This window comes from Liolophura sinensis, chromosome 1 (genome assembly GCF_032854445.1).
Source record: "Liolophura sinensis isolate JHLJ2023 chromosome 1, CUHK_Ljap_v2, whole genome shotgun sequence".
NCBI classification, from domain to species: domain Eukaryota; kingdom Metazoa; phylum Mollusca; class Polyplacophora; order Chitonida; family Chitonidae; genus Liolophura; species Liolophura sinensis.
In genome coordinates this window covers 82143516-82215604 of record NC_088295.1, presented here as the reverse complement: position 1 = coordinate 82215604, position 72089 = coordinate 82143516, and the positions used below count along the sequence as shown (strand labels likewise).

At 40.7% G+C, this 72089-nt stretch overlaps 3 protein-coding genes and 1 long non-coding RNA gene across 4 annotated transcripts; all 4 read left to right on the top strand.

Annotated features, from left to right (window-relative positions):
* The first annotated feature begins 16232 nt into the window (after positions 1-16232).
* On the top strand, positions 16233-25375 carry LOC135464658 (uncharacterized). The gene is made up of 9 exons (XM_064742147.1): positions 16233-16280; positions 16474-16532; positions 17002-17198; positions 19091-19199; positions 19634-19695; positions 19894-19985; positions 20244-20302; positions 23876-24075; positions 25368-25375. The coding sequence occupies exons 1-9, from the start codon at positions 16233-16235 to the stop codon at positions 25373-25375; spliced, it is 834 nt and encodes a 277-aa protein (XP_064598217.1).
* Positions 25376-25739: 364 nt separating this feature from the next.
* On the top strand, positions 25740-26768 carry LOC135461801 (uncharacterized). The gene is made up of 3 exons (XR_010443398.1): positions 25740-25781; positions 26421-26482; positions 26677-26768. It is a non-coding gene; the product is annotated as an uncharacterized LOC135461801 (long non-coding RNA).
* A 635-nt stretch (positions 26769-27403) lies between these two features.
* LOC135476421 (uncharacterized) lies at positions 27404-30833 on the top strand. Its single transcript, XM_064756448.1, has 6 exons — positions 27404-27581; positions 28057-28165; positions 28422-28607; positions 29053-29285; positions 30161-30225; positions 30656-30833. The coding sequence occupies exons 1-6, from the start codon at positions 27422-27424 to the stop codon at positions 30674-30676; spliced, it is 774 nt and encodes a 257-aa protein (XP_064612518.1). The 5' UTR covers positions 27404-27421; the 3' UTR covers positions 30677-30833.
* A 35924-nt stretch (positions 30834-66757) lies between these two features.
* LOC135464650 (uncharacterized) lies at positions 66758-68347 on the top strand (the record flags this gene model as incomplete). The annotated part of the gene is made up of 4 exons (XM_064742134.1): positions 66758-67048; positions 67160-67228; positions 67865-67912; positions 68195-68347. Coding segments are annotated over 4 exons (561 nt in total), but the record flags the coding sequence as incomplete, so codon positions are not given.
* Between the last annotated feature and the right edge of the window lie 3742 nt (positions 68348-72089).

The window sequence follows — 72089 nt, the reverse complement described above, 5'->3', positions numbered from 1 at the left end:
CAAAAATGAAAACTGGGCAATGGGACCAGGTTTGGTTATCCGGGTTTATGAAGGCATTCAATAAAATAAAGACTAGAGCATTTCGAGTAACCGACCAGCGAAGGCAAATGATCCCGTGCATTCCGTTAAATCCAGCCTCTTGTCAGTTTACATATATTTGGGCTTTATTTTTACTCTCACAAACTATAATTCGCACAATAGATATTTTTACTCTGAGACCTGATATTAAACCGAATACCGTGAAGCCCTGAGCCTCGTTGAAATAGAAGCTTGAGACAGAGTAGTTGTGCAGCAATCAATCATGAAAAACTAATTGGTTTTAAATAGATCGACAGCAGAAGCAAGACACCAACTTCATGATAAACATCCTCAGCTGTAACGAGCTATCTTGGTACCACGGAAACATCATCGATTACGAAACTCCCCCATCCCATGCACCCATGGCACATATCACAAAGAAGGCGACTTAATCAGCTAACTTTTCTTTCCAAAATGCAATCGTCAAGTTACAATTTCTTTCATAGTACTTTTGCCATTGTCGTGTGGGGAAACGTTTCATATTGATATGTTACCTGCTTGTCCTATTTCTATATTTAATTTGATATATACGTTTACATATTTATTGATTTGCAGGAGGTCTTGTTGACTTTGGAGTGAATGCAGGAGATACACAAATAACAATAACAGGCGATGAGGCCTTCCCATCGAATTCATTGAACCCTGAAATGACAGTCTATGAGGAGGACTACGACTATGCTGAGGTGAGTCGATACACGGGTACAATGTGTCCTGTCCTCTTGTACAGATATGTACAGCTTAATAATTGTTGTCGTCCGGATTTGTTTCATAGTCATGACAATTAAAAAAGGGCGTATTCGGTTTTAAGGTGTTTTTTTTTCTGTTTGGTTTTTGCATTAGATACATTACAAAGGTTTTTTTCGGCATATGATAATATGGCGTCAATGTGTGCTGAAAATGGAACTAAATCATAGTGGAAAAACAATGGGAAGAGTTTCGACAATATTTTTGCATCGTTAAGCATGTATCACACCGCTGCTGTGGCGAAGTATAACATGAAGATAGGATCAGTATTAAACGCCTTTATCAATTACGTAATGAATGTTTTATGTTTTACAGATAAGTCCGAATGGAATTATATCTTTAGGTAATGAGACCTTGGGCTACTTTCCCGATCCATTCCCGACCACTGGGCTACAACAGCACAATCATTGCACCATTTTGGACTAACATCGACACCAGTTCTACAACGTCTAGGATTTACTACACCAATACAGTACACTGGCTCCCAACAACACGGACAGTGATTATTTGACTGGGTTATCCGAAATAGTTCGGTTGAATGACGCATTTATGACTGGAAGTGGTTCAAATGCAACAAGTAATTTTAGTGCTATATGGGGTCTAGTTGTTACCTGGGATTCCGTTCAAACCGTTGATGCCCCAAGAAATTGACACAAATGAAGTAAGTATTTAACCAATTTTTTCTTCATCCTCGAGATATGTATCTGTTTGTGTAAAACCCACGAAGTGGCTATAAAACGTTCAACATTCATCTTTTTTCTTGTAGACAATGACATTTCAAGCTGTGTTGGTCAGTGATGGACAGAGAACCGTTGTTATCTTCAATTACAACAGCAATTACTCCAGTTGGGACAGATATGACGAGAGCAGGAAAGCCATCATTGGGTATGACGCAAATGATGGTGTTACACAGTGAAACACTGTATGTTTCGGGCACCCCAGATGCCTTTGGAATTGGGTCTTTCATCGAAATACAGGTATGTGCAATGTAGTAGTCAGTATGTTTTAGATTATACCTTATCAGTATGGTCATAGATCTGAGTGTTTTTGTTTGTTTTTTTTTCAGTTATGGTTTTATGCGGTTTACTAAAACCTATGACCTACTGCATTTGTGTGCGATTGAAATTGACAGAATTTGGCCTCTAGAAACACAAAAGTTGTGACATGTAGGCGTATTACCAGTATGTAATGTACATCTTTCTGTTTGCATATAGGGAAATAAAAAAAGATCGGTTATTTGATGTTTTTTGTCGTTGCGTTGTTTTAGGTCAAGTCGGTTCTTGGATGTTTGAACTGACAACTGGCGGTACCATTGGTCCCAACTACAAAAAAAATCTGTGCAGACTGGTTTTTAATGGAACAAACTAGTGAACTATCGGCTATACCTTTGCTGAGTTGCCCTTGTAACCACAAACAGGCATTGTTAGACCCATGGTTCAGCTGGAATGAGACCGACTTCTGTGCAACATCACTGTCGCTATCCTCTTCTGGCTTTCAACAGGTTGGTTCCTTTTGTTCACTCCATTTACACCTCACTATTTGCACTTTAGGCAATTAAACGATGAGAAAATTCTATCTTGGCTGAGCGATATTTGACAGAAAAGATAGAAACTAGTACCTGTGAATATCTAGTAACTAATTTCAGTCATAACTAACAGTCTCGCCCGTTTCATCTTCCTTGGGGTATTGATACACAGTGTTCTACGATGTCTAAGTGGTTGAACTGGAGACAAGTGATAGGTAATACCAAAGAATTTAAAAAGGAAAAATGTTCAGCATTTTTGTATCTAAAAATGTATGTATCTATTGAACAGTTCTGCTGCTATGAAAGTCGCCTGGATAGTGTTTCGTACGGCAGTCTCTTGGGCGTGATATGGATAGAACAAGTCTCATCAGAACAGACCCATCTGGGCAGGCCTCTCTTCTGACTATAATGCCTATCAAAGCTGTTGTATATTTGAAGATTTGTGCCACGTATTCAGACAATACCGCCCTACTGTCCGCTGTGAGGGTTATATACCACCATCAAATAGGTAAGAAGATAACCAATTGGTTAATCATTTATACATATTTATGATGTGTGTGTAATTTTAACTCAATACTCCACTCACAAAATTAACGTGGTTCTAAATTTTTCTGTTCCAGCATTTACGGACGGTACTCACTACCAACATTTGACGGTTTGAACTACACATTTGCCGGTCAAGGGGGAGTCACTCTAGTCAATTCACGGATGGGCGTTCATTTTGCAGGGCGGAATGGAGACGATCGAGCTAATGAATAACGCCAGCAGTTCAAGGTTCACTGCATTTGCATGTGGCGGGTGGAAACACTACATTGCAAGTTACACTGATCAAAACAACACAGGTACATGTAGAGTTATCGTTCTTCTCTCCTCAACCGATCGGCTTTAGTCCCATACCCCGTTCTGTCAAAGAATACAGGATAGAACAAAGCGCTAATGACATACAACATTCTTTCATGTACATGTTCTGAAAAGCAAAACTGCACACCGCACTTCCTACTTATTGATAAAAAATACATGCTGGCCTGTGATACGTTATGGCCGGATGTACGAATGTACGTGTAAACCAAAAATGGCTTCCGATCTGAGAGATCCCATGAGATTTTAGTCGATTGTATATGGTGTGTAAAAATTCAGTACCATCGACAAATGGCTGCACATGAATGCTGGGTTGATTGTTTCATACTATCGACCAGTGGCTGCACATGAACGCTGGATTGACAATCCAAAACATAGAGAAACAAAATGTAAAACAGTTGTTACTTACCTCATAGGTATCGGCTGCCATCAGAAAATTTTCGGCTACAGAATTCGGTAGTATCACATGTGCTAACACAGGTTACTCGACGATGCTCTACACTACAGTTTTGCTACCGTATCATGTTGAATCTGCAAACAAATGCATGTAAAACAATATGAGTAGGAAATAGTTATTTGTTTCTTGCATCCAATTCACAAATTACTCCTTGCGTTTCATTATAAAATTGGTTTCTGAAGAACTGGACAAACATGCAGTACGGTACCTGAACAAGTCTAAACTCAGACACAACTGCTTCACCTGTCCAACACGGACTAAGAAAGAGTGACCAAACTGCAGGGTCAAAGCATGAAGAACTCACGATGGTTTAGTCCTTATAGCCCCCAAAATAAATAAACACAACCCTCTAACCCTGTAGTAGCCTATTCCACCGGATCACAATGACGCGCCCTTCTGTTGGAAAAATGTCAAACCCTTCTTATCAACGTGAATTTTCTTTAAAATGATAAGTCTGACACGTGAACGCATGTAAGTCTTACCCTAAATTATGATTTCCCGTTACGTGAATTCCACACCATTCAACAACTCGGTGGACTATAGTCTATGACAAATGCTCATCATTGCTATCAGGACTACATCTAGCTACTGAGTTTACAATGTGGGACCTACGTATGTTTGTGTATTTATCAAGTACTAAAGTAGTCACAGTGGTTTACAGAGAACGTATGGCGCGGAGTACAATCTTATTGTAATATTTTGAGAATTAATGGCAATGCTTTTTGTTATCTCGATTTTCCAACACTAGGATTCGTAATACTTGTAAATGGACAGAATACCACCCTGCAGTTCAGCACAGTTTCCACGCTACAGACAGAAGACGCTATCATCTTCACAGACAACAACAGTATAATAGCCCTGTTCGAGTCAGGTGAGAACACATCCTAATTTATTTATTTATTTGATTGGTCTTTTACGCCGTACTCAAGAATATTTCACTTATATGACGGCAGCCAGCATTATGGTGGGAGGAAACCGGGCAAAGCCCGGGACAAACCCACGACCATCCGCAGGTTACTGTAGAACCTGCCCATGTATGGCTGGAGAGGAAAACAGCATGAGCTGGACTTCAACTCTCATCGACCGCATTCGTGAGAGGCTGAGAACGCATATTTAGAATTATCCAGTGTTGTCAGACTGTGGTGAAAGAGAACGATGGTAGATTTATATAAATAACAGTAAAACAGTCGCAACCGAATCAGGCACTTTGGTAACTTTTCTGTTGCCTGATACATATGACAGATTACTGGTTGATATAATGCCAAGATATACATTTACCTTATGCAGATATACTGTATGCAAATTATTCCAGATTTCGCCGTGAACTTCACTTTGGTGAATGGAGACCTTCAAGGTATGGTCATAGGGCCGCGATCAGGAATCAACAACACAGAAGGTCTTTTTGGTAACAACAACGGACTTCCACTGGATGATGTGTCTACCCCATCAGAGATTGTACTGTTAGATGGACAACCAGAAAGTCAACTTTACCACCTTCTTAAAGAGTGTAAGTGTTCCATGTAGTATATTTCATTGAGCGTTCAGTAGAATTTGCTGTATTAGCACAACTTAAAATTTGTTTGCTTCCTAACGCTTAGTATTTATCTGGGGTAGGTTTCATGAAGCGTACTTAGTGTTAAGTTGCATATATATATATATATATATATATATATATATATACTGTTTCATCATTTTTAACCAAAATAACAAAATTAGTATATAAACATATAGTTAAAAATCTGTGTTTCATCGTGTTCAAGCAAGGTCCCAAAATTAATTTATAAATAAAATTTGCTGTTTTATCGTGTTTAAAAAAGGTTCCAGAATTATTTTATAAATAAATAAGAACATATACTGTGCTTGTGGATTTCAGGGCAAGTGAACGAGCTAGACTATAGCTCCCTGTGGTACCAGCCATTGAATCACTCAGGCTATCTGAACTTTACCCCGACCTTCCTGACTGACCTTGAAAGCGGTATATCTCCGGATGTGCTCGCAGCTGTTGATGAACTATGTGGGAACAACACCCTATGTAGATACGACTACCTTCGTGAAGGAAGAGATGCAGCTATCAAGAGCCTGGAGTTCTTTAATGGATTGACTATTATACGAACAACCCTAGGTAAGTACTAATTGCATACTTCCCATCTCCATCTGGTGCGACCCGTTTGAAGGAAGCCGGATTTCAGTATATGGCTGTGCTAAAGCATAAGCGTTTACAATTTTTATTCGCCCTCGCCATTCGGCGGAGCGTATTATGTTATAGCGACTGTCCATCTTTCCGTCCGTATTCGTGTTCGGGCTATAACTCCAACAGTTTTCCACATAGAGTTTCAGTTTTGGTGGATGCATAGATACACAGATGATGATGTGTCGCGACTTACAATTGCCCATTATCGTGATTGTCATAATAACGGGATAGCCCTTATCCATGCTACAGCTCCAAGTGTTTTCCCGCATAAAGTTTTCATTTGTCCACTTCACGGTTGTCATGGTAACCACACACCTATCATCAACACCCATGAAGATTCCCCTCAAGGGTTATTCTCAATACAATGCTGCTGGTATTTTTAATACATTTCAAGTAAACGCATTTGTTGTGTTCACCCGAATTCTTGTCTGTCTCCGTATTACCTGGCCAAAGACTGATTGGCCCGGTGTTAGGGTGCGGTGGACTTCGGACATGGGCACTTTTCCCTCCTAAAGTAACTCAGGTCAAAGCTGTGTAGTTCGTTGTTAATTTTATACCCTCAACCATTTTCATATTACATATTAAGAAGGCGATAAAAAGACTGTAAAGCTCATGTTTTACTCCCTGATGCGCGTGCAAAACGCTTACCTAGGACGTAAATAGAACAGGCGAGTCATTATTTAAACGGGATGTTTTTTTGTTGACAAAAATGAATGGATAGATGTATTACGCGAGGTTTAAACAATAAAACTTTTCATAACATTGTTAATTTCATTTGGTGATAGCTATTGTCACGTCATGGCGTCACTGACAGGTTATAAATATGTAGTGAAATATTATGTAATATGTAGCAGTGTACGATGAACGATTTTTAACTTTGTATTACATTCCCGGTGAAGGCAGTGACGTCACAGCCATATGGAATGTATATGTATTAAATGGTGTGTTGCAGACGATATGTCAACAACATCTGTCTCCATGACAAATGTGCCATTGTCAAAGACTGCGAGCAGATCGGAAACTACGAATGTTTCACTGTTCAAAACAATTCACAGACTATTTCAAACAGCCGCATTTGGGATCAGTTTGATACTGGTTCGAACTGAAATCAGTGACCATATAGGCTGTTGCCCCGATTGTTAGAAGCAATGATTTCGCCTGGTGTGTATGACGTTGCCAGCCGCGCATTATTTAGAGTAACAATGTTCAAATCTTCCTACTTTGCATGGGTGCAAAAGTGTTGTTTTTTTTATTTGTCTGATTACTTATGATCGGCATTAAAAGCTTTGGAGAGAGTTATAGAGGAGAAATAATGTTCCAGCTATGGATATCAGGTGGTAATTTTACACTTAGTAGGACGAGATTATTATATAAGATCGAAGGCGCAGCAGGAACACGAGATACGTTCAGTTAGAAGCTACAAGTAACTTGTGACTTGTAACTTCATACTAATGTTAATTTACGTATTCTAGTTTGAAGTTATAAGTTTCAAGTTGAACTTGTAACTTCTAACTTAAGGTTTCTATTATTTCATAATTGCTACCTCGTGATCACGTTTTTTGGACAAACTAGTAAGGCATTATACCAGGTGACCATTTATTTCCATAGAATAATGGTCAAGTCAGCTTAGTCCAAGTCGCACACGAATAGTTACCCTACTTAAGCGGGGTTAAAGGAGATATTGTCGTGATATGAACGAAATACAGGGCGTGTCCTTGGGCCAGAGCTTAAACACCGTACAGCTGCCAAGCCAACTTTGTGACTTCGTTTGTTCAAATAATGTGGGCTAGGTTCCATGTTGCATTGTATGTCCTCCAGTTGAAAGTGTAAGAATATGGCATTTATCCGGTGGCGATTTAACTATTTGAAAAATGTTATATCCTTGAATTACCACAGAAAACCAAGCTCCCGTTATAACTGGGCCAGTCAAGATCTTTGCAAGTGTGAATGAGCCGGTAGTGTTCCGACTGGCCTTAGACGACCCAGATGGAAATAACGCTGACATAGTGATTCAAGAGGAGATGCCAGTCAATGCCACCTACAGCAGGATATCCGACGACACTATTGAAGTCCAGTGGACACCAACCAGTCTACAGCGCGAAACCTTTCGGTACATCTGTCTTGTTGGAGTTAACATATAATAATGAGTGTCCATATCAAGGAATAATCGAATATTGTTGTTGGCTGGGCATATATGCACGACCACATGCATGGCCAAAGCTCTTGGACATTGCGACGGCTAAATAGTGGAAACTAGGCTTTCACTTATATGTACCTCACATTGAAACGGTTAAGGCAGAAGACATATTGAAACAACCATTTTGAATTGTCGATGTAATCCAACAAAACTTACATTACTAATCATGAACACTCTGGTCTCAGCTACATATATCTGACATTGAGACGGTCAAGTTGCAAAACATGTATAAACAACCATTCTGAATTGTCGATATAATTTAACTGAAGAGTTCCTGCTAATTATGGAAGGTGTCGTCTCATCTACCTGACATTCCGACGGTACAGTCGAAAAACATTTTTATAAAACTGTATAATCTAATTGAAGGTTTCTGGCGATTGATGGAAACTACGGCCGATCAGCCATACATGACGTGATGATTAACCTGTGTGGATGTTCTGGTCATGGCCGTTGTGACCTGGACATATCTCTGGAGGACGATTTCATCTCCTTCGGGTTTGACCTTGTGGGATGTTACTGTGATAGAGGATGGACAGGTAAGACCGGTGGACAACCCCTAAGTTGGCTACTGTTGTAGATCATGATGTTTCACACTTGTATTTGGTTACATATGTATACTATTTAACTAGGTAAAAGATAAAAGCCTTTCTATTTAGCTTTGGAAGGCAAAAGTTGTGAGTTACTGCGTAACTGATTTAAACAATGAAAAATTATTTGTGGTGGAATGGCCACTGTCAGCACCACTTGTCTGGCGGTTATGTTCATCTCGGATGAGGACTTCATTTTATTCCTACAACTTAAGCCAAATTCAGCTATTACTGGTTAGATAAGCTCAAATATGAGAGTAGCAGTTTGTCCACACATTTAACTTACCAGTTGGGAACTTGACTTAGAGTTAAATCGACTATTAAACATAAAGGCATTCTCTTCAAGGACCCCATTGTGATGTGAATTATGATGGCTGTTACGGTGCGCCGTGCAGCAGGTGGAACGCCAGCTGTATTGACCTTGCCCCTCATGTACACAGACAGTCCGTGTGGCCGTACATCTGCAGCGACTGTCCAACGGGATACACATCTGGAGGATCTGGCTGTGTCGGTAAGTACCACATATAATATATATAACTCACAGACAAATTGTTAAAAGTGCTAGACGTGCCGGCAACAGTGCTTCTTTATGTTTGAGAAGATTGCAATTCAACATTTGCAGATTTTAAATGTTTGAGTTAATAATAATTGTTTGTCCAGAGAAAAACGTCTAATTTTTACTGTAAAGCATAAGTTAGCGTAGAGAATGAGTATATAGGTTGTGATACAAAACATTAATTTTTGAAATACTCTTCTTATAGATGTGAACGAATGTCTTATTGATAAGTCATTATGCGGGGTTCACACGTGTATCAACACGGCGGGAGATTATATGTGCCAGTGTAATCAAGGTTACAGGCTGACCAATGGAGGGAAAAGCTGTCAGAGTAAATATCGAACCTTCCTTATAGTTATATATACTGACTCAGTATTTGCTTCTTCGCGGTGATCCATGAGTGGTAAATATAACCTTGAAAACGGTTGGAATCGTAAATGCTCATTTAGTATATTAAAGTTTACCGATCACATGGAACGCATTCTCTTGTTGTACCGTCAACGAATTTACTACTGTCAGCTATTAAAGCAGTTTTCAGCATAAAATTGAAATTGTTATTGTTACAACAAAACTCTTAAAAGCATGGTAAACGTTGGGTTGATGACCTTGACTTTCAAAAGTACTATCATGGGTAACAAGTCTGTTAGAATTTGAAAGTAATTATGTGTATATTGGAACATGTTTCTTGAGTTAGCTGTTTAGATTTAAAGCGCTGCACTTAACTCGTTCATAGTCTATCCCTACATTGTTTCCTTTTCTATTGTACTAGATATCAACGAGTGTGACGATAGCATAAGTGGGTGTAAACATTTATGTTTTGACACGCCTGGATCCTACAATTGTGGGTGTTATGATGGTTACGGGCTCAGTGCCGATGGGTACACATGTAATCTGGTTGGTAAGTGAAGGAATGTATTAGTGGCGTGGTAATATACACATACGCGACAGGTTAAACTATGTATGACGTGAAAAGTAAGATCGCTCTGTAGCTGTCTCTGTCCGTTAAAATTATTTCTGCGTAAAATTGTTGAAAAAATCAAATCTAATCTCATGAAGATTTAAGAATGCTGTATGTAACTACCAAGAGTAAACTTTTACAGGAAATTTTAATATGATGTGCATTTTTTTTTACATTGTTTTAATCCTTTGGTAGCTGTGATACCAGGATGTGATAGCTTGTCATGTGAACACGGCTGTCGACTGGTCAACGGAAATCCCGCGTGTTTCTGTCAATTAGGCTGGTCTCTGGCTGTGGATGGATTGACCTGTTTGGGTGAGTTTACTGAATTTTTCGATTCCTAGTGATAAAAGAAAGATATCTGGAGGTAACTTGATTTGGATCGAGATTCATCATAACTGAGCCATGACAATCGTTTGTAAAAATGTGGTTTTCTAGATAGAGATCGGAGAGAAGGACAGTTTCTCCATCACTTAGTATAGCGTCTTCTGTTGTACATATCTCCCGGGGTCATGTTTTTGTTTAAGCTTTAATAGTGTGTGTGTGTGTGTGTGTGAGAGAGATGAAAAGAATTATACCTAGTTTAACAAAAACTTTCTCCACACTTATGTTTCAGATATAAATGAATGTAACAATACCAACTTCCCTCGCTGTGGACCCACTGGAGTTTGTATCAACACCATGGGAGGGTATTTTTGCCAGTGTCCAGTGGGCAAAACAATTTACGGTGACCCATTGAATTGCTACGGTTAGTTTTCCAGTAAAATTAAATTTACTTGTAATCATTTGAAATTAGCGGTGGTTCCAGATTTATTTCCAGATTCCATGATATTTCCGCCCGGAAAAACATCCCAGAAATTACATATAAACTTAATTAATGAAAGCCTGTCAATATTTGAAATTTTTCTTACTCTGAAGATGTTTAGCTTACAACAGCTATATGAGCACATCATCCTGATCCTGTATTATTCATGACCACAGGCTGTCGTGGAAATTCATGGGGAGAGAACTGTTCTCAGCCATGCGACTGTGGACAAGGAGCGCGGATATGTGATAAGGCAAAAGGTTGCCTATGTATGTCAGGGTGGTCAGGCAGTCGCTGTGATGTTGACGTGGATGAGTGTACAGAAGGCCTCGACGATTGCACGGCAGATGAAACATGCATGAACTATCAGGGTAGCTACAGGTGTCGCTGTAACTTTGGATATTATCCATCAGCTCGATGCCCAGGTAAAGTATCGGAATAAATTCAACAAAATAACATTTTATATCATACTCAAAGTTGCCGTTTTTCTCACAGATGAAAAGATACAAAAAACTAAATTTGTTTCCAGTCGTGCATGTTTCTTGTTTGCAAGTTTAATTTTTTTCTTTCAATCTTTCATTTCAGCGATTCAGAAGCAACCAACAGGTGAGAAGAACTGCTTTGTTACCTAAATAAGATGCATTTGCCAAATATCAGGTTGTCGTCCTTGATCCGGTTTTACTCTACGCGCTGTAGTTTTTTACATTTACCACAGTGGTTGTTTCAGATATACGACCGAGAGTTAGAAGTCGTTATAAATGGTAATGGTATGTAAATAGAAGTTTACAGTCAATGATGACACCTACACTCGACACGTTAACAGAAGAGGAGCCTATGGGAATGGGGTGTGGCTTGGTGAATAAGGTGCACGACTCTTTTCCAGGAGGTGGGGTTTAATGTACTTGGGGAATTGGTGATAGTAAGTGGTCAACGGCGGTTGTAAGGACCTTTTCACAGTCGTTTGTTGAAGACTGCTTGTCTCCCGCCAATGAACCAGTATTTCTGAAAATCTCACGTGGTATAGTTAGTTTTATCAAAGACACTCCAGTTTCTTCCACCCATAAAACGTATTAGTAAAAAAATTGTCAGTGAGCCCTTAAGCAACACCCACTCAGTCAAATAAATAATGTTTGCGTTGTGTTGCAGGCATTATGAATTCCACCTTTACCTTAACCCTGGAGGGAAACCTCTCAACGGATCCCCTATCCAGTGATTACCAGGACCTTCTGCTCTTTGTAAGTATACTTATGTCTACATGTTCATAATTTGTTTATACTTCCAGAACGCTTTGTTTAAGGCAAAACGTACACTGTTTTTATATGATCGCATGCTGTCTCTTTTACAGTTGCAAAACCTATACGGAAACAGCACGAATTACAACTACACCACTATACAAGACATTCGGTGAGTTTTGGCTAAGAATCAATGTATGTTATTCTTTCGACTGATAATGATAAGTTTTCAATTCAAAAAGCTAACAGTGCCCTTTATCTGAACGTGAATTAGCATTCATTGGCTATACACTGTAACAAGTATGTCACAGCAAGCAGGAGTGGTGAATGGTTGAATGGGTATATGTTTATTCAGTTTGCAAGTTGAAGTTTTAACTAGATTTCGTCAAAATACTTTAATCCGTTTGCAGCGTTGAGAGCGGTGAAACCGTCATCACTTACAATGTGAACTACAACCAGCCTTTGACTCCCGTAGAGGAATGGGAAGTTGTCAGTGTGCTCAAGAATTACCTGGAATTAAATACCATCTTGCAATGGGACTCACTTAAAACAACTCTTATTAATGGCACCTACTTGGTTCTCAACAACGGGGAATTGGTAGACGTCGGTAAGTTTTCTCGTATTTATGCTTTCAGAGTACGCTTTGCTGATGTGTTTTTTGACGTTGGAACAGGCATTGTTCATTTGTTGGTCGTTAAAAAAGTGTGTCCAGCCACTGACTGAGATGGCAAAACAAGGAAAGAAACAAACATTATGGGGATCACTCCAAAGCTACACTTTATAGGCCCGGAATTATACAACGAGCAAAAGCGCCTAACGCCAGTTTGAGAGGCTCAAAAAAATTTGTTGACAAAATAAAAGTTACCAGATTTACATTAGACTATTACATTTACTCATGGTGTTTCCTTCATGTGCGTTGTTGCAGTGCCATTGTTGATAGACCAGTGGACGGTATGTGGATTGTATGATGCCAGCGGCGTATGCGGGGCGGAAGGACAGTGCTATGCTCTCGCCACTGGTTATCCAGGATGCAGGTATGAGCGCATGTGAAAGTTGATTTTAAACTAGTTATTTCTTGCTTACTTTACATCCTTCCTTCTGATAAACTGGAAACTTTGATGTTTCTTTGACACGCTCTGTGTAAATTGCTCAATAGTTTTAAAAGGTACACTTCTTACCTTAGTTGATTGTTGTACTTACATTTGCAGGTGCTTCAGTAACCACTTCGGTGACTATTGTCAGTACATTGGCTACTCAGGTGAGATGGTCCTTTTCAGACATTAATATTTATCATCGATTTTCTATCAGTTTCTGTCCATAAAGAGAGTTATATAGATATATGTGAACTGTGGCATCAACCGCGTACGGTACAAGTATGTATGTACCCACATTTTCAAGCATGCATTATTTAAAGAGGAAAAGTGTGTCGGAAAGAGGGATATATTAGACATCTTTGATGAAGACTATTATAGACAAGTTATATGACGCTGTGACGTTTGATAATGAATCTTTCTTAAAACTGAACAAGCCTATCACTTGGTCACCATAAACTAATCAGTGTATCTTTTACTCCAGTTCTAGGGTCCTTTCTGACGCTCACGCTTGGAGATGTCGTGTCGTCTAATAGTTCGTCACCGGATAACCAAGCAATCCTGTCCTTCGTAAGTCAAGCTCCCCTATAATCACAGATTTCTCATAATGATTACATGAACTGCATGTATTATAATTGGTATTTTGCAAATCGAAGACCGGTCATTAATGAGATCTACGAAATTTATCGATAAAGAAGGCCAGACACAGCCCATGTTGATAAATTATTTGACCTAGTTTGACAAACATGCACCTGGCCTATGTCCACAAACAGTTTGACCTGGGTTAACAAACCAGCTGGCCCACATTAACAAACCAACTGACTGAGGTCAACAAACCGTTTGACCTATGTAAAAAGCCATTGGCACCTATTGAACTATATTGACAGTCCGCTGAATGATCGGACGTAAGATCATAAATGCAATATAGAGAGCTGCTTTCAAAACTCGGGTGTTACTGGTTAACGACCTTGGACACAATGGTCAGCAGCAGTCGCCCTACAAAGGAATTAGTTCGCATATAAAACCAGCGAGTTTATCTGACGTTTTAGATCCTGTCCATATTGACTACAAATGTTACTGGACTCCAATGTAATAAGCATCTACTGTCCAAAGATTATATATCTGGCCTATGCCGTATGTTTTAGCTGGACACTCTCTACAAGGACTTGCCGTACTACAGAAGCGTGGAGTTCATAGACATCAAGTAGGTAGCTGTTTAAATGCGAAATACTTCGCTGTTGCCATGTTTTCTTGCTGTCATTATATTCGGTAAATTGTTTTGTTTAAATCTGATGATAAAGATCTCTGGAAAATAAAACCTCTGCTTTTGTTTCTTTGAAAATTTCACCCATTTATCATATTGACACTTAAGAAACATTTCATCTGTTTGTTTGTCTTCATTCAGGCCGGAGGGTAACGGCTCCACTCTGTCCCACCTAGTTAACTATGATAGACCTGTGAACCCTCTTGAGGCTTGGCTGACAGCATTACAACTGAAAGATTTCGTGAATTCTCATCTTCGTTTAGAGCTGGACTCAGCAGTAAACAGCTCCATTGACAACGCTACTTACCTCATCAAGAGCGGAAATGACATCATTGACATCAGTAAGTTTTAAGTGTAACTTTAGGAAATTGTTGTTAGGCGTATTTTGTCTCGATCTCTACACATCAGTTGTTGTTAGATATGCAAACCCTAACACAAAAGCATCGACAGTTCTGTAGATATAAAAGAACCTAGTTAACACTTACATAAAGACCACAACCAAAATCAGCTGTATGGCAGTGTCTATAATAAAGATGTGGTCTGCCAGCCTGGAAAGTATATAATGCATCTAGGTATATACAAATCTCGTCTGATGTATCAATCGTGTATAACATTTTTGTCTTCCGTTTAGTTCCCTTGCTGGACAGAAACATCAGTGCATGTTTGCTGTTTGACTTTACCTATGCCTGTCAGCACGCGGGAAGTTGCTATGTCAACGAATTCGGGTATCCCGCATGCAGGTTAGACAATAAAGGTGTTTCTTTTGTACAAATTTGAAACTGCAATTGCTATAAAGACTTTAGAACCATATGCACCATTGTTAAAACGGCTGTAAACTTTTATTACCAATCCATAATTGTTACCAAATCCATAATTATTACAAAATCCATAATTGTTCCGCTGACTTTAGAACCATATACACCATTACTAAACCGGGTGTTAACTCTTGTGAAAAAAAATGCATCATTGATACAATTGCTGTATGCTTTTTGTTTCAAATGTATCATTGTTACAGTGGCTTTTCAGCACTTTGAATCAAATCCCACAGGCTCTTTGATGCAATAAGTAAATGGCAAGGCTTACATCTATCATAATAGTTAAAGCCTTTTCTCATGTATATGGAAAATACTACTTCGTCTACAGAAGCAGGCATCAGTTTTCATTGATATATCTAAAAATTGACCTTTCAAGCTAAATATTGTTTTTTTTTAAGGTATTTAGTTCTCTCACGACACTGCAGTATTTGAAAATTCCTCCCTCCTTCCACATATACCTGTCATCAAAACCGTTGTATTTTCAGATGTGCAGCAGGATTTTGGGGAGACTATTGTCAATGGAATTTGCCAAACACTGGATACAACAGTAAGTTTTCTGGGATGTTTTAGTTTTGTAATCTGTACTTATTTATCGGTATTTGGAGTTTACCAATATGAGTCACTGAATTACTGAATATAGTTTATTTATTTTCGACATGTGTAAAGGCACGTTAATGACATTCAAATGTCCCTTCTCTAAATTCAAATTACAATGTTTATGTCCAGTAGCCCTCCTGGAAAGGCTGATAACTAAAATATGCCCTGCTACATTTAGGGTTGTTATGGCGCTTTGATTTATGTCCCAGTATTAAGTTTGCGAATGTTGCGATTTACAGCGACTGAGTCATGGCTGACTCTCAGTCTTGGTGGTAATATGGATACATTCCCAGACTCCACGGATTATCAGCAAATGGAACAGTTCGTGAGTACTCAATTATTATCTCTAAAAGCGCTTGTATCACAACCGATAGAATATGTGTGTGTATATATATATATATATATATATATATATATATATATATATATATATATATATATATATATATATATCGCTACACAAAGTACATTGGGACTATATCCATGTGTTTTCATGTACTTTCCATCTTTATTTGCAGTTGGAGAACCTGTATGGTGGGCTTCCATATTACCGAGGCGTGGAGATCGCGAACATTACGTAAGAATTTCCTCCGTTTCATGAAAGTTTTCTGTATTTCGATTTTTAACTTTCCAAACCACACTAAACCTCTTGCCAAGTGAGCTTCATAAAAGTTTACCGAGATCAAAGGCACAATAAACTCTACAATTTATCTTTGTTGCCATGTGAATTTCTGTAAGTATTTTTAGAAGCCTAAGTGCACTTGTTCTAAGTAAACTGTCATGAAGCCAGACCCACTGTATACTTATTGTCTGTGTAACATAGCCCGGTTTTCTCCCACCATAATGCTGGAGGCCGTCATATCCGTCATATGAGTGAAATGTTCTTGAGTAGGCGTAAAACACCAAATATAAAATATAAAATAATAAATAAATAAATAAATAACTGTTTCATTCTTTTTAACACGAGAATGTATGCTAGTGAAGTTTATATAATTGTGTCACTATCGTTCACATAACTTCACTTCTGTAATTTTATAAAACGATAGGACAACTGATGGTGAAACAGTGACCACGCACCGTGTCCTGTACAATCGTCCGGTGACACCACGTGAGGAATGGAACACCGCTATACTCCTGAAGGACTATGTGAATGAAAACTTATATTACGAATACGGCACGATGAACAGACCAATAGAGAACGCCACATACCTTGTCCGTGAGAACGGCGAAATAGTGGATGTTGGTAAGTCGTTATTTCTCTACATGTATTTAGTGGAAGAAACCTTACGTTCATTTTATTAGGGGTTCGTGCCATTCAGACTTGAATCCCTATTGTTTTCGCTAGGATTATTATTATTATTCTCCACAAATTTGTGCCACGTTTTTAGCAAAAAACGGCAAGTCGCACAGTAATGAATTTTCAGTATGTTTTAGCTACAGACCAGAAGGTTTGCACCTAAGCTTTTGGAAACTGTTGATCACGCGACTTGGCGTCCGTATTGGATTTTGATCAAAACCTTTAAACATCTCCTTCTCCAAAATGGCTGACGCGATTCAGCTGAACTTCAAACTGCAATTGCACAAGGCCTAGGTACATTTAGGGTGGAAATGGAAACTTTCTGCGTTGAAACTTGCACGAGCTCGATATTGGGTGAAATTATCATGTGACGAAAAAACTGCTTTTTTTCAAAATATTGTCTAAACTGTTAAGAATTTTACCGGATCGGAAATCGGATGTGAGTTCATCAAAACTAGAAGTAGGTATATTTCCTTAACCAATGAAGCTAGAGATGCAATCTTAAGGCCTAACATCATCCCGAGACAAACAGACAACTTATACATAACCGGAAGTGACGTCAGCAAATCGGAAGTAGTACATGCCAAAAAAAATCGCCATTTTTTATTTTTCAAAATTGAAAAACGTATACAGCTTAAACGTCTCAACAGAAATGCGTGAAACTTAGGTACGTGATAGATCCGGAGTTGTGCTCTTACGAGTAGAAGTTGGGCGATCTGAATCACGTGATCAGGTGGCCATTTTTGGTTGATGTGAAAACATTTGACAGCTATGTTTTTCCAAAACGCAATGTCCGATTGGCTTAAAATTTAGCATACATAACAAACGTTCCATGGACGCTATTTGGACAGAAAAGGGATGCAATATGTTGTCAAATTAGGCTTTGACGGATACATATGATGTGACGGAAAATTTGAATTTGATGATTCTTTACATGTTACCTGATCACGAGTCCGGTGCTATTTTTGTTCTGTGGTGTATATTTTTTGTCGCGAATTGGGATCAAAAGGCGAAAAAGCGCAATTTCCACCATTTTTGGCAGGTCACGTGACAGAAAACTTACAGCTGTAAAGCTGAAAATCGCTTTGTGTACAGGACTATACATGTACTGTATGTATTGTGAAACTCGCTGACCTGTGTCAAAAAAAAACTGGACAATAATAATGTCCAAAGGCAGATTTACCACTTTTGGCACATTCACATACACATGCCAAGTAGTGTAATACAGTGTTTGGATGACTGCTAAGAATATGTATCATGTATCATGTATATGTTTTCTTAATTATTTGGGTTACACTGCAGTTGTGATTGGCTCACCCTGTGCCATTGCTCCCCGCCCCCGGTACATGTTCACCTAAACTTTGTGCATGGCCAGTCAGTGTATGTTGTGCATGTATATCTGAAAGTTAGCCTTGTTTTGAGCAAACCTTGTCCTCTTTATTGTACGATAACCAGGCTTTGGTAATTGAAGGATGCCTACATATGCCCTGGTCCAGGCAGATCGCGCCGGGCTTGTATCGCGAATTTGTCACGTGATTAAAATTTTCTGAATTTAAACATTTTAAGTACCCTGATTGGAGTAGTTTCATGTTCTGGTCACGAATCTGGTCTTCATTGGTTTCTCTGATGCACAGTTTTGTTGCGAATTGTCATTAAAGCCCGACAAAGTGCAGTTTTCCCCCATATTTGGAGGTCCAGTGGGCACAGGCTGTTGCGTTAAAACTACTCGAAGGATTCACAGTAAAACACGTCCATAAACCTAAATAAAATCAGTTTCTGTGAACTTTCTCTTTCCGTTTCGCTCAATATGATGTGAAATATTTTGTGTGTTGTGACAGTGTCTCTTCTTGAACGGGAGTGGCGCACGTGTTACCTGTACCAGGTGTTAGCGGCGTGTGAGAATGGCGCCTACTGCTACGCAGACCAATACAACCGGCCATCATGCAGGTACCATCAGCATCACTACACACAGATTTACGTGCAGCTGTAGTACACACTGATTTACGTTACAATGTAATACACTCTGGTTTACGCTCAGTTGTAGTAGGCCTACACACTGATTTATGTTCAACTGTAGCACACACTGATTTACGTTCCGCTGCAGAACACAATGACGTTAAGCATGACTACACGCTAATTTACGCTCAGCGTCATTACAAACACAGATGTACGATCGCACAGAAGCACGTCCAGCACCAGTGCGAAGGTTTAGCAGGAGTACACATAGATGCACGATCGGCGGTAGTACCCACAGATGGTTCATCAGCGTAAATGCACACACACACATACACAGCAGCAGTGTATGCTGAGCATCTGTACATAGAACAAATCATAATTGATTGTTTTTTCTATCATCTCGTTTACTGTTTTTCTATTTCTAGATGTCCTGCCAATTACTGGGGAGAATATTGTCGGTATTATACACCAAACATCGTATACGCTGGTAAGTTAATCTTTTCTGTCATTATGTAACCATTATAAGACACGACTCCTTCATGATTTGTTAAAAATGTGATCTTTTTAACCCGCTAACAATACTTGATACTTACTTTAAACAAAAGCAAATCACATGTGCCCTGGTAAACATTGCCGTTTGTACTTACCTTTCAAGTACTGTTTTTGTGTTTCTCTTCTGTAATAGATTATGTGGATAAATCACTTCTGACATTAACACTGGCGGGAAATGTATCAAGCGATCCATCCTCACCCGAATATCAATCTATTTTGGAATTCGTAAGTATCATTATTTCCTTAATAAATGCGTAAATGGCATTATTATGTTCGTTAACGGCGTATCCAACAGATCTATACTGTTGGATACGACGTATGGAGACGTATGGAGACACTAATGGAGACTCTGGTAAAAGTAATAACTCGTGCTTAAAACAAGAAATATTTCACATATGTCTTAAAAATTTGCTAATTAACAGGGTGATTAATGATTTCTTTATTTTCATCTGGTTATTCACCTGTCTTCATGGTTGTTTGCAGTTCCGCCAGCAGTATGGAGGACTAAGCTACTACCGGGATGTGGAGATCTTGGATATGGTGTAAGTAAACTCTTAGAGATCTTTAACGCTCAAAAATATAAATTATGTAACTTGACGGTTGCCGGATTGCACGGGGCAAGCAGAAAATGTGTTGGGCAGCCAACCTTTCCAAATTGCCTGCCCGGCCGGGCAAGTCGGCAATAAGCAGTGTATCCATCATTCTATTTACTGAAACAATGCTTCTTGGATGTGGCCTTAAGCATCGATGCTATCAAATAAATAAATAAATAAATTCATTGAAGCAAATCGTCCGCTGAGACATAGTCAAGACAAACCTTTCAGAATAACCAGAAAGAGGCTTCATTGTTTGTTGTTGTAATCTCCACGCTCTAGTAGGTGTCGGCGCGCACACTTGCGATAACATACCGCAGCGGAATTTTACGATTCTCGGAAAATATATTTCCGTTTTGCCTTTGATTATGACGCCTTCATGATTGTTAAGTGACGATGGAACGCTTTTTGACGAATAAAAGGCCCACCTACAAAGGCTAACGGAAACCCGCAGGCTTCGATGTCTAAATTGCCTTCTGCAAATGAGGAATATGACAACTACAAGCGACAAAGGAGTCTTGGATAATTACGTTCCCGAGGGCGACTGAAGTGGAATGCGGGCGTGAACCAGACACACGTAAATACATTGTGTGCTCCATTTGCCATGAATTTACGGACGTCAAACTTTCTCCGGACACTTGTGGACAGGGCTTCAAAAACTATCCCTTCATTCATGGTTATAGCTCATACAGAAAACCATCACTTGAGGCATATAAAAAGTGTGCTGCATGTTCAGTATGTCACCAAAAAAACAGAATGCAGTTTCTGGTGAACGAAGTGAGATTTTGAAAGCAGACCAGCTGACTTTATTCAAAAATGCACATGCAGTCATGAAGAAGGGCAAACCTAGGTTAGACTACGAATTTTTATTGGATGTTGTAAAAGGGCTAGACATAGGAAAAACTTACTTGAACCGAACAAGTAACCAGTAATTTGGAAAACATATGTTCACACCATGTTAAACAACTCGTAAAGGAGTTCACGGAGGCTAAGTTCTTTGTCATAATTCCCCACGAGGCCACAGATGTGAGCCATCTGGAACAGGTAATCCTTTATATCCGATACGCCAAACAAGCTGTTATTCACACAAAGTTTTTTGTTACCGGACAGGATAGCATAGTTGGTAGAGCGCCCGTTTCAGGAGCGGTAGATCCAGGATCAATCCTGGGCCGAGTCACACCTAAGACTTTAAAAGAGGAAGTTGTAACTTCCTCGCTTGGCGTTCAATATGAAGGGGATAATGCACGACTGGTTGACCCGTATCAGTATAATGGTTCGGGCGGGGCGGCTTACTTGCATTCGGTAAGTCGTATCAGTGAAGCAGCACTAAAATAAGAGCGAAGGAAATCCGTCCTGCGACAAGGAGGCACATTATATACACCCTACGGATTCCTTCGTCGTGATATGACTGAAAAATTGTTGAGTACGACGTTAAACCCCAAGCACTGCTGTGCTTACAGCAGTTACAAATGCAGCTGATGTTAAGAAACGATCAGGAAATGCGCTCACAAATGTGCTAAATGCCATTGACTGTCACCATTATTGCCTGACACATTACACAATACTGACAGATTCAGTGCCGCACAGGGGTCTAAGTGTAGGTACTTTTAAAAAAAAAATGAGGAGACCTAATTTGTAGCGTTTATGGTTTTTCTCTCTTTGTGTGTTGAAAGCTTTGTCTCGTTTCTTCCTCTTCACCCAGACAAGAAACATCAGCTTTCCAATAATCCAGTCATCACCAGAGAGTTGTATTGACCGCCTAGAGCTTTTGAGAAAAGATCCATTATATGGCATAGAGCGGAAAAATTGCTACAGAGGTGACTACGCAGATCACCTAGCTCAGTGTAACACACGCAAAAAGCTTCACCTATATGAAGCCAACAGACTTTCTCTTTTTGATTTACTGGCTGACTGCCTGAGAACGAGGTGCTCTAATTCCATCCCAATGAATTAGACAAATTTTCTCCCCTGTTGGACACAAAGTTGTAGAAAAAAGACAACTTGTTCACTCTAAGAAGTGTATCCAGTAATGGTGTCAGGAGTTGGGTAATCACAGAATGGATGGACAGAATGGATGGACAGAATGGACAGTGAAATCATTGAACTTGTGGGAATCATTTGGATTAATGATCAACTTGAGCGACAGGGGGTAGTTGTGTCGGGAGATCTTGGTGGAATGGCGAGCACTGATGCGAAGGTTGCTCCGCCTTAATGTCGATTGAGCTCACACAGACCTCATTACATGGTCCTCCATCCTCAGTCAGACTTCTCAGTCTGAGAGTGAGAATCTGACATGCCTTTTTAACATTAATATGTCTTACTGCGTTACTATGTTATGTTATTACTGAAAGGGGCTTCAGTTAGTTGAAAGTTGTAAAAACTGACAAAAGATCCCGTCTATAGCAGTATCCCTTGCAATACCACCTGCTTGTAAAACTTGAGGGCCCTTCATTCCAGGCCTTTGATCTAGAGCCTGCCAATTGAGTCATGGATTGTCCAGAGGCAAAGAGCCAAGCGACCATCCTTTATGGACAATCAAACCTATAAATTTTGACCTGAAGTTAGGAAATCCTGTCCATAAATCATATCAGGACTTGGATGTATTTTTTAAACAAGGTAACGTGAAGGCAGTTAGTCTATTCAGTCTGCAGAGATCGTTAACTATCATATGTGAGAATAACTGTGGCATTTTTTACTTACTCCAACAATATGGAATTATCGGAAAACCCTTTCAGGATAATCTGATCACGTGGTAATATCTCTCCATAGAGTTTTTAATTGATCGTTATTGTGATTATATCTATCCAGCTCTGGAATAATCCAATAAAATTTTAATCTCAATTATAATTAAAAAAGAGGGCTTACGGCAAGGATTTAGCCAGCTTTCTAACATGGGCAATATACTAACATTAATCCATAGCTTACAAGGATAGATTTTTGTCCCGTGTCCAACTTTAATGCTGTTTTGGGATCTTTATTTATATGAGTTTTGGTGTGAAAAATTGTGGGCGAGTGAAATATTTCAGCGCAACAAGTTTTAGGACTTTGTTGCCCCCATGGCAACCGACTTAGAAAGTTAAGTTACACCACTTGATGTAGTGAGTATAATGTTCCGCCAAAATATTTGTAGACTCACAGACGTCACTGTGGGTAGGTTCATCACGAACTTGTCAAAACGCGTTCTTTTTCATAGGGAATTCCGGATTCCTTTAACATTACATTTTACTACAGTCGTAGAAGTGAAAGTTCTTAACAATGTCGTTAAAAATAAATAAATAAACAAATAATTCATGCACATGAAGTACCAATTCTTCATTCGTTGAAACTTCTGGGTTGGCAGTGGTTTTTGTTTCATCATGAAAGCTAGTAGCAAAACAAGTGTTCCTAAGTGTTCATACGTGGACTACTTCTGAAGTCACCTTCTGTACCAGCTTCTCAGATTTTGCACCCTATTTAACCATATAAGATACGAATGCAATGTAAGAATTATATCAGTATATGGATGTCAATTTGTGATTTCAGGTATGAAGGCGGAGAAACCAAGATCACTCACGTTGTGAACTACAACCGGCCTGTGACAGCTCGTCAGGAATGGCAGACAGCGACAATCCTCAAGGACTACGTCAACTCAAACCTATACTTCGACCAAGGCGCATTTAACGCTTCCATTCAGAACGCCACCTACATAGTTCTCGATACTCAGGGACAAATCGTCCACGAAGGTAGGTTTCGGGGTGTCTGAAATGCTTGAACATGATATAGACTTGCAAGGGTCTTCGTGACGAAATCGATGATGTTTTTCTTAGCCTGCTGGTGGTGTTCAAGGGCGTGGCTGTCAATACAATTTGAGAGTCAAGAATGGTGGACCAGTTATGTTAAGTTCAAACACTTCTTACTGGTGACCTGCAACTTATTCTACCATATACTCGCCAGTATGGACAGATAGTCTTTCTAATCTTTGTAATTCACCCATCAGCTGTTTGGAGTAACTTGGTGTGGACATACACAATCAGCACGTGTGCAAACATAACTCCCGCCATCTCCCTGACACCAACAATGAACCCAGCGTTGGACTACCTGACTGACGGCCACCAAACTCTAAACCTACTTTTGCTTTACGTTCAGTCATCGTCAAAAAAGATAAGCACCCTTCTCACCCTCCCACCGCAGTTCTTATTTATGTGCCACTTCTATCGTTTAATTATATTTACTTCGTCAAGTGAGTACTTCCGAGATTTCTTGCACGAACATAGTATTAAACCGTCAACACCCGACAGGTTTGAGGTCATAATCCACTATTTGTCAGTACGATAGGAATGATACCAAAACTTTCAAAAGAGAACATTTTTTGGTCTGGTTGTTATAGGCCACACCCTGGGTCATACCGTCCAAAGTGTTTTCTTTTTTTTTGTCACTTGGCTATTTTCGCACAGCGTGACTTGATATATACATGTACCCGGCTGATAACAGGCTGTTCGGTGGGTACGCCTGTAGACTAGACTAGAGAATAACTGTGAACAATAAGCTGGTGAAGGACTAAAATAGTATTTCTCATTCATGTGGTCGCTTTCATAAACTGAGAAAGACAACTGATACTTATTATTAGTTATTATTATTATCGTATTATTAAACGAAGTTAGGAGGGGGTGAGGGGGGGGAATATACTGGAAATACTGGAAACCGGAATCACTTATCTGTCCGCTTTGTGTCCGTCGGAAGACAAGATTTTGTCCACGCATCTCCTCCCAAACTACTGCGCCGATTTCCAAACTTACCACATACCATACAATTTGCCTATCATCTCAACTTTCGCATCCTTAAATTTAAGGGCAATCGGGTGATTATTTTTTATAGTTACCCTCATTTAGGACATTCGTAATAGTGCTTTTTCATGTATTCTAATTTTGTCCATGAAACTCTTTCTAAAGTACTGAGCCTATTTCCAAGAAATTTAGCATACATCTTCCCTATAATCTAAATGTGTGCATGTTTAAGTGTATTTACTCCCGTTCAGATACGTAGCGCAATAATGGATTTTCATGAGCACTGTCGCCACCATATGGCTGAAATATTGCCGATGTGAATCAAACAGCCTTAATCATTCATTCATTCTTGTCCACTGTATTCTCTTCTGATTGCTTCATTTCTCCATTCAAACTCAATGTTCCAGTAGTCAAATCAGCACACTCCCATCGAACAGTCTATGTGAAGACACACTAAGCAACATGACTTCCTGTCATGTCTTTTAATGCTTTTTTTCTTTCCGGCATCTGGATACATGTTACTGTTATATATAACACATAACCTCTTATGTTTTAGTACCATTATTGGAAAGAGAGTGGCAAGTTTGTTACCTGTACGACCTCAAACAGTCTTGTAAAAGCGGCGGTCGCTGTTATATCGATGAAGCTGGCTTTCCAGTGTGCGGGTAAGGCTACTACGTTCTGCTTTTAAGATTTTTTGTCGCGTACATTTTTAACTCGCCTTTACTGTAGCTTATGTCGTACTCTGAGCGCCAGCGTCGAATAACAGAGAAACAAAATGTTAGGAGTGATATCTCAAAAAGTACTGCATTTATGGAGATCAGGGTTGATACGGTGATCATATTAAATACCGTAAATCACTGAAGTCCTGACCTAGTGTATTGTGTATTAGAATTTAAACAAAACACAAAAGTTAAACAAAAAATTAGGGGTGGTATGTGAGAAAGTACAGCATGTATTGACTTGTAGCTTTACATGCATATAAAACACAGTGACGCAAGAGGGATGATCCATCGTTGATGCTTTGTGTGCCAGGAATTACCGTGAATTACCAACTTCACGATTTCAGTTCTTAATGTATTGAGCTGAAGTTTTGCATTCGTGTGTCTCCAGGAGGCGAGTTATCTGGTAGCCTTGCTACCACATCTAAGTTTGAAGCATTATATTGTACTTCCGTTGAAAGCTCCCTATTTAGAGCCCTGTATAAAAAAAACTTTTATAGGTTACCTATACATAACATGGCTTCAGTCTCAACTGATTTCTTTGTGGTGATCTATATTCTTAAATTGATACGTTTCTTGCAGATGCACAGAAGGAATGTTTGGGTCGTTCTGTCAGTTAGGAGCTGTCACCAATGTGCTTGATGGTAAGATAAAGCATAGAACTTACTATTGTAAAACGCTAATTGTTTTTAATACATCATACATGCCGTGTACATGTTTAATTCTAGTAGCATTAATGCGCCAAAATAATTGATGATTGATATTAGGCGGAAAATCTGGCAATTGTAAACTTTTTTTCAAAGGTATGTCTATAATTGTGCTATTATCCATCCATCAGCTGCTGGCTACCCCAGAGAATCCTTGCTAACTCTGCACCTTGGAGGGAGGTTTACACTCACCGATGCCCAATACAACGAAATAGAGACGTTTGTAAGTAGACTGCCCACTGTCACTGTTTATCGTTAGAATATCATTCCGGAAGATCTAACAGTAAGACTGTGTATAGAAGTTGTTACACCTACCATGTGTTTTGTACACCAGCACAGTCAGACTTTTCTTTCACGGGTATCGCAGTAACTACAGTAGGTGCGAAGGCAAGGTAAATGAGATTAGACTTTACTCTAAAGAACACCATCTTTCTCCGTGACTTTTCTGACAAGTATTGTTTTTAAATTGTGCTGTGTTAACTATGTATTTTTCAGCAATTTTACAAGATTTTAAACGTATTTTATGATGTCTATTCCAATTTGTTGCAGCTTGGAAACAAATATAAAAGTTTGGACTACTACCAGGGAGTTGAAATCGTGAACGTAACGTGAGTTTTTCTCAAGCGTCTTCTTGACTCAGAAGACTGTATTCTCAAACGCGTCGGCTACACCTTCTCTGCGTTTTCCCACGACAGTAAATAAATAAGCCAATAGTTTGGTGTAATAACAATACATAAAACATGTACCTCATGCAAGTGCTTTGTAATTTTGTGCGAAGCGTCAGAGCCCTATATATAGTTATACATAGTTTACTGGATGATTCTGTTTTATTGCTGAAGGACTGAGGGTGGAGAAACGGTGATTACCCACCGGGTTATGTACAACAGACCCGTCACCCCACGGCAGGAATGGGATACCGCACTAATACTAAAGGACTACGTCAACAGCAACCTCTTTTATGATTGGGGATCATTGAACAGATCCATAGAGAACGCCACTTATCTGGTTCTTGAGAATGGGGTAGTTGTTCATCGAGGTAAGTTAAATTGGATTGTGACCGGGTTGTTACGTCGTTGTCTGTCCTTCTTTTTAGAATTTTTATTGAATTTTTAGATTGGAAATATTACAATAACAAAACGATGTGTAAAATATATTCTAGTATTACGAGTTAATCATACTAAAGCATTACCGGTTTCATCCTGTTGGACTTTTTATTAAAACACTCAATGTTACAGACTATAGCATTGCCAACATGTACTTATTATATATAAATCATTTTTGTGTGTTTTATTTAATTATTTGTAATACTTTGTTTTGTGTTTTGACTTTGATGGTGTCATGTCTTATAAGGTTAAATAGCTCGAGAATTTGTCTATTGGATTTAATCCTGTAAGAACGAACTTGTTTCACACTCCTCGTCTCATCTTTGTTGGATAATTACACACTACTGCGCTAATTATGCCTGTAAAAGTGCAGAAGTAAAGTGTAACCGACATGATGTTTGTCTGCAGTACCTTTACTGGAGCGGGAATGGAGCGTGTGTTACTTCTATGACGTCAGTCAGGTCTGTGAGAATGACGGCAGGTGTTACATGGATGATAACGGATACCCCGCCTGCAGGTGAGCATTTTATGTTGACTTCTTATACCAGATAGCAATGGGCATTTCATATTTAATAAAATACAAATACTGATCTCAGCACTGCGAACCTGCGCTTGAATGTATAATTCAAGGTGTAAAATATGAATATAAATAGCGTATTACAATTTCTATTTTTTGTTATATACTTTAAAATCTCATGAGTTTGAAGGTTCCTTCGTCAACCAGATTATAAGCCTGATATATTCTGTGACCATAAATGTCATTTGTAATTCAGTTGTATCGGGGAATTCTATGGAGACTATTGCCATCTGTCCGGCTATAGAGATTGGAACCCTATCTATTGGGTGGCCATGTTCGTGCCTTTAGCTCTCTGTATCTCGCTCGCACTCTGCTGTACCTGTTACGCAATAGTCGCAGCAATACGAAAACGGAAGAAGAAAAAGGAAGAGGAGAATGATTTGTAAGTCAGTTACTATTATACGCATTGGTATCATCAGTTAAGTCCTATGACAAACACACCATTTTCATTTACACACTCACTGACATTTGTTGAATGTAATGCCCTGTAGACGGATTCACAAAGCCCTCTAAACGTTAAAAGCACGCAATTCTATCACCACCACAGTATACATTACATCCTCTTGTCAGTTACGAGCTCGCAAGGTCTTTAGAGGGCCTTGTGAATCCGATCTGCGTTGTACCCAGTGACGGGTTTTGCCAGTTAACAGTTTTACCAAATTGGTAGTATGAAATGGATGTAAATTGTCTGACCTCATTAACCAGATCCAATGACACCTTGCATGCATAGCGGTAGTAGTTGATTTATCTGTGGTTACTATTTGTGTTTGGAGTAGAAACCCAAATGAAAATGTAGAGGATCACGAATTGTTGTCATGTGTTCTCAGTACAACGAACGTAGCCGGGTCATTCCGAATCCCTCGAAGTTTCCTGCTGCCGCCTAACTGGAAGCACATCATCACGCGGTCTGACTTCGGTGCCGACCCCTGGGAGGATTCCGAGGATGAGGCAGAGACGGAAGAGACGACAACCGGTACGGACCTGTACCACCGCAACCCTCTTCCGGGCATGTACTTCCCGGACGAGGACATCGGCGACACTGCGGCACAACCAGACATAGGTATGCCATTGCCACTGTTCCCCGACTGAATTGACATGGAGTGAAAACTCTCAGTGACTTGTGTTTTCTTAATTTATAGTAGAAAACTTTGCCAGAAGTACTTAAATCAGTATCTGTAAAAAGCATTTGCTGGAAGAAGAGTTTATTTTTGAAATGGAGTTATCGTCAGGCGAACAACTCTCCATTCGTAAATGGATTTTGCATAACTTTTTTCGGAAATTTCGTCGCCTTATTTCACATGAACAAAGCCATTTACGAAAAAAAGTTACAAGAAATCCGACTAACAAAGTTTTGTGTACCTATGGCTGAACTATTTGTTGAAAGACTGCAATTTATCTATAAATTTAAGTCCGTGTATGCCTGTAAAGTCTGAGGACATTGGACGATAATTTAATTCGATAATCACAAGACCCATAAACATGACCACCTTTGATATTTCATTCTCATACAAAAACTTACATATGGGATAAGACGAAGTTGTTAGAATTTTTATCTGTGTGATAGGGTTTTTTAAGTCGCATGCGGAAATATTTCACTAACATATATAAAGACGGCTTGGCTTTAGTGAAGCTAAGCAGAGAGAAGAAACCATCTTAGCTTGATAGGCTCACGTTAAAACCCCTGACATATAGCCACTGACATCAAGCCACATGAGATTAAAGATTAGGCTGATTCCAAAACGCTACCAGAAACAATGTTTCGTTTCAATGGACACCACTCAGGGACAGTCGCTTTCTTGGGAGAATTCCTTTAGACGAGACTAAAAGTACCTGTCACACGCATAATCGCCACAAAAATGTGGCATTATGGAATGTTTTATCATTCCCGTATATTTTATTTCTTGCTCTGTAACTTATATGTGGATTTATCTGCAGATCCCGATGACAACCAACAGTCCACGCTAGACCTCATTAACAACCTGCTGAGCGCAGACGTACATGTAAGTATCCATTAACCGGTATAGTCAGTTCAAGACCTTCGCAAATTAAAATACATGGCTGAAACGCTTGCAAGTTTTGAAGAGAAAGACGCTGTTCGTGACATAATTTACAAATTGAGTTATTCAAGAAACTGATTAATCTGAAACGGTGCCCCGGTTGAGTTAAAAGGAATATATATGCATTGTAAGTGTGGTCAAACTGCCTTAAAAATATAAATGTCTTACATAGTCAAACTAGAGAAGCCACGACAGTGTGTTAATTGACAAAATTACACGTAGCCGGTGATATAGGGCGTCTGTTCAATTTACCTCAGTTATGCCTCAATTAAAATGGTCGTTAGAAATGTTGCACTCTTGCGTCATGTGGTTAGACCATTGGCGTCACTCTATAGCTAAAGATGACATTCTGTTTCATCATGATTTCTAACAGAGCGGACCCGATCCTTTGTAACCAGGCGAAATTAACCTGAAAATCTGTGAAGACCTAATCCCAAGAGCAGTTATAGCAACCACAGGGAGGAGGAAGAAGATTTTGACAGGCTGTTTGGATTGTGGACCTTTCACAATGTAGATTCATTATCTCTACAACATCCCCTATTTCGGATATGCAACCAGCTGGCCTCTGCAAGAGTTTTGATTTCGTACGTTCGATAGTGAATCCCAAGGTGTTCAAGACTTTCACATCGCTACAGGAAAACTTTCTTTACAGACTTGTGCTTTTGTATACTGTGTCATAATACACTCTCAATCTTGCCTGTACAACACCATGGGGTTCACCAGAGATCCCAGCTAAGGACGGGTGATATCAGACTTTGTCTGGAAGAGATTATGTGACGACTTCAAACTGGTGCTATTCTACAATTACCTAACGTGAAATATATTGTGATTTACCGAAACGTATCATTTATACGTTACAAATGGATTTTATTTATATGACTTGCTTAACAAAGTGCTCATTGATATACATCGATGACATGTGTTTCTTGACAAAGTGTTCAGTGTGGATACATGTCGCTGATGTGTGCCTCTTGACTAGCACTGCTTCTCCAGTTATGAATGTTAACTGTACAAAGTTTACAATGATGACAAAGTGTGTCAAGTAGACACCTCCAGACCCAGTACAACAAATCGACCTAACGTGACATTTAAAGTAACCTATTTATTACCACTTTACAAGTCTTTCGTCCACGGTTATCTGAATAATGATATTACTATAATAATTTATAACTTTGCACTATTTGCAGCCACATTTTTTGTTATATTTATTTTTCTGTATTTCAAATGATATTGACCTATGTATTTCAATTTCTGCATACTTACACATACCAAATGTAAATGCATTTCTTACGTTGTTTTCAAATTTCAATTCCAGTTATGCTATAACATTACAAACAGTGATAACTCTGTGTACCGTATTACAGTATTCCAAAGTTAAAGAGGCTATACAGTAGATTTTTAGGAAAAAAACACGATCAGTAATCATTCATAAAATAAAAATTTTCTTCATATATATCTAAAAATGTATATATCATAAAATTAGATACCAAGTGTTGATAATGCATTCTTTCGTACGTAAACCTATAAAATCCAACCAAGTGAGCCTGACAAAACCTAATAAAACATTTAAGGATGCCCGCGCCTTTGAATGTCTTATTTCTTGGCCTTGCCTTAGCCCTGATTCCCACGGCTGGGCGAGGATTGGCTTACATGTCTGCTTTATCTCCCGGGCTTTGCCTTTTCTACTCCTACCACAATGCTTGCCGCCGTTGCATAAATGAAACATTCTTGAGTTCGGCGTAAATCTCCAATAAAATAAATAATAAGTAAATATTGCATCTCAAAAACAAGCCAACAATGACTCTTTCTTGAACGAATCAAAGCCTACATCTTTGTTTTCACATCATATGTGGTAGCATTTTACGAAACTATTTCCTTACTTTTGATCGATATCCTCCCGTATAGCCTCTTTAACGTTACATTGATTAATACAAATTCTTGCCTGCTATATACTGTATGCTTGGAATCAAAAACCTGTTCTTCAGTGATATAAATAGTTTATGCAAACGATTCTCCGTCTGGAACTTGTTTTATTGTGTCACCTCCATCATGCCTGACAAACAAATGGAAATGTGGTCAGCAACTTGACTGTGAGAACTATATGTCAGAACTGCAAAACCATAGGCCTACATATATGTTGTAGGCCAGTAGTGTTAATCTGTAACTCATGACACAAGTATAGTTGTACATTTGACATGGTATAGCATATTCCGTAAAACAGAAGACACATATATCAGCTTGGAAGTCAAAGTGGCATTGTTGTATGTTGTAAAGGGATGTAACCTCCAGTACAAATACAAGCCACAGCGGGTTGAACTAAGAAAGGTACAGTAAACTACGGAGAGTTGAGCGACATGCTTGAGCTGTATAGGATATGAATCATTGGTCAATATTAATTTATTCATTGGAAGAAAGTCGTCGTAGCGTCATTGTGGGTGTTATATTCAAGTTAAAATGATGCGACAATGTGATATTTTCACATGTAGGCCTAATCCTGGATTGAGTTCCTTAATCGATGTAGTACACATAACGAAAGCATGTGGACTTCGACGTCAACGCCATCTTAAAACAAAACAGTGCGGATGTATCCTTATTTTGAGTTTAATATACAAAATTTAATTCTGGAGATCCAACAGTGGACAGTCTGCTTGTTCACCTAAGAGCTTTTATGATTGACGGGTTGATTTTTTGTTCGGTCAGATCTTTAAAGGAAGAGACCTCTAAAAATCAGTACTTTAACACTTAATACTATGCATAAATATACTTTCATTTATTTTTTCTAGATTTGTGTGATGAGAGTTAAAAGCGCCCAAACATCTGAATTCTAAGGTGGACTTTATGGACCATGCTATCCGAGTTTAGGAACTCTGACGTCACAGGAAGTTTTTCACAACACTGAATGTTGGAATAACTCTGATTAACCATGAGTAAAAGATTTACTGGTAAAGATTCCCCAAAATTCCTTCTTTCTGCTGAACGTCAGGAAAAAAGGTGATGTGACGTCCGAGTTCCTAAATTCCCTAAAAAATCTATAAAAAATAAATGAATTTATTTTAAGGCATAGTTTTCAGTAGTCAGTATGATCAGTTTTAGTTTATATTTTAGCTTTCTTTTCCTTTAAGGCCTATTGATTCAAATGAGGCTGTTTCTCAAAGGGACACGATGGTCTCAAGCATATGTCCGTCTTTTCAAGTCTGCGCCCTCGTAAATATAGAGGTGGCCGTGGCGTATGTCCTATTTTGGGCGTGACAAAGATGCTAATATGTGAGTAAATGTGGCCCGTAGACGCCGTAATAAGCAACTGACAAAACATTATGCACGTTTCAGTGAAAAGTTGAAGCTTATGTTGCTGTTGTGTTGTCCAAATTTAGGTCGCAGTAGATCGCAGAAGGCCGGAGAGATTTAAGACTTGCTCTGAAAAAGCGAAGTAGCAAAAAAAGTTAGATCGCCGTTAATACCCTACGTCGATGTAAAGTTAAGACACTTTTTGAGAAACGGCACCCTATGATGTTTGAAGCCTTTGTCAAGCACAGGGATAAGGATACATAACTCACCATATTATGTGCAAACTAAGCTGGTTTGTTAACTGATTCTTGAAAAGGTCTTTCTTGAACGTCTATGGGGCAAAATTATCTAGGCACCAGTTCCTAGTTGTTTCTTAGCATTTGGGCAGTACTAAATATCTGTTGATGAAAGTCATGCATACATAACCCCGACTTACAGATGTAAATCATTCTTTGTCAAATGGTGGTAGCAAAGTGCCTCTGTGTACAGTGACCATAAGGTAAACACCAACTGTATGACAGTGCCTTAAGTAAAGTCGGCTACCATTTCTGTGGGATACAGGAATTGAAGCACTGCTCACCAAAGAAATTAAAGTACAGTACAGGGTAGTGTAAAGACTGGTTGTATAAAGTTGTGTGCAGACACTGACTGAACTGAATGTGTGTGGTTTCATCAGTTGTCAGGTAGTGCAGTAAACTACATATACCCTATGTACACAGTATACAGGGCGTGGTCCATAGCAATGGCCTGGGAAATCAGTTTGTTAGAGAAATTGCACAAAATATGAATTCCTTGACATGAGCGCAGATACTCCTCTACATTTTCATGTGTATAATTTGTGTGCTTAATATAGTATTTGCTTCCGAAAATTTTTCTTGTGAAGTGAACTACTTTTGTACGATGACAACAAGACTTAATCCATCCCATGTGTATAGGATACACTTTAGACCAAAAAGAATTAGTGTCATTGTTAAAACAAATATTAGCTACTATAACACGGTATAATGTAATATGTAACTTTACGGTACTTAATTTTATACTATGATAACCAGAATAATATTTAATATTCCTCACTTGTTGTGGGAAGGTCTGAAACCAACCTCAGGATGGTCCTGTATTTTCCCCGGGATCTGCCCGGTTTCCTCCCATCATAATGCTGGCCGCCGTCGAATAAGTGAAATATTCTTGAGTACGGCATAAAATACCAATCAAATAAATAAATAGATAAATAAATAAATAAAGATCAGCATGATTATGAAGTTGTACCGCTAAGAAGGTACCGGCCCCGTTGATAGAGCGTCCACTTCGGGAGCGGCAGATCCAGGGTCAATCCTGGGTCGGATTACACCCGAGACCTTAAAGAGGAAGCTGTAGCTTTCTCGCTTGGCGTTCAGTATAAGGGATAATGCAACCACTGGTAGATTGTATCAGTATAATGGCCAGGACGGGGCAGCTTACTTGCTTTCGGTAAGTCGTCTTAGTGAAGCAGCAAAAGATAAAAGAGCGGTGGAAATCCGTCCTGCAAGAAAGAGGAACATTACACGTACATGCACTCTAAGGACTCCTTTGTCGTCAAATGACTGAGAAAATTGTTACGACGTTAAATCCCAAGCACTCACTCACTCACTCACCAAGATGGTAAAATAACCATGTAAAGTTTGCAAGCCTACATTATCAGCAGCTATATAAATACTGTTAGTAAGTTATTCAACAGTTATCCCGTCAAGACGACCAGCAGCTCTACAATGTTATCATGTCAAGATTTTCAATAGCTCTACAAAGTTATCCCGTCAAGACGACCAGCAGCTCTACAATGTTATCATGTCAAGATTCTCAATAGATCTACAAAGTTAGTTTTCATTTCAAGATTGTCATCAGCTGTTCAAAGTTATCCCATCAAGACAACCAGCAGCTCTACAATGTTATCATGTCAATATTCTCAATAGCTCTACAAAGTTAGTTTTCATTTCAAGATTGTCATCAGCTGTTCAAAGTTATCCCGTCAAAACGACCAGCAGCTCTACAATGTTATCATGTCACGATTCTCAATAGCGCTAAAAAGTTATCCTGTCAAGACGACCAGCAGCTCTACAATATTATCATGTCAATATTCTCAATAGCTCTACAAAGTTATCCCGTCAAGACAATCAGCAGCTCTACAATATTATCATGTCCAGATTCTCAATAGATCTACAAAGTTAGTTTTCATTTCAAGATTGTCATCAGCTGTTTAAAGTTATCCCGTCAAAACGACCAGCAGCTCTACAATGTTATCATGTCAAGATTCTCAATAGCGCTAAAAAGTTATCCCGTCAAGACGACCAGCAGCTCTACAATATTATCATGTCAAGATTCTCAATAGCTCTACAAAGTCATCCCGTCAAGACAATCAGCAGCTCTACAATATTATCATGTCCAGATTCTCAATAGCGCTAAAAAGTTATCCCGTCAAGACGACCAGCAGCTGTACAAAGCTATAGGCCTACCGTCATGATGGTAAGAAGTTGTACAAAGTTATCACGTTATCGTGATCATCCTCTCTACAGAATAGTTCCATTAGGAGGGCAAGTATCTACTCAATTATCCCCTCAAAATGTTAGGTAGTACCGCGTCAAGGTTGTAAGTAGATCTTCAAAGTTAAGATGAACATGCTCTACAAAGTTATCCGGTCAAGATTGAAAGTGGCTCTACAAATTTATCCCATCAAGACGATCAATGGGTAAGTGGCTCTTCAAAGTTATTCCGTCATGATGGTAAGTGACTCTTCAAAGTTATTCCGTCATGATGGTAAGTGCCTCTACAAAGTTATCCCGTCAAGAAGGTAAGTGGCTCTTCAAAGTTATTCCGTCATGATGGTAAGTGGCTCTACAAAGTTATCCCGTCAAGACAAATAGCAGCTCTACAAAGTTATTCCCTGTCAGTGTGCCATCCACATTAAAAACGCTCTGCGGGTGAAAAATTTGTACGTCATCTGTACGTATAGTCGGTCAGTTTCTAGCCAAAACGGCGGTGATTGATACCGGGCAATCCAATCTGTTCCATTCATGCAACTAACTGCCGCCAAATAAGCGTATTATCATCGATAAAACGTGTTTTGGTTCAAGCTGTAAAAAGTACGTTTTAGGTGTTAGATATGTCACCATTCCTATTTCGCAATGATTTTACATTTTAGTGGCTTGCAGCGGATACTGTATTAATCCACCTGCTGATAAAACTGTCACTGACTTTAACTCCAATTAACTTTGCCCGAGATTGTGTATGGAGAAAACTTGGTATGCCAAAATATCATAATACTGACGGTCATGTTCCAGATGTGGATCAGACCCAAGTAATTAAGATGTAAATCGAACGAAGTCAATTTTGGCTCGGTAGTTCTGGAGACAGGACATGTTAAATACAGTCGGTTACCGTTTCTGTGGGATAAAGGAATTGGAGAACTGCTGGCTAAAGAAATTAAGGTACAGTACACAGTGGTGTAAGGACTGGTTATATAGCTGTGTGCTCACACCGACTGAATTGAGAGTGTGTGGTTTCAACAGTTGTCAGGTAATGCAATAAATTACAAACGCCCTGTGCACACAGCAATCAGGGCGTGGTCCATAGCTTATTAGAGAAATTGCCCGTGGTGTGAATTCTTTGGAATAAATGCTGAGAATATATTCGCAATACCGCTCAAAGCGAAATAGAAAATTGTGCAATTTTTACACAAAAGTTGCACTGACACTTTAATTTTCACAACTGAGCGAGTATTCAGCGAAGTGATTATAAGGGGGTATTATAAGAGACTGAATTATGTATGCCCTCGAAGTGGTCTTTGAGGGAAAATGTGTGTAAGAACATAGTATACACGCTTCACTGAATACTCTCTTTTCTATGGGTATAATGGCATTTCTTTAGATACAAAACCTCTTTTCGGGATATTAAGTTGTTTAAGTGGCTTGAGATAGTATATAACATTCAGTGCATGTATACGAATAAATACTGACATGAAATAAATGGTTAGCCATTAGAATTTTCTGCTTATCATATTGCAAGGTTTTATTTATTTATTTATTTGATTGGTGTTTTACGCCGTACTCAAGAATATTTCACATATATGACGGTGACCAGCATTATGGTGGGAGGAAACCGGGCAGAGCCCGACAGAAACCCATGACCATCCGCAGGTTGCTGGATGACCTTCCCACTTACGACCAGAGAGGAAGCCAGCATGAGCTGGACTTGAACTCTCAGAGGCCTCTGTGTCATTGCCCTGCGCTAGCGCGCTAACCAACTGAGCCACGGAGGCCCCCCATATTGCAAGAGGGGGCGTACTAACATGTACAATGGCCATTCATAGTGCATACAGTAGCCTCAGTAAAGTTTTTCACTGCACTTAACAATTTTCTCGATTTACCTTGATGTCAAGGAAATCAAAAAGTTTACAGCGCTCTCGATTTGAAACGAGATTTTACTTCTTGACGTCATTGGCGCTCCATGTATTTGTACAAGCCTATATAAAAAAATTTGTCCTTTCTTTATATGACGCTAATAATGTATGTGGCCTACATCATAATACTTTACTCGATCAACCGCTGATAAATATACCTTGATTTTCAGTTATAGACTTACATGTGGAATTTCCCGTGACATTAATGTTTAACAGCCAACCGATGAAGCACATCGGCTATTATACGGAGGACGTTTACCCAGACAATAGCGGTTTTCTTCATGACACGTCTGGAAACCCTCTGGCAGCAAGTTTAGCCACATACAGTAAGAATATATAGCCTTCCAATATTTGGGACGAACTGGTGAGCGAGTGCTGGGGGTTTAAAGTCGTACTTAACAATTTTTTAGTCATATGACGACGAAGGAATCCTTAGAGTGCATGTAATGTGCCTCCTTGTTGCAGGACGGATTTCCACCGCTCTTTTATTTAGTGCTGCTTCACTGAGACGCCTTACAGGAGGCAAATAAGCCACCCCGCCCGAGCGATTATACTGATACGGGTCAACCAGTTGTTGCACTATCCTGTCCATGCTGAACGCAAAGCGAGAAAGTTACAACTTCCTCTTTGAAAGTCTTAGATGTGACTGGACACAGGATTGACCCTGGATCTACGCACGAACTGGTTGCTCGACTGTTGTTTTGTTGTCTGGAATCTGAGTCGATCCACAACGCAATTTTGTAAGACAGCCCTGAAGCCAGAGCTCTTGTGACCTGACGGTGTGGGCGAAAAAAAATTGTCCTTTTAAAGTTATAGCATAAGAAAATGTCCATTTTTGAGTGTCTGCCAGCAATAGTATATACGTTGTATAACTTTCAGCTTTCCAGATAGTCTGCGTATTTCCGTACAGCTTACGTGATGTTTTAGTACAAACACGGCAGTCACGTGATATCCAGCTTCCCGGCCATCTTATAGAATGAAGCACAGTGACTTTCCTCTGCTATTCGGCACACACAAAGTGTCATATCTACATAACTTTACTCAATTCCGACCTATTTGCCTGATAAGCTATCAGTTCACTGTTTACTGCATTGCTGGGATCTGATCCATTGGTTAAATTAGATTAATCTCCTTGGCAGTCTCTTACCCCGGCTAGCTCGTGGACTCAGATCACATGACGTACACCGTCCAATTATATTTTGTGTATGGATTCTCCCTATCTCCCAGGCATTTTGGCCAGTCGAAAACTCTCTGATAACTGTCACAAAGCTGCTTTAACGGAGAATCAACGTATATTTATCAGCCCCTGATCTAGTAAAGTCGGACGGGAAAGACCGTCGATCTTATGAGAGAACTAAGGCTAATGTCATCAACAAGAAGTCTCACATAACTGTTTAAAGCATAAAATCGGAAAGCTCAGTGTCTTTATTCTTCAAATAGTTTACATGTCTAAGAATGCGGGTTAAACATAGGATGAGCTGTGTTTCTACAAATGCATGTTTGTATGAGTTTAGATCTATTCGAGATTTTCCCGAATGCCGACACATGCTCCCATCTCCTCGTCACCTACTCCAGTGCTGGCTGTGCTGCTGTGCCATGGGAGTTGTCTTCTCTACAGATATGGTTGAATAAAGGCCAGATGGAATGATCTGTTATCAATTACATCATGCAAAATGATGTGCTTTTTACTCGTGTAGCATGTGTCATCACATCACTCACTGACTCCATTGCCTCGTGCGTCGTATATTATATCAGAATTAGAACATGCATGTATTAACCCACAGGCATGACAGCTATATCTGAGCAAGGTCAAGCAAGGTCATCGGCTGAAAGTTTCGTGACCTCAGAGGGAAAATAAAGATTGTCAGTGTGTTTATCATGGAATATCATCTTTGGGCGCTGAAAATTGGATACGGGTGACTTTGGCTGTTCTCAACAGGGGAAAATGTCAATATTGTACCCTTTTGTGTTCACTAAGGCCACTAGTGCGAAAGGACAAGCTGAGCAAACTCCCAATCTACCATCCATGTAGAGAATGTCACGTTTTCCCCATCTGTTTACAAAGAAGAATAAACTATACCGGACCACTCTCACTAAACAGCGACTATACACAGGTCTTCATCGGGCAGGAGCCTCAACTGCACAGGAGTTGAAACATGCAGCACGCCAAGTGTAGTGTACCTGTACCAAGTAGAAATGGGCTACGCACACACAAAAAAACTCACTTTACACAGATGTACATCACATTGAGGGTACTACAGGTTACATTACATTTAGATGACTGTTTTCAGGAAAATGGCTTCTACAATTACCATTATACACAAACACACACAAAAAGCTACGGTACTAGATACTTAAATTTATTTATTTATTCAGTTGATGGGGGTCTCACAATGCACTCAAAAATATTTAACTTATACGATGTCGGCCAGCATTATGGTGGGAGGAAACAGGGCAAAGTTGGATGGAAAATGACAACTATCCGCAGACCTTCTCACGTACGGTTGGAGAGGAAACCATCGTGAACAGGACTTGAATTCACACCCACCGCATTGGTGAGATGCTCCTGGGTCATTTTGCCGCGCTGGCACGCTAACCACCTCGTCCTAACCATATACCTAAATGAAGAAATGACTATATTATTTATTTGATTGGTGTATTGTATATGTATGTGTTAATTGATGATTTAACTAAGACGGTGCCATGCATATTGCTAAATTAGGATGGCACCATATGGGTAAATTAAGACGATATGATATGGATAAATTTCCACCTAACCTACTTTATCATGAAGAAATCAAATGTAATAAAACTTTTTTTATTTATTTATTTGATTGGTGTTTTACGCCGTACTCAAGGATATTTCACTTATACGACGGCGACCAGCCCGAGGAAACCCACGACCATCCGCAGGTTGCTGGCAGACCTTCCCACGTACGGCCGGAGAGGAAGCCAGCATGAGCTGTACCTGGACTCACACCAACCGCATTGGTGAGAGATTCCTGGGTCATTACGCTGCGCTAGCGCGCTAAACGACTGAGCCGTGGAGCCCCCCCCCCCCCCCCACACACAAACACAATTCATAATTTAAACGCATATATGAAATTGTTCCCACCTAATGTACAGGAACATGAAAAGTAATTTACATCACACAAATAAAAATATCTTACTTAGCAGCGGTCGCCAGTAATAGCAAAATACGTTCAAAAACATAAATAAAGCAATATTCCCCTGTAAAGCTGAAGCCCATACCAATTTAGCGACCTGTATCATGCTGTAAATATCAGGCCATAGCACTGTGTCACACATGGACGAAACACAACAATTACTTACTTGACATGTAGCAGCAAGAATAAACCTGTATTAAGTGTGACACTTTCGTGCACTTAAGCGAGGCACAGAATAGAGGTAAGAGAGATGCTTTTGTTCGCTTTAAAGACAGTGTAAGATTTAACCGATATTTTGGGTAATCATCACACTGCCGTCACCTGCTTACAGGTTATAGGCATGAAACGCAATAAGGGTTGATAATGTCTGTCACACGATTTACGCCTGCAATCTGTTGAAGACATGTATATATATATATATATATATATATATATATATATATATATATATATATATATATATATATATATATATATACAGATGTAATCTAATATGATACATAGATCGTGGGAACAACACATGGGAAACAAGGTTGGTCCTGTAGATGGTGATATGCACTAACATTCCCCAGAGCACTACATGACCATAGTCACAATCAACACTTGTCTGTTCACCAGTAACAGGCTACGAACTCCGGTCACGCCTGCATGACGGCATTGTGTACTAAGTCCGCTTTCTCGTGTGAACTTCAGAACATAATTTAAGCCAAGCGCCGTAAACCTCACAATAAAAGAGTTAATAACCATTTAACGCCATCCAAAGACTTGTCCACAGTAAATTATATTCCATGGTGTTTAGTTTAACGATCATGTTCCATTCGTATCAGTTGTGCAACTGCAGTGCAAATTGTGCTTTGATAACGAAGCCCTCAACTGGCTGTCATGGCAACAATACTGGGTGTAGCCCCTACGTTGGGCCACGAAAATTCAAGTGAACACAAAAAAAAAAGATACACATGTTCGCTTGAATAATTCGCGTAAGAGCAGTGAACTATGCATTCTGGTACACAGTGAACTGTGAAGTCTGGTGCAAAAAAGATATAGCTGTCAATGCATCCAATCCACGGCATTGGTCACTATCAGTTTGTTTATTATTTAGCAGAAAATTTGAAATTTTATGGCTGTTAGTCGCATGCACTGTCTTAATTAGGTAGTTATGTTCCAACATATATCCAGTTTTGTTACACCACTTTTCAGCAATAGCACTGCTGGTGGTTTTCTCTATAGCATCTTTCCCTTTTAACAGCCAATTAGGTTGTGTCATTCACTTACAACACAGGTTTTTTTTATCACCAATACAACATTACAATCATGAAAGGCTTAACTACGGAGCTGGTTGCGTATGGACAAAAAGGCATCATCTAAGACGCTTTAAACTTTGATGGACATGCATATTCATTTATTCAACTTAAGCTGCTAGTCGAATGAAAATGGGACATGCGCTATTCCATGCGATTGTAGTATTCTACAGACCGCAACGTCTAAAAGCGGTTGGTCAGATATATTTGCTCTATTTATGCATTTTGAGCGTATGAGTATGTAAAATCAAAAGCCCAAGCACTCATCAGAAAACGAATCAATAATATGAGATATACATAAAGAAAGTATAACTGGAAATAAGTATAGCTTAGACATGTAATTTGATGACTAGATATACCCACTGCCTATTTGAAAAGAAATGTACTACTTATATAGATAATATATTAGGATTAGCCTGACACTTTTGTAAGTCGTAAAGTACACACGTTCTAAATACGTAAGCATGGCGCACGACCGCATGTACACATAAATAAGGAAAGTAACAAAGTATATAAGAGCCCGTCATCAACATATGATTGTACGTACACTCAAAACATTAATTTGTTAATTTTAACAGAACGTCTGTTGTCTGAGTTATGCTGAAAATTATTCTGTTTGTATAACATAATACTGTGTCATATTCAGCATAATATCCTATTAGTCTAGTGGAGTCTTTAGCTGAATTAACAGAATATGTGTGCTATATTTAACAGAATAGTCTATTGCAACAGCAGAATACCTTCTAGCATCATGCACTCCGGCAGACAACAGACGTTTTGTTAAAGTTACTTTATGCTAATTAATATTTTCAGTGTGGACATTGTATACAAGTTATTTCGAATAGCACAAATATAATGAGTTATGATCTATTTATATTCTGTTTTGCCTGTTTCTTTTTAGATTCTGATTCTGTCCACGAAAAGGAGTGTGTCTCTGCATAGACTGGATTTAAATTTAAATTTAAACGGACGTGATTGTATCGTATCAACAAGCTGGCCATTCCATAACAAATCATCTATCTACGTAGTATGATATACGTATTCGGCGTGCCAGCTTTATATTAGTTCTGCTATTCTCGCTCGTGCCTTGATTTAACTGTGTTCCCTCGTTTTTACAGACTTTAAGCACGACTTAAATGGGCGTTGCCTTATTGGTATGATGGGATTTTATAGAAGAAGGCCACTTGAGTGTTTGCCTACCTCAAGAACTCATTTTAAACTGATGTGTGTACCGACATTGTGTTTCCGATTATATATAGGCCCAAACAAACATTACTAACGGTAAATTTGGTCGAGAGGACTGTACGAGGCCCTAACCTTGGGGTAAAAAAACAAGATATGTAGAAGATATACACTGTGTTGTGTGGTTCAACTTAAAAGTTCGACAAAACACAAAGCAAAACTAAAGCCAACTGCTAAAATCTTTGAAATATCTTCAAAGATTGGGCCTTACGTCTTGGTCATTATGTACAAATCCAGTAGAAGGTCATGCCTTCCAACCTTAGGGCATTCAAGTTGTAGTATGGTATCATCAAGTTCTGTTTCATATTTTAAGCTGATCAATTGTCTTTTGATTTGTCACATAAGCAGTAAATACAACATGCGCGGACTTTCAAGTCGCTATTTAAACATATAAATAAGAAATCTCAAAGAAATGTCCTTCACATCTAGAATGAAATATAGCATATGTAAGAATGAAGTGACAGATACCATAGTTGTAAAAGAAAGCACAAAAGCTGAGAGAAACTGGAAAATTGGCCCAAGTATGACTGATGTTCGTGGTTGTGGTGTGTATTGGCAAGGACCAAGTACCCAGTCTTTCTCGTTGGTAGGGTACTCAGGTTACTAATTTACTACAAACAGGGAATTACCAGTATTGGTCAGCCAAGCATGTGTAAGTTTTTAAGTTATCAGAATAACAATGTGGTTTTGTATACCTGCACACAGTGCAACTCTCGTGTATTCATGGTAAACAGGTCTGGTATTGTATCTACCGTAAAAGTCTACTTAGGAAATCTACATTAGCCATTAGGCCCTTGTTTGGTCGCATGTGCTGATACAACTTTTCGCTTTCGGCTGAACTTGGAGTCTCTCTTACAAATCATAATTTTCAAGAAAATGTCAAATTCTCATCACGCAATAGGCAAAATGTTCAGAAAACGATTCCTACACACCCTAATTACAGGTTTAGTGTTGTATGTTGTTTGTAGGCTACGCAGGAACAGGGGTAAAATGAAAATTATGAATGTGACCTCAAGACGGGGAATATGTTTTTTTTCTTTTTCTACCGTTTACTGATGGTTAGGCCTAAAAACGTGTTAAATCGATATCAATTCATTCCAGTTTACGTGAAATCTATATAGCTAATTCAGTTTTAATTACTGACATTGCTTTTTTCTTACACATTTAATCCTGTTCAGTTCAGCAGAATGTCAACAAACCCCTCCACAAGGTTTATGCCGCATGTACGTGTTGATGATCTGGTCTATTAAGACGGAATCGCCTTATATCTTTGGCAAATATGTCCTTAACCCAGACATGTGAACTCCACGGTCGGGTGGGGCAACTGTATACAATGACATCATGCAGTTTCTGTGTCCAACAAAATGCACCAAATCCGCTTGTAGTCACGGACTCCAAATAAGACGTAATATTATTTCAGATACCTGACTAACCTTTTTATCCAGCTCGCTCACAAACACAATCGTGGATATGTATCGGATTTTGTACCAGAACATTCTGTACATAAACATTGAAATGAATCAACAATGGTGATCTGTGGTGAAGAGTGTCAACAGTTGTCACTGGAACAGATGATTATTCGCTGCATCGTGAACAGCTTTGAGCACTAGCAGAGCTGTGGAGTAATATTATTTCACTATGGATGATAATAAGCACTACAGACACTATATACTGCTCAGAATCATAGTCCAACGTGGGGCTCATGATAATAATAAAGATTATTTATTCTGTTTGAAATAATTGTTATTTACTTGACAAAGATTCCCTATAGAAAATTTGTGTAACGTCTGAAATTTTAGTACAGATATGCCTTAACATCTTCATCATCATTACTATAGAAAATCTTTCTACAAAGACTTTCATTGATTTATTCATTGAGAGCTATAGTTTATGTACTTAATTTAGGATAATCAACATAAAATATCAGAGAGACCACGAGGACTACGAGAGAGACTACGCATTTCGAAATATCACAAGTGTTTCAGGACGTCGATGTGTCCACCAAAGATCTACAATTAAAACTTGATTATGGAAGCTGATAGAGAACATCTCGCTACTTCGCTGCCTCGCTACATCTACTTTTGGCAGGGGCGAGGCAGCTAAGTAGCGAGACAGCCAGGTCGCAGTTATTTATCATTTTACTGTTAGGCTCATCCATTCCACTGTGCGATGCCGGTTGAAATGAAACACAATCTAATTGTCAGGCCCTGAAACTGTTATGTAATAGTCCCACCTAAGTTAGTATTTCTATTTAGCTGAGATGTGAAGGGAATTTTAGAAATTGGAGTCCAAAAGTTGGGGGGTAGGGGATGTGGCGCTGGGTAAGATTTTTGTTGGAGCATATGTAGTAATCGCTTTTACCTCCATCGTTGCTCGTCTTATTAATCTTGACTACACCATATTTCAGTACTGGTTCGTGGGAGGAATCTGAAATTTGATTTATTAATTATTTGTTTGTTTACTTATTTATTACTCAATTGTTGCTTTACGCCGTACTCAAGAATATTTCACTTATACGACGGCGGCCAGCATTATGGTGGGAGGAAACCAGGCAGAGCCCGGGGGAAACCCACGACCATCCGCAGGTTGCTGCAGACCTTCCCGCTTACGGTCGGAGAGGAAACCAGCATGAGCTGAACGTAATGGTAATAACTGTGTTGTGCTATGCAGTATTATTGTATCTGTAGAACCTCCGACAGCTTTGATGGCATCTTTGTCAGTTTGCCACTATTATATTGGATTATCTCCGAGTGATTTATCTCTCTTCCATATGTGCGCATGAAAATAAAACATGGACTCAGAGTAATGACTGGTGTATGTTTTAGTAATCTTACATGGTGGGAGGAAACCCTCTTCATCACAGTTTCAATGAACTCCCCCATCCAGCTGCATTTCCCACTCTGCTTTGAAGTGGCGTCCTGAGGTCACGGAGGTTACGTAATATTAGTTCCGGATGCTGGTGTTATGAAAAAGACGTGGTTAGTATGTTCGTCATCAGCGTGTTGTTTAATACAATACAATACTTAATGAGGCACCGGGGTAGTTCACATTCAAATAACAGGCCCCAAACACCCATGCGTAGCTAGTGGGAGATTCCTGACTGTTTTTGTTGGATGCCGAGGCAGCGAGAAAGCGAAGTAGTGAAGCGAGGTATCGGCTTACATACTTACTTGTTTTTTTTTTACCAGTGTATAGTGCACTCGCCCTGCCACAAGAAAACACAGTATATGCATACAGGGGACCTCCGAGCCCGACGGTCTTAGCATGCCAGCGCATCGCAATGGCCCAGGAGCCTCTCACCAACGCCGTCGTTTTGAGTCCTGTTCATGCGTACGTGGGACGGTCTTCAGCAAATGGGGTTTCCCCCGAGCTTTGCCCGGTTTCCACCCAGCGTAATGCTGGCCGCCGTCGTATAAGTGAAATATTCTTGAGTACGGCGTGAAACACCAATCAAACAAATAAATAAGTAAGTAAATCCTGTTCACGCTGACTTCCTCTCCGGCCGTAAGTGGGCAGCTTTGCCAGCAACCTGTGGATGATCGTGGTTTTCCTCGGGCTCTGTACGGATTCCTCCCAAAATAACACAAGCCACCGTCGTATAAGTGAAATACTCTTGAATACGGCGTATAACACCATTCAAATATATACATACCAAGGTTCAATTTCTCCCCACTACAGGGTGTTTCCCAAAAAGAAGGGTATACCATGCAAACGCACTGACAGATTGTCTGAAAACACAGAAATCAAATGATTTTCTGTTGATGTGTAACGTAAAACTCGTTGAAGAAAATATTTACAGAAGAACTGCTATAAAAATATTTATATTGATTTCTGATGATGACGACACAAGAACTTTTCAACATATATAAACTATACTCTGTATGATCTCTTTAAAATTTGGGCAATTCTTCATAGATTTTCTTATTTGGTCATTTGAGATGAATACTGTCGTCTGGGACTGGAGTGAGTGAGTGCTTGGGGTTTAACGTCGTACTTAACCGTTTTTCAGTCATATGACGACGAAGGAATCCAAAGAGTGCATGTGATGTGCCTCCTTGTTGCAGGACGGATTTCCACCGTTCTTTTATCTAGTGCTGCTTCACTGAGGCGCCTTACCCAAGTAAGCCACCCGGCCCGAGCCATTATACTGATACGGGTCAACCAGTCGTATTATCCCCTTCGTGCTGAACGCCAAGCGAGGCTCTCTAAGGTCTTAGGTGTGACTCGACTCAGGATTGACCTCGGGTCTAGCGCTCCTGAAGCGGACGCTCTACCAACTGTGCCGGTCTCTGGGATTGGACGCTGGGCTATAATGACAGTATACTTACATATTAAAACCCCTAAATTCTCTCCAGAGAAAGCAGATATATCCTATATGATTGAGACCAGACCAAAGCTATCAGCAATAGTCATCATGTCCAAAGATATTGACTCGTTTAAGTTTGTTTTATAACTAGGAGTGGTTCACAAGCAAAGGCGGACCCTTTCAGTTAGCTCCCTGCCCTTGGTCACCCTTACCCACAATAACAAAAGTGGGCGTGCTGAACTGAATACCCCAGTAGTCTACTGACGTTCAATAAGCGAAGGGTCTGGCTCCTTCTTTCGACAGTTGGGATATTACTGAACAGCCGACGCTGGCAATTTGATTTCGTTCCCACCACTGTGGTAAGTTATAATCGTGTTTTCCCCCTGTAGCTTTTACTTTTCAGCGGTTGTAAAAATTCTTTGATTGGATTAATTACTTAATTAATTACATATCTTGTTGATACGTGTCATATATCTTCCTTCTGTCTGTTATAGGGATTTGTGTTGCGAAACATCGATTTTCTTTGACTCTTATGCAAGATCAATCCTGGATTCAATGTGATACCACCATAATGAATAAGTTAATATGATGTCAAATTTATTAGTGGTAAATGACAAGATCAACTCAAATGCGTTTTATCGTAGGCGTTGGAAGCTATTTCCACAAAGAATGAAGCAGGCAAAATAATGGCTAGATGTCTGGTTAAAATACTAAGAAAGCCCATGTAGTGTTGATCATATTTTATTTATAGATTTATTTGAGCCCCTTACCCAAGAGCATTTCACTAATACGACGGTGACCAGCATTCGGGCAGAGCCCGAGGGAAACCCAAGGCCATCCGCAGGTTGCTGGAAGATCTTCCAGCTTGGAAACCAGCATGATCTGGACTTGAACTCACAGCGACCGCATTGGCAAGAGGCTCCTGGGTCATTGCGCCGCGCTCGCATGGCCCTAACCGTCTTTTAAGATCGCAAGATGAAAATGTTAGATACATGAGTAGCTGCAATCAAATCGCATACATAAACATACTTAACGACAAAGCATGAACTATTGTAGCATGGTAGACTATTTAGTTACTAATTTAATCAATGCACCTAGAATATTCTGTCTCACTGCTTCTCTTTGCACGAATCCTTTTCTTACTTTATACAATTCTTAGCTCTTTGGCGGTTTGTGTCGAAAGTTGTTTTGGAATTTGTTTTTTTTTATTCGACTTTTGAGATTCTTGATCCGGAAGGCCCATTATGGTTGACGGCTGGTATACGAACGTCTGCTTCGCCGCCTATATTCAATTAACTTTACGCCCTTTTGGTTGACAGAGCACAACACAAGGTGAGACAGCTTCTAGCATAACACCTTTGTGGATGACGTCAACTCTCACTGCTAGAAAGTCAGAGCTGTCGTGCACCAATAAACCTTTTTCGTTATTACACTGCTTCGCGATAAGCTTGAAAAATGGTGTAAACGCTGGACACCGATATGGCGTCAGTCAGTTCACAGTAATATAGCAGGGGAAATTTTTGTGGGAAAACCTGTCAGGGTTACACCTCAAGATCGTGACTAAACTTTAGGTCAGAAGTCTGTGCTGGGAAGCCTGAATACTTAAACATCATTAAACACACCTACTTTCTCCTGAATGTATCATATGTATTCCCATTCGCTATAATATTCGTAAGCCTCAACTTTTCCAGCTGAATTCTGTAAAGAGCAACTAAAACATACAAGTAATTTCTGGTCGCTGTCAGACAAAGTTGTACCTGGCTAACGATTCGTCCGGAATTTCTAAATCGCCTATATAATATTTAGGTAGGAGAAAACACAAGGCACGTGTCGTAATGGCGTTTCGATTACACTTTCAGAATGCACAGCCTATTATTAAAGGGTGAAGTGCATATTCATTTTTGGGATTGCCTGTAAGGTCCGCCATATTTGCAAGGACCTTCCCACAGAACATAGCCCATTGTAGCACGTTGTCCGTTTTGTTCTCCGTCCAAAAGGATTTGGAGTTTGAGAATGAGATGAGTTCTTCCGTCCGTCCGACACTGAGCATATAAGTTCTGTGATCAGCTTCTCTTGTAGGATGTGAAGGTTTCGAAACTCACAGATTTATTGTTAGACACTTTTATGACGTGCACGATATCTTCAACTTCTAATCAAAATAAGTTTCCCTTTCATTACAGCTGTGGATGAAGCCAATATTTTTATATATTTTACAGTATTATCTGTTAGTACCCCTAATCGTTTTTTCAAGCAATATGTATCCCCTTTCACGAAATGTCCAGTTGTAAAGGCACCAGGATGGTCCAAATACTTGTCCACTTGTTTCACTTTCGTTTGCCTATTTCCTGCCGCATTGCCTAACACTGCCTGCCAAAATGACTTTTTACACCACAGAGTCACCATCTTAATTTTTCTTCTTTTCGGATAATAAGTCTACGTAAAAACATCTGTTTTATGCGTCCGTTTATTGGTGGTGCTATTAGCGAGTGAGTGAATGTTTGGGGTTTAACGTCGTACTTAACAATTTTTCAGTCATATGACGACAAAGGAACCCTTAGAATGCATGTAGCTAACATATATTATCCGTGTTGAGCTTTAAAATCATCTCTACAGAGTACACATTTGTATTACACACCCGCTCAGTCATAGCTTTAACCAGACTATAAGACTTAACACTGTGAAAATACATATAAATGGACAAATGTTTCAATAAAAAGTATTTACTAACACCAGAGAAAACAGCAGAAAATTATAAAGAAATTTCATTGGGAATCGCGCATATAACCACTGAGGGGTAACACAATCAAGTTCATATCACGAAAAACAAACTCCGAAGCAACACACGCACGGGTGAATCCAAAGGGTTCGAGTATGTGGCTCATGACGATATTTATATCTAGAACAGCCATGCAGCGGATGAAGCAGTCCGCTTAGATGCTATCAACTTGAGTCCTAGACATAAAAAGTATTTGCAAAAACTTGCAAAGTATTTGTATTTCCAACAGACAGAAATGTAGGCCTAAGACCAGTACCTTCTGGTGGTTAATAATGCTGCGCCTAATGACATCGTTTAACGGCGTTAGTTCATGGTAAAATGCTATTCCTGATCGCGTAGAGATGTTACTCTTTATCGTACTACCTCGCGAATAGTAAATATTGTCCTGTTTGCAGTACATGGCCATGTTGATAGATAAATCACATAAAATAGTTACATTCAATAATAAACTTACATAATAAAAATACTAAAATCCTTGTAATTTACCTGAGCACAGAACCCAGCGATAGTTAATACCTGCGCCCACACTAACGGGGCATTTCTATATTTAGTAACACCATTAACCTTATTTTCTCTCCATTTTGTGGTACTTACACTCAAAAAATTAATCTGTTAATTTGAACCAAAAATCTGTTGTATGAGTGATGGTAGAATGTACTCTGTTTATATAACATAACATTCTGTTAGTCTAATAGAATCTTTATGTTGAATTAATACAATATGTATGTTATATTTAATAAGTGTTATATTTAACAGAACAATTTGCTGCAATAGCAGAATACATTCTAGCATCATTCAGGCAACAGACTTATTACTCAGACAGACATATTACTCAGATTAATGTCCCATTTTTAATCTCATTGTAACAATACATACACGGGTAACCAACTATCAATAAATAATAAATCTTGACACTATTTCTTTATTAAGGATAAATCAGTTGTTAAAAACCAGTCACTTTCGTAGATACCGTTCAGTGCACGTATCATAAAAAGGCATTATTCAGAGAAAATCGGTATAATTAACTATTTAAGTCATAAAATGTAAAGAAAAACCTAGGTTTCTGATTGGCCAATCCGCTTTGGATAAGCTACCGCATTCGCCTCAGGCGTTTATAGTTTTTCTGTACACCTAAGGAGGCGTTGATAGTTTTTCTGTATACCTACGGAGTCACGGACACACGTGCCGGCCTAGATACATGTTGCAACCCTGGTCGACAATGTACTACTCAGTTATAAATTATTTAGCAGCTAACAACATGTGGAAAAACCTTTATGGCCTGTTAACATGTCGCCTATATTCAGTCATCCTCTCTACCAAAATAGCCTTTCAGGAGTGACACGTCACACCACAAGCTTTACATTTCCATATATTGGACGTTCATTTTATTACAAAGAAATGGCAGTTATTATACTTTATAATGTTAAATTCCATAAGCCTGTTTTTGACATTAAGAACTTATTGCCTCGGGTAACGTCATAAGTATTCCAAAACAATCACTGAGTTCAACAATATTACTTAGAAAGAGTATTCCATCTGTATTTTTCTTGTAATAATATAGACGAACATTATATCAATGTGTAGAGCTTCCAGGGTTAGGTGTCACTGACTAAAGGTTATTTTGGTAGTGAGTATAACTTATTTTATTAAGAAACACCCTAGTTATGGTAACATCTTTTGAGACAGTTAAATGGCACATCCTGCAAAATTGCATCAAAAATGACTAACTAGCAGTTCAGCTAAGCAGATACATCTTTTCAAGCACTATAGTGCTTTTGGATTGGAACCCCCGACCTCTGCTATTGGAACTGTGTGACGGTCCCCACAAAGTGTCGGGTGCAAAAAGTAGCACTTGCGTGACAGCTACGCATTTATACCAGTTACCGAGGACATCGATATCCACCCACGCGCGCGTCATGGGCCCTGACAGACTGAAGTACAGGAACTGTTATATTAAAATGGTTTTTAAAAAAGGTATATTTGTGATGTAGAAAGAACAATTTTCAGTTGTTCTTAGCTTTTACTTTTTGACTATTACTGTCATATGAAGTTCGTATCACACAATTGGAGGCTTGTACGGGAAATGAACAATCTTAAGCTACGATTGATGCAATTCTGTGGGCATATATTGTTTTAGTAAACATGTATGTACCCAATTTAAAAACAATCGAAACATTTTTGTTTCGACTTTGGTCTGAGAAGTTTACTGAACTGGGCGATGCTATTACAAAAAGTCGCATTGTACATTTAACACCATGGTTTGTGCTAAAGTAACTGTAGACGAATTTTCTAAAAAAATCTAACTCTGTAGCTGAAATTGACAGTATGAAAAAAATATCAACTTTTGGAATTATCCGGCTACTATAAAATTTCTGAAGCTAAGCCGGGAATGAAAAAGCTTGAAATTAAGAAACTGGTTTTTGAATACTGTGTTAAAAATATGACTGGAATCTGAAACACTTTTTTTCTGGGATGCAGAACATTTCTGCATTTGAAATGAAAAAGAAATGGATTTTGAGAAGGCAAAGTGTGTAAAAGAGTTGGTATTTAAAGCGAGAGCTTGAAACCTGTATTAAAATCAATGTGTTAGAGGTATAACAAACTCATGATTTTAGTCATTCCAGATATGACCGAAGCAAGTTTGGATGTCAGTAGACACATACAACTGGAACCTCCCTTTCACGAGAGTGAAGTTGACGCTATTTCATGCATTTTGAGAAAGCTTTTCGTAGTTTAAATTTGTCTGTATAGATCTGGACCTTATTACTCCAAAGTGAAATTGCAGGTAAACCTCAAGAGGTGTACACGGCATTTTCTATTGAACAAAGTTCTTACAGTCAAGAGGTGTACATTACAAGAATATGGATTCGTTCCAAAAGCTAAAATGTAACAATTTTGAATTCCTCAAAGCGGAAGGGTGAAACGAATGATTATTTTGCAGGGAACAAGGAAATTTTCTTTGATAAGTGGTGTTTTAATTCCATCTATGTAGATGGAGACTTAGAAAACTTAAAATGGTGTGTGTACACTGATGTGAAAACTCACCTAGACGAGTAAAATGTCAATAATTTCAGTGAAGCGACACTGTAGGGCTGATGACTACGGTCTTACACATAGATTGTACTTTATTCGCCCTCCTTATGCAAAAGATGAACAGGACAGTGATACTTAATACAAGAACTCGTGTGTAAATGACCAAAGGGATTTAGGATTCCCCATGGGAGAACAGAAACTTTTCTAGCAGATTTAACGTTGTATATAACTACTGCAATAAACGGGATCAGCAAAAGAAAGAGAAATGACCATTTAGCACTGATGTCAGTGCATGTTGAAACGTCATCACGTCTAGAGAAACATACCAATTGTGTTAGATCAGTATAAAGCACTTATCTCTGATGGTTTTGTGTTCCTTGTTGATAGTGAACGCCATTCTGTGAACATTCACACGCCATTGTATGAGGCGTGGGGTCGCTTTCAACCGATCAGAGACAAAGTGTGCGCGAAAAAAATTGCGTTGGTTGAAGTACGGATATTACTTAAAAGCTATTAAAATGCTTATTATTGTGATGAGTTTGTTCGAGATTGTAAAAAATATTGATCTTTTCCACGAAATATGAGGTCACATACCAAAACAAGACGCCAGTACAATTTACTTAAAGCAAAACAACGCTAGACCAAATGTATATGTGCATCAATAAAATATCTTACATCAAGTGCAAAATGCAAACCTTTTAGCTCACCATACGAAGTGAAGGAGAGGGAATGTGATTGGGGGGGCGGGGAGGGGGATCAGACGCTGTCGCTGGCGGTGTCCAGTTGGTTAAGGTGTTTACACTGGCGACCCATAGTACACAAATAGCCAATCATCGGTAGCGATTTGCATGTCAAAGCCCAAAGAAGTCTTTTTACCTCAAAGCTCAAGGGTTGAAATGGCCTTCCATAGTACATGGATTACCAAATGCAGTTCGCCTTTTGTATATCAAATACCTCTGCGGCAAACGGCCTGGTACGGTAAGCCGGGGAACTCGCCCCTGAGAGTTAGGATAAGAAAGTGAAAATTTCCAAATTGCAGCACAATTCTGTAAATTTCCCAATCAGAAGCACAAAATTTGGTCGAAGTGGCCAAAATAGTTACAGGGCCATAGTAGAGTTGGTTATTAGTAATAATCCACCAATAATGCACTCTCAATCAAAAACGGAAATTTTTGGTAGAAATGAGACATTGTGTTTTTAGTTTACTGTATGAAGATAGACATTAACCGGAAAGATATTTATGCTGAAACTTTAAAGTATATTGTCCTATGTGCTTTTAAAATGTCGTTGTGGTTAACGTTTGTCTTCATATGTAAAACATAAACTTCATAACGTGATCAGTTTTGGTGTATTTTATCAAACGTTAACTCAAAATTTGTGCCATAATCGGTGAGGCAGTCGTCATAGTACAGTGTATTAACCAAGTCACTGTGAAGAACAGGTAAAACTTTTGGCAAGAGTTAGAGTCCGAGTGGGTCTCTGTTTTTCTCTACACACTTCTGTGTGAGTAAAGAGACAGGTCAACTTTTATTAAATAAGTGTTACCACATCATAATACTTAACATGTGACAACTATACCGAAATCATACGTGAATCCTGCTTGAGAGTACGTGGTCGTCTGTCGTTAGCTTGTCATTCTATGTGACACTCTGTGTGACTTTCTATGTAACATTATATGTGACATTATATGTTAAATATTTAGAGGACTTGTAAGCCCTGGAAGTTATATTATACATTTGTTTATTTGACTGTTGTTTAACGCCTTCCTCAAGAATTTCGAAAGATTACGTTTGTCGCACAGTAATTTTCCGCACTCTACACTGTCTAATGCAGACAAATATATTTGTTTGACTGGAGTAGGCTACCCTGTCTTCATTTAATGACCTATACATCGCTAACGGGTAATATAGATTCGCTTCTGTGGGTCTTTGGGGCGTCAAGACGCACTCGTCATACAACAGGAAAAGAGGCGAAAAACAGAACTGAAAAAGTAGTAGCTTCACAAAGGTGTCAGCAGCTGTCAATCACAGCTATAGTCAGTTTCACTTCTTGAGGTGCACAGTTTCTAGCACTTGGGCCGACCTCTCGCCTTACCGTATCAGGTCCTTTGTGCACTAACTCCTCACAGTGTCTTTTTACCACCACATATAAGGTCACTGCTGTGCAATCTTATTCATACGATTAACAGGGGCAGTTGTGACAGTATAATAATTTTGGTCTAGTTGATTTGATGACCAGATCTCAGCACTATATAATTACAGCATAATATCTGTGTATGACAATGTCAAACATTCCACCTTTTTTTTTTGGTTTAGAGGTCAATATTTAAATATATTTAAATGACTTTAACATTATAAACTGCTCAATCAGGCGACCTACTGGACTTCTCTGAATGCCCTATTATTTTTGTGATGTTACATAGCCAAGATATCGCATTTCAAAGTAAGTAAAATCGCACACATTGAGGAATTTAATGGCGCGAGTTATTTCCATAGCCCGATAAGGCACCCGTTTCCGCTGACGTCCAACTGGGCCTTGTTTTTAGTCAAACGTCTGGAATACCGGTGACGCGTCATCGTATTTCCGGTTTTTCTAACATGACCCCAATAATGACTTGGTAAGACGTCCGAATTGAAAGTTGATTTGCAAAGTTACGAAGTTCGTCCGAACGAAATAACTAAAGTTAAATCTTTGGCTAAGACAAAAAAACTGTGAAGATATTTCACACATTGACGAAAATAGGGAGTATGAGTCTTTAACTGTTGAAATACTCATATCCGTTGAGAGGTATGTATTTGCGGTATTGCATCACTCAACTGATGAATCTACTGAAAGTTTTGATAATGTCGTAATACCGTGTCAGATACGATTAAAGCTGAAACTTCCAAATGTGTTATGTGAGATTTCAATATAGGTTTCGCCAAATTGAACGCCATTATCCAACCAAGCAATTTCTGGAAACGATGAAGTCCCATTATTACTTTCCTACAGTGACGAAACCAACCAAAGTTAAATCCTAAAAAGCCACTTCAATCGATAACATTCACCAGTTTCCACGACAACATTTTATCTGGCGTCTTTCTGCCACATGTCAATGACCATTATCCTCACTTCCATTTTGACACACAAAATTGCCACTGTCAAAGGTCAGCGTAATGTCAAATATCGAAGACTTATTGACGACCAGCAAGCACAATTTGTTCCTAAAATCCAACAACACGACTGGAGTATAGCGGAAGGGGCTGAAGATATGATATTACTATTATATATAATGAATGATTTCCACTTACAAATATAGCCATGTGGAAAGTGAAAATAAACAAACCGTGGGTGATCGTACACCATGCATGCTATCTTAAAGTCAACACGCAAAAAGAATACGTTACATATAAGCAGTATTAATCTTGATGCTACCACTAACTACAAACCTTACAGAAATAAACTCAAGCATATTTTGCGTCTTGCAAAGGTAAAACCGAAGCACTAAACAAATGTCGTGGGAAACGATTATTGTTTTCATGAACAAATCAAAATCCCAAAGTTTACAAATCTCTGGCACAATCATCAATCAGTTAACAATACAGCGTAGTAACATTTCTAGATTTAGCCAAAGCATTCGACAGAATTATCGTCAAATCACTATGGGTAATTTATACACCTGCCGATTTCGTGATGAAAACAACCAATGATTAAGATGTTTCTTAAATGATAAAGAACCATTTTCAATTATTATTTATCTACCTCATGTTTCGTAACCTGCAGAGCCACACAGTAATCTATGTATATTAAAATGACATAATGTAATTGACTGAATATATTTACTGTTGACGACGAAAGTGCTGGTGCCTACGTGGCCGAATGGTCATTTTACCGGTGCGGCACAAAAAAGTCTGGAGCCTTTCACCCATACGGTCGTTGTGAGTCCAAGTCTTCCTCTACGGTCGGACGTGTAAAGGCCTGCCAGTTGCTTCCACCATAATGCTGATATAAAACAACAATTAAATAAATGAAATAAATAAATAAAAGTGTGTATCTATCTAGGTGGTGGTAACATTATGGCGCCATATGATTCAATGTCTAATAAACTGGGTCAATTCAATGAATGGCTTAACAATAGCAGATTGATCTTAAGCACCAGTTTAATGTTGGTTTATGCTCGTACAACCTGCAGCTATCGCAAATATCTCGGGTATACAAATAAGAGGAAATTCTTCTATATATGTTTGTGGCCATTAGGCCTAAACCCAATAGTCATACGTCATGCAATAACCCATTATAGAATGGAACAAACCCATTGGGGTTTTATTCCCGACTTTATTTATATGTTATAAAGATATTTTAAATAGTCTGGCGAATAAATAAAATAAAATGAATGGAAAGTTTTGAAAACAACTGTTCTCAAGAAAGATAAATGTTTTTTTCATAGGTTTTATTTAAAACTAGAAACATGTATCTAAGTGTGTAAAAATTTGTGACCATATCTGTTTGGTATAAGGTAAGGCTTATTCGGGTTACATATATACAGTTTTATCTTTTAACAGGTAGACTTTTAAGATGGCGTAGAAGAACCTGCCTGGAATGAGAGTAACGGTGACTCTATTTGGAATATACCTCGTCTTGGGTAAGAGCGGTTACAGTTCAGAAAGGAGCTTTACACCTTTACAATGGAGTAACAAAAGCACAATTTTTGAACCACAGAATATTTTATGATGTCGATATTGTCCACACTCCATGAGAAATATCATTTGCGGATTATACTTAAATATTTCCTTTTGCTTCTGTTGGCTGAAGTGATCCGTTGACTTAGAAGGGAGTATTCTATATCAATGGTCTCTTTATTCAAATTCAGTCGCCTTGCACCAAGATATTTTGGACTACTACATTTTACAATTGTTCCTTATTTAGACGATCCCCTTTTCCATGTTTTTCAGTCACACATATGCTTTGATATAGTTTAATAGGCATAAGGTTTTATTTCCAAAACCTCAGAATATAAACCATGTAGTGAGTTCTTCAGGTCGCCTTTGACATTTTAGATTTACGTGCACAACCAGTCAAAAATGTAAAAACAACACCTTACAGGCCGTATGAAGGCCGACTTGACTTTTGTGAAGTAATTCATCTTACTTTGCCACACTTTGTCACCCACACAAAACGTTGCTCCATTCAGGCTCTTTGATCATTTCGATATTAAGACACAATTTTAACGATCATACCACTATAGGAGACAAAATGGTCTGTACACCTATACATCAACGGAGAATTTTGAACACTTCACATTACCAACAGTGTGCTTATACTTGAAAACAGATTCACAACTCTTATAGCAACAACTGCACACCTTTGAGCAACATAAAAGCAGTGGACCTGGGAAAAAACGTCTTTTGTCAATTGAAAAATGAAGACATATTTTATAATAAGGCTGCAAAACAATTCACTTGTAAGACACACATAAATGAAGAACATCAGCTCGATACAAACAGGCAAAGTACCGAAGTGGTGAATATGGTAATTATGGTAAATGATAAGCATAAAGAGCATCAGCGATCGAACATCCCCCTTGTGTCATTGTGCTTTATATACATGTAAATCTTCAAGTCAATACATGTGGTACTTTTTTAGATAAAACCCCTAACTTTTTGTTTAACGTTAATTCTAATACACAATACACACAAGTCATTTGTAAAATATTTCTTACTTGTGCATAAGTAGTTTTATCTCACAAGTATCATAATTCTACATATGCGGTCTAAAAGATATCAGACCGTGCGAATATAGTTTTACCAAGGCCTGAATTACTTCTACCACCAATTACTTTCTAGCCTTACAATGTCTTTAACGCGAGTGGAAACATTTTATCGTGAGTATTAATTCTGGAAGATATTAAGCCGACATAGAAATGTCAGCACTACCCGCAACATACCTTCAACCTACACCTGATCATTTTCATTTCATCATTGTCAGTTGAACAATTTCAGGAAGGACAATGTGAAATAATTAAAAAAAACAAATACTGCTTGGGTTTTATAATTCGTAATCGTATCAGTAAATTCACTTGACACTACTTGTCATTTTCCATTGTGTTTAAAATTTATGTGAACGCCACATGTGAAAAAGTTAACTGTTTACTTGTCAAAACCTGTTAATCCATTCTGGCCACCAGGGGTTCTTCAACCTCAAAAAATGAGGAATATTTAACACTGGATTACTCATAACTACGTTGTCAAGATACCAATAAAAACAATAAATTAAAACTAAAAAAAAAGTAAAACAATTGGTGATTTCATAAGAGGACACATGCTTTGCTACAATCATTAAAGCCTGCTACTAATACAGAGTTTACTACTTTCAGCATTTGTCAACAGTGAAACCAAAAATGTGCCTGCATCGACAACAGCAACAAATCTTCCATCGAGCACGACAAAAATATTGTCCAATTTATTTTCAAAAACAATGACAGTGTCCCAGGACACCTCCTCTTCTTCCGATACAAACACACAATCTATGGTGTCTGCCGCTGTCCCAACAACAGATTCTACCGTGTCCATTCAGACCACTGACTCGGTATATCCGAGCACAACGCCAGATGTTTCGCAGTTCACACCAACGGCGAAGGATGTTTCGTCAACAAAGATATCAACAAAAGAATACAGCTCAACACAGCCGGACACTTCAACGGCCAGAACCGCCACAACCAGCACATTTTCTACTGCATCTGTAACGTCAACACTGCCGCCTACTACCAAAACTACAGACATGTTGACAGCTAGTACCACTCAGTCGCCAACAAGCAGTAAATATGTAACAAGTAGTCAGTCGATTACAATCGCAAATACCCAAGAGCCAACACCAATTGAGTCGACCACACAACCAACATCCACTTCTGCACCATCAACAACATTGAGCAGTACAATGTCCCAGGACACTTCCTCCTCTTCTGGAGCGACCACACAATCTACGGTGTCTGCCGCTGTCCCCACAACAGATTCTACAGTGTCTACCCAGACCACTTCCTCAGTACATACGAGTACAACGCAAGATGTTTCGCAGTCCACACCAACGGCGACGGAAGTTTCCTCAACACAGACATCAACCACAAAGTCCAGCTCAACGCAGCCGGAAACTTCAACCGCCACCACCGTTACATTTTCTACCCCATCCGTAACGCCAACACTGACACCTACTACCCAAACTACAGACATGTCCACAGCAGGTACCACAACAAGCAGTAAAGATGTAACCAGTACTCAGTCTGTTACAACAGCAAGTCCTCAAGAGCCAACAACGGTTGAGCCCACCACACAACTAACATCCACTTCTGCACCATCAACAACTTTGAGCAGTACAGTGTCCCAGGACACTTCCTCTTCCTCCGCAGCTACCACACAATCTACGGTGTCTGCCGCTGTCCCCACAACAGATTCTACAGTGTCTACCCAGAAAACTGCCTCGGTACATACGAGTACAACGCAAGATGTTTCGCAGTCCACACCAACGGCGACGGAAGTTTCCTCAACACAGACATCAACCACAAAGTCCAGCTCAACGCAGCCGGACATTTCAACCGCCACCACCGTTACATTTTCTACCCCATCCGTAACGCCAACACTGACACCTACTACCCAAACTACAGACATGTCCACGGAAGGTACCACAACAAGCAGTAAAGATGTAACCAGTACTCAGTCTGTTACAACAGCAAGTACTCAAGAGCCAACAACGGTTGAGCCGACCACACAACCAACATCCACTTCTGCACCATCAACAACTTTGAGCAGTACAGTGTCCCAGGACACTTCCTCCTCTTCCGCAGCTACCACACAATCTACGGTGTCTGCCGCTGTCCCCACAACAGATTCTACAGTGTCTACCCAGAAAACTGCCTCGGTACATACGAGTACAACGCAAAATGTTTCGCAGTCCACACCAACGGCGACGGAAGTTTCCTCAACACAGACATCAACCACAAAGTCCAGCTCAACGCAGCCGGAAACTTCAACCGCCACCACCGTTACATTTTATACCCCATCCGTAACGCCAACACTGACACCTACTACCCAAACTACAGACATGTCCACAGCAGGTACCACAACAAGCAGTAAAGATGTAACCAGTACTCAGTCTGTTACAACAGCAAGTACTCAAGAGCCAACAACGGTTGAGCCGACCACACAACCAACATCCACTTCTGCACCATCAACAACTTTGAGCAGTACAGTGTCCCAGGACACTTCCTCCTCTTCCGCAGCGACCACACAATCTACGGTGTCTGCCGCTGTCCCCACAACAGATTCTACAGTGTCTACCCAGACCACTGCCTCAGTACATACGAGTACAACGCAAGATGTTTCGCAGTCCACACCAACGGCGACGGAAGTTTCCTCAACACAGACATCAACCACAAAGTCCAGCTCAACGCAGCCGGACATTTCAACCGCCACCACCGTTACATTTTCTACCCCATCCGTAACGCCAACACTGACACCTACTACCCAAACTACAGACATGTCCACAGCAGGTACCACAACAAGCAGTAAAGATGTAACCAGTACTCAGTCTGTTACAACAGCAAGTACTCAAGAGCCAACAACGGTTGAGCCGACCACACAACCAACATCCACTTCTGCACCATCAACAACTTTGAGCAGTACAGTGTCCCAGGACACTTCCTCCTCTTCCGAAGCGACCACACAATCTACGGTGTCTGCCGCTGTCCCCACAACAGATTCTACAGTGTCTACCCAGAAAACTGCCTCGGTACATACGAGTACAACGCAAGATGTTTCGCAGTCCACACCAACGGCGACAGAAGTTTCCTCAACACAGACATCAACCACAAAGTCCAGCTCAACGCAGCCGGACATTTCAACCGCCACCACCGTTACATTTTCTACCCCATCCGTAACGCCAACACTGACACCTACTACCCAAACTACAGACATGTCCACAGCAGGTACCACAACAAGCAGTAAAGATGTAACCAGTACTCAGTCTGTTACAACAGCAAGTACTCAAGAGCCAACAACGGTTGAGCCGACCACACAACCAACATCCACTTCTGCACCATCAACAACTTTGACCAGTACAGTGTCCCAGGACACTTCCTCCTCTTCCGCAGCTACCACACAATCTACGGTGTCTGCCGCTGTCCCCACAACAGATTCTACAGTGTCTACCCAGACCACTGCCTCGGTACATACGAGTACAACGCAAGATGTTTCGCAGTCCACACCAACGGCGACGGAAGTTTCCTCAACACAGACATCAACCACAAAGTCCAGCTCAACGCAGCCGGAAACTTCAACCGCCACCACCGTTACATTTTCTACCCCATCCGTAACGCCAACACTGACACCTACTACCCAAACTACAGACATGTCCACAGCAGGTACCACAACAAGCAGTAAAGATGTAACCAGTACTCAGTCTGTTACAACAGCAAGTACTCAAGAGCCAACAACGGTTGAGCCGACCACACAACCAACATCCACTTCTGCACCATCAACAACTTTGAGCAGTACAGTGTCCCAGGACACTTCCTCCTCTTCCGAAGCGACCACACAATCTACGGTGTCTGCCGCTGTCCCCACAACAGATTCTACAGTGTCTACCCAGAAAACTGCCTCGGTACATACGAGTACAACGCAAGATGTTTCGCAGTCCACACCAACGGCAACAGAAGTTTCCTCAACACAGACATCAACCACAAAGTCCAGCTCAACGCAGCCGGACATTTCAACCGCCACCACCGTTACATTTTCTACCCCATCCGTAACGCCAACACTGACACCTACTACCCAAACTACAGACATGTCCACAGCAGGTACCACAACAAGCAGTAAAGATGTAACCAGTACTCAGTCTGTTACAACAGCAAGTACTCAAGAGCCAACAACGGTTGAGCCGACCACACAACCAACATCCACTTCTGCACCATCAACAACTTTGAGCAGTACAGTGTCCCAGGACACTTCCTCCTCTTCCGCAGCTACCACACAATCTACGGTGTCTGCCGCTGTCCCCACAACAGATTCTACAGTGTCTACCCAGAAAACTGCCTCGGTACATACGAGTACAACGCAAGATGTTTCGCAGTCCACACCAACGGCGACGGAAGTTTCCTCAACACAGACATCAACCACAAAGTCCAGCTCAACGCAGCCGGACATTTCAACCGCCACCACCGTTACATTTTCTACCCCATCCGTAACGCCAACACTGACACCTACTACCCAAACTACAGACATGTCCACAGCAGGTACCACAACAAGCAGTAAAGATGTAACCAGTACTCAGTCTGTTACAACAGCAAGTACTCAAGAGCCAACAACGGTTGAGCCGACCACACAACCAACATCCACTTCTGCACCATCAACAACTTTGACCAGTACAGTGTCCCAGGACACTTCCTCCTCTTCCGCAGCTACCACACAATCTACGGTGTCTGCCGCTGTCCCCACAACAGATTCTACAGTGTCTACCCAGACCACTGCCTCAGTACATACGAGTACAACGCAAGATGTTTCGCAGTCCACACCAACGGCGACGGAAGTTTCCTCAACACAGACATCAACCACAAAGTCCAGCTCAACGCAGCCGGAAACTTCAACCGCCACCACCGTTACATTTTCTACCCCATCCGTAACGCCAACACTGACACCTACTACCCAAACTACAGACATGTCCACAGCAGGTACCACAACAAGCAGTAAAGATGTAACCAGTACTCAGTCTGTCAACAGCAAGTACTCAAGAGCCAACAACGGTTGAGCCGACCACACAACCAACGTCCACTTCTGCACCATCAACAACTTTGAGCAGTACAGTGTCCCAGGACACTTCCTCCTCTTCCGCAGCTACCACACAATCTACGGTGTCTGCCGCTGTCCCCACAACAGATTCTACAGTGTCTACCCAGACCACTGCCTCAGTACATACGAGTACAACGCAAGATGTTTCGCAGTCCACACCAACGGCGACAGAAGTTTCCTCAACACAGACATCAACCACAAAGTCCCAGCTCAACGCAGCCGGACATTTCAACCGCCACCACCGTTACATTTTCTACCCCATCCGTAACGCCAACACTGACACCTACTACCCAAACTACAGACATGTCCACAGCTGGTACCACAACAAGCAGTAAAGATGTAACCAGTACTCAGTCTGTTACAACAGCAAGTACTCAAGAGCCAACAACGGTTGAGCCGACCACACAACCAACATCCACTTCTGCACCATCAACAACTTTGAGCAGTACAGTGTCCCAGGACACTTCCTCCTCTTCCGAAGCGACCACACAATCTACGGTGTCTGCCGCTGTCCCCCACAACAGATTATACAGTGTCTACCCAGAAAAACTGCCTCGGTACATACGAGTACAACGCAAGATGTTTCGCAGTCCACACCAACGGCGACAGAAGTTTCCTCAACACAGACATAACCACAAAGTCCAGATCAACGCAGCCGGACATTTCAACCGCCACCACCGTTACATTTTCTACCCCATCCGTAACGCCAACACTGACACCTACTACCCAAACTACAGACATGTCCACAGCAGGTACCACAACAAGCAGTAAAGATGTAACCAGTACTCAGTCTGTTACAACAGCAAGTACTCAAGAGCCAACAACGGTTGAGCCGACCACACAACCAACATCCACTTCTGCACCATCAACAACTTTAAGCAGTACAGTGTCCCAGGACACTTCCTCCTCTTCTGGAGCTACCACACAATCTACGGTGTCTGCCGCTGTCCCCACAACAGATTCTACAGTGTCTACCCAGACCACTGCCACAGTACATACGAGTACAACGCAAGATGTTTCGCAGTCCACACCAACGGCGACAGAAATTTCCTCAACACAGACATCAACCACAAAGTCCAGCTCAACGCAGCCGGACATTTCAACCGCCACCACCGTTACATTTTCTACCCCATCCGTAACGCCAACACTGACACCTACTACCCAAACTACAGACATGTCCACAGCAGGTACCACAACAAGCAGTAAAGATGTAACCAGTACTCAGTCTGTTACAACAGCAAGTACTCAAGAGCCAACAACGGTTGAGCCGACCACACAACTAACATCCACTTCTGCACCATCAACAACTTTGAGCAGTACAGTGTCCCAGGACACTTCCTCTTCCTCCGCAGCGACCACACAATCTACGGTGTCTGCCGCTGTCCCCACAACAGATTCTACAGTGTCTACCCAGACCACTGCCTCAGTACATACGAGTACAACGCAAGATGTTTCGCAGTCCACACCAACGGCGACGGAAGTTTCCTCAACACAGACATCAACCACAAAGTCCAGCTCAACGCAGCCGGAAACTTCAACCGCCACCACCGTTACATTTTCTACCCCATCCGTAACGCCAACACTGACACCTACTACCCAAACTACAGACATGTCCGCAGCAGGTACCACAACAAGCAGTAAAGATGTAACCAGTACTCAGTCTGTTACAACAGCAAGTACTCAAGAGCCAACAACGGTTGAGCCGACCACACAACCAACATCCACTTCTGCACCATCAACAACTTTGAGCAGTACAGTGTCCCAGGACACTTCCTCCTCTTCCGCAGCTACCACACAATCTACGGTGTCTGCCGCTGTCCCCACAACAGATTCTACAGTGTCTACCCAGAAAACTGCCTCGGTACATACGAGTACAACGCAAGATGTTTCGCAGTCCACACCAACGGCGACGGAAGTTTCCTCAACACAGACATCAACCACAAAGTCCAGCTCAACGCAGCCGGACATTTCAACCGCCACCACCGTTACATTTTCTACCCCATCCGTAACGCCAACACTGACACCTACTACCCAAACTACAGACATGTCCACAGCAGGTACCACAACAAGCAGTAAAGATGTAACCAGTACTCAGTCTGTTACAACAGCAAGTACTCAAGAGCCAACAACGGTTGAGCCGACCACACAACCAACATCCACTTCTGCACCATCAACAACTTTGAGCAGTACAGTGTCCCAGGACACTTCCTCCTCTTCCGAAGCGACCACACAATCTACGGTGTCTGCCGCTGTCCCCACAACAAATTCTACAGTGTCTACCCAGAAAACTGCCTCGGTACATACGAGTACAACGCAAGATGTTTCGCAGTCCACACCAACGGCGACGGAAGTTTCCTCAACACAGACATCAACCACAAAGTCCAGCTCAACGCAGCCGGAAACTTCAACCGCCACCACCGTTACATTTTCTACCCCATCCGTAACGCCAACACTGACACCTACTACCCAAACTACAGACATGTCCACAGCAGGTACCACAACAAGCAGTAAAGATGTAACCAGTACTCAGTCTGTTACAACAGCAAGTACTCAAGAGCCAACAACGGTTGAGCCGACCACACAACCAACGTCCACTTCTGCACCATCAACAACTTTGAGCAGTACAGTGTCCCAGGACACTTCCTCCTCTTCCGCAGCTACCACACAATCTACGGTGTCTGCCGCTGTCCCCACAACAGATTCTACAGTGTCTACCCAGACCACTGCCTCAGTACATACGAGTACAACGCAAGATGTTTCGCAGTCCACACCAACGGCGACGGAAGTTTCCTCAACACAGACATCAACCACAAAGTCCAGCTCAACGCAGCCGGAATCTTCAACCGCCACCACCGTTACATTTTCTACCCCATCCGTAACGCCAACACTGACACCTACTACCCAAACTACAGACATGTCCACAGCAGGTACCACAACAAGCAGTAAAGATGTAACCAGTACTCAGTCTGTTACAACAGCAAGTACTCAAGAGCCAACAACGGTTGAGCCGACCACACAACCAACATCCACTTCTGCACCATCAACAACTTTGAGCAGTACAGTGTCCCAGGACACTTCCTCCTCTTCCGAAGCGACCACACAATCTACGGTGTCTGCCGCTGTCCCCACAACAGATTCTACAGTGTCTACCCAGAAAACTGCCTCGGTACATACGAGTACAACGCAAGATGTTTCGCAGTCCACACCAACGGCGACAGAAGTTTCCTCAACACAGACATCAACCACAAAGTCCAGCTCAACGCAGCCGGAAACTTCAACCGCCACCACCGTTACATTTTCTACCCCATCCGTAACGCCAACACTGACACCTACTACCCAAACTACAGACATGTCCACAGCAGGTACCACAACAAGCAGTAAAGATGTAACCAGTACTCAGTCTGTTACAACAGCAAGTACTCAAGAGCCAACAACGGTTCAGCCGACCACACAACCAACGTCCACTTCTGCACCATCAACAACTTTGAGCAGTACAGTGTCCCAGGACACTTCCTCCTCTTCCGCAGCTACCACACAATCTACGGTGTCTGCCGCTGTCCCCACAACAGATTCTACAGTGTCTACCCAGACCACTGCCTCAGTACATACGAGTACAACGCAAGATGTTTCGCAGTCCACACCAACGGCGACGGAAGTTTCCTCAACACAGACATCAACCACAAAGTCCAGCTCAACGCAGCCGGAAACTTCAACCGCCACCACCGTTACATTTTCTACCCCATCCGTAACGCCAACACTGACACCTACTACCCAAACTACAGACATGTCCGCAGCAGGTACCACAACAAGCAGTAAAGATGTAACCAGTACTCAGTCTGTTACAACAGCAAGTACTCAAGAGCCAACAACGGTTGAGCCGACCACACAACCAACATCCACTTCTGCACCATCAACAACTTTGAGCAGTACAGTGTCCCAGGACACTTCCTCCTCTTCCGCAGCTACCACACAATCTACGGTGTCTGCCGCTGTCCCCACAACAGATTCTACAGTGTCTACCCAGAAAACTGCCTCGGTACATACGAGTACAACGCAAGATGTTTCGCAGTCCACACCAACGGCGACGGAAGTTTCCTCAACACAGACATCAACCACAAAGTCCAGCTCAACGCAGCCGGACATTTCAACCGCCACCACCGTTACATTTTCTACCCCTTCCGTAACGCCAACACTGACACCTACTACCCAAACTACAGACATGTCCACAGCAGGTACCACAACAAGCAGTAAAGATGTAACCAGTACTCAGTCTGTTACAACAGCAAGTACTCAAGAGCCAACAACGGTTGAGCCGACCACACAACCAACATCCACTTCTGCACCATCAACAACTTTGAGCAGTACAGTGTCCCAGGACACTTCCTCCTCTTCCGAAGCGACCACACAATCTACGGTGTCTGCCGCTGTCCCCACAACAAATTCTACAGTGTCTACCCAGAAAACTGCCTCGGTACATACGAGTACAACGCAAGATGTTTCGCAGTCCACACCAACGGCGACGGAAGTTTCCTCAACACAGACATCAACCACAAAGTCCAGCTCAACGCAGCCGGAAACTTCAACCGCCACCACCGTTACATTTTCTACCCCATCCGTAACGCCAACACTGACACCTACTACCCAAACTACAGACATGTCCACAGCAGGTACCACAACAAGCAGTAAAGATGTAACCAGTACTCAGTCTGTTACAACAGCAAGTACTCAAGAGCCAACAACGGTTGAGCCGACCACACAACCAACGTCCACTTCTGCACCATCAACAACTTTGAGCAGTACAGTGTCCCAGGACACTTCCTCCTCTTCCGCAGCTACCACACAATCTACGGTGTCTGCCGCTGTCCCCACAACAGATTCTACAGTGTCTACCCAGACCACTGCCTCAGTACATACGAGTACAACGCAAGATGTTTCGCAGTCCACACCAACGGCGACGGAAGTTTCCTCAACACAGACATCAACCACAAAGTCCAGCTCAACGCAGCCGGAATCTTCAACCGCCACCACCGTTACATTTTCTACCCCATCCGTAACGCCAACACTGACACCTACTACCCAAACTACAGACATGTCCACAGCAGGTACCACAACAAGCAGTAAAGATGTAACCAGTACTCAGTCTGTTACAACAGCAAGTACTCAAGAGCCAACAACGGTTGAGCCGACCACACAACCAACATCCACTTCTGCACCATCAACAACTTTAAGCAGTACAGTGTCCCAGGACACTTCTTCTTCTTCTGGAGCTACCACACAATCTACGGTGTCTGCCGCTGTCCCCACAACAGATTATACAGTGTCTACCCAGAAAACTGCCTCGGTACATACGAGTACAACGCAAGATGTTTCGCAGTCCACACCAACGGCGACGGAAGTTTCCTCATCACAGACATCAACCACAAAGTCCAGCTCAACGCAGCCGGACATTTCAACCGCCACCACCGTTAAATTTTCTACCCCATCCGTAACGCCAACACTGACAACTACTACCCAAACTACAGAGATGTCCACAGCTGGTACCACAACAAGCAGTAAAGATGTAACCAGTACTCAGTCTGTTACAACAGCAAGTACTCAAGAGCCAACAACGGTTGAGCCGACCACACAACCAACATCCACTTCTGCACCATCAACAACTTTAAGCAGTACAGTGTCCCAGGACACTTCCTCCTCTTCTGGAGCTACCACACAATCTACGGTGTCTGCCGCTGTCCCCACAACAGATTCTACAGTGTCTACCCAGACCACTGCCTCGGTACATACGAGTACAACGCAAGATGTTTCGCAGTCCACACCAACGGCGACAGAAGTTTCCTCAACACAGACATCAACCACAAAGTCCAGCTCAACGCAGCCGGACATTTCAACCGCCACCACCGTTACATTTTCTACCCCATCCGTAACGCCAACACTGACACCTACTACCCAAACTACAGACATGTCCACGGAAGGTACCACAACAAGCAGTAAAGATGTAACCAGTACTCAGTCTGTTACAACAGCAAGTACTCAAGAGCCAACAACGGTTGAGCCGACCACACAACCAACATCCACTTCTGCACCATCAACAACTTTGAGCAGTACAGTGTCCCAGGACACTTCCTCCTCTTCTGCAGCTACCACACAATCTACGGTGTCTGCCGCTGTCCCCACAACAGATTCTACAGTGTCTACCCAGAAAACTGCCTCGGTACATACGAGTACAACGCAAGATGTTTCGCAGTCCACACCAACGGCGACGGAAGTTTCCTCAACACAGACATCAACCACAAAGTCCAGCTCAACGCAGCCGGAAACGTCAACCGCCACCACCGTTACATTTTCTACCCCATCCGTAACGCCAACACTGACACCTACTACCCAAACTACAGACATGTCCACAGCAGGTACCACAACAAGCAGTAAAGATGTAACCAGTACTCAGTCTGTTACAACAGCAAGTACTCAAGAGCCAACAACGGTTGAGCCGACCACACAACCAACATCCACTTCTGCACCATCAACAACTTTGAGCAGTACAGTGTCCCAGGACACTTCCTCCTCTTCCGCAGCGACCACACAATCTACGGTGTCTGCCGCTGTCCCCACAACAGATTCTACAGTGTCTACCCAGACCACTGGCTCAGTACATACGAGTACAACGCAAGATGTTTCGCAGTCCACACCAACGGCGACGGAAGTTTCCTCAACACAGACATCAACCACAAAGTCCAGCTCAACGCAGCCGGAAACTTCAACCGCCACCACCGTTACATTTTCTACCCCATCCGTAACGCCAACACTGACACCTACTACCCAAACTACAGACATGTCCACAGCAGGTACCACAACAAGCAGTAAAGATGTAACCAGTACTCAGTCTGTTACAACAGCAAGTACTCAAGAGCCAACAACGGTTGAGCCGACCACACAACCAACGTCCACTTCTGCACCATCAACAACTTTGAGCAGTACAGTGTCCCAGGACACTTCCTCCTCTTCCGCAGCTACCACACAATCTACGGTGTCTGCCGCTGTCCCCACAACAGATTCTACAGTGTCTACCCAGAAAACTGCCTCAGTACATACGAGTACAACGCAAGATGTTTCGCAGTCCACACCAACGGCGACGGAAGTTTCCTCAACACAGACATCAACCACAAAGTCCAGCTCAACGCAGCCGGACATTTCAACCGCCACCACCGTTACATTTTCTACCCCATCCGTAACGCCAACACTGACACCTACTACCCAAACTACAGACATGTCCACAGCAGGTACCACAACAAGCAGTAAAGATGTAACCAGTACTCAGTCTGTTACAACAGCAAGTACTCAAGAGCCAACAACGGTTGAGCCGACCACACAACCAACATCCACTTCTGCACCATCAACAACTTTGAGCAGTACAGTGTCCCAGGACACTTCCTCCTCTTCCGAAGCGACCACACAATCTACGG

What these genes read in the sequence shown, in the direction of transcription:
- LOC135464658 (XM_064742147.1), top strand. Translation starts at nt 16,233, where the DNA reads ATGGATACATTCCCAGACTCCACGGATTATCAGCAAATGGAACAGTTC. An exon ending in TACAACCGGCCATCATGCAG is followed by an intron (nt 19,200 to 19,633) that starts GTACCATCAGCA and finishes TTCTATTTCTAG; the next exon opens with ATGTCCTGCCAATTACTGGG. An exon ending in ATCAATCTATTTTGGAATTC is followed by an intron (nt 19,986 to 20,243) that starts GTAAGTATCATT and finishes GGTTGTTTGCAG; the next exon opens with TTCCGCCAGCAGTATGGAGG.
- LOC135476421 (XM_064756448.1), top strand. Translation starts at nt 27,422, where the DNA reads ATGTACAACAGACCCGTCACCCCACGGCAGGAATGGGATACCGCACTA. An exon ending in TGGGGTAGTTGTTCATCGAG is followed by an intron (nt 27,582 to 28,056) that starts GTAAGTTAAATT and finishes GTTTGTCTGCAG; the next exon opens with TACCTTTACTGGAGCGGGAA. An exon ending in AAGGAAGAGGAGAATGATTT is followed by an intron (nt 28,608 to 29,052) that starts GTAAGTCAGTTA and finishes ATGTGTTCTCAG; the next exon opens with TACAACGAACGTAGCCGGGT.